Consider the following 72,089-nt stretch of genomic DNA (forward strand, 5'->3'; position numbering starts at 1 on the left):
TACATGGGATCCCCCTTTTAGTTACTATTTTACATGAAGTGAACATGCTTTACTGTCATCATCAAATCAAACTGCAACATGCTTCCTCACAATGAGCAAAACAATCTAAAGGCAGTCACAACAGAAAATCATTGAGATCCATCCAGACTTAATGCCTGCAAAACAGCACTTCAATTTTCAGTTAAATGACTCTGGTTACTCTGGTGGTCCTGTGGTTTGATTTATTGTCTCAGTTCAGTTCTTTTGGTGTCATTTTTTATTTTACTATTGTAATATTCATACAGCTGAGCTGTAGTAAGCTGTTTTGGTAGTTCCTGTACTGCTACTACAAAAGGTAAAATCTATTGGCAGTGTCCTTCGCAACTTAAGTTGATTGGAATTTCTCAAAAGGGGGTGGGGTAGAGAATTATTAAAAGTGATTAGATAGATATGCAGAATAAGAGTGTTTCCCATTGCCACAAGTATGTAAAAGTGTAAAAGGACAGTGACAGTAATAATAAATAAATAAATAAAACAAAGAAAAGGAATTACTTTAGTCTGTGAAAAATTAGTAGAGACAAGAACTTTGCTGCCAAACAGAAGTTGATATTAATCACATTCCTTGTCTGGAGCTTTTTAATTCAAAAAAGAATATCCAGGCAAGATTTCTGAAGCTTTACATAAGCAGTTACTGCCTGTAGATAAAATCTATATAACTTTGGACAGGATGTACTATAAACAAGTATAGTATACACTGTGAAGGCTCCTGGCATTGTCACTGGGCATATTTATATCACATGACAAGAAACATCGTACAGTCAAGAAAGTCAGTTTACAACACTATGATGGAGATTTACCTAGAGGGAGGTATCCACTGGTGGTCATCATTGTCATACTAGAAAGGCTTTTCCACCAAGGTCATGAAACAGTAATTATGAGTGAACCAGAGAGGCCAGTAGCAGTGATGAAAAATGCACTTGTGAGAAAGCAGCAGATGTGCCATTTCTGTATATGATGTGTCAGCATGAATGCCTTTATCAGAAGTCAGGGCAAATTGTCAAATATATGGATAAAGAAAGTGGCATCTCCCATGAAGCTGAAATCCTTGTATGTGTAGAATAGACAAGACATAAATAATTAATTGGCATAATATGTTGTACAAAAAAACAGAAGAATCTTTTTAGACTATAGGATTGTCTTCTTAGAACATATGCTCGTCATCATGGAATATAGGATCATATTATTTATTGTCAGATGAAAACATTTTATTGAACTAGTGAATGGATAATGTGATAAAGCAGTGACAGCTAAAGATGTGTTTGAAATGGCATGTGTTTTTTCATGAGGGCCAAGAAAGGAATAAAGCAAATAAAAAGACAACAGAGTCTATGAAGGAAGTTAAAGGTGTAGTACAAAAGTGTATTTCCTCATGGTAGTTATATTGTAAAAGAGAGACCTATCAGGTACTACACCCAGTTTTTGTTTAGTGGCTGGAAGTTAGCTATGAGAAGCTGGATAATTCTGACCTTCCTAAAGGTTCCCATAAATACACACATGCACGCATGCACATAAACACAGACATGCGTCTATATTATAACATCAAAGTCTTAAAACGTTGAATGTTATAATATCAACCTCTATTCAGCGAACGCTTGAAATAGCGAAGCTGCAGAACACTGAATATTTTCCTTGGGAAAAGTATTTGGTGGGCCATTTTTGCGGCTTCGCTATTTCCTCAACTGTGGTGTGAAGGTGACGGACCGGGTTAAGGTAAGTGTGCGAATGGACCGAGGTAAGGTGAGTGTGTGATAGTTAGGGACCTTAGGGTTAGGGAGCGGGTAAGGTGAGTGCGCGATAGTTAGGGACCTTAGGGTTAGGGAGCAGGTAAGGTGAGTGTGCGATAGTTAGGGACCTTAGGGTTAGGGACCGGGTAAGGTGAGTGTGCATTAGTTAGGGACCTTAGGGTTAGGGAGCGGGTAAGGTGAGTGTGCGTTAGTTAGGGACCTTAGGGTTAGGGTTGGGTTAAGGTAAGTGGATAGCTGGTAGTGTATGTATGGTTTAGTGTAGGGATCTGTGAAGTGTGTATGTGTGGATTATGTATTTTGGTGGGCTTGTGCTGTTTGTGTGTGTATTCTCTGAACAGCAAATTTTTCCCTTGGAAAATATTCGCTGTTCTGAGCATTCAAGTATATCACATTTCGCGATTCCAAGATCGAGCTTATGGTGTTCGACATTTTGGAATTTCGATAATGTGATATAGACCCCACAGACATATGCTTGCATGCATGTGTACACACACAAACTCATAGGAATCCTTAAAATGACTTAATGTGTTGTTTCTCAAAAACTGTGGCAGCTACATTCCATAGATATTAAACTGGTTTTATTATGATGATGTGATCTTTCAAGTGATATCTACATTTGTTCTCTATATACAGTAAAATATAGCTTGCAGTCAGAATATAATAGAAATGTAAATAATCTGTGTGGTCAAAGATGTCATGCTTCATATCAGTGGAAAAGTGGTTACAGCTGGATCCTGCTGTCTTAGGCTCATGTAATAATAACAGCCATGTGAGTGTACTGCTTCCCTTCCATGCTGAAAATGTTATGTTTGTGGACTCAAATGAGTTTGCAAAAACTGCAATTCCCCTATAAATATGTTTTTTTTTTGTTAAGACTGGATGCGAAGTGTGTGATACAATGTATTTAACTGGTATATAATTTAGCTCCTCTGGTAGTGACATAGGGGCGGATTCATGATGACTTGCACGGAGTGTACGAGTAGAGTAAGACTCCATGCAGCCATCATGTCCGACGAGCGATCCAGGAACAGCCTGTAGGGGCGTGTAAGAGAGCTCCTAAAACGTCTCCTACACGGACAGGGCTGGGATATGCAAATTACCTCACTTGCAGCCGAAAGGCATGCAAATGAGGTAAATTTGCGATCCAGGAAGCACAAACCTGTCCGAGTAGGAGCCGTGTTAGTTGCAGAAATGTACTCAGTTGACAACTGAGTACCGTTCTGCAAATAGCACAATGGAGCCTTGTTAGCTCCAGATAAAGGTTGCATATGGTTGAGGAAGCATGCCAATGGCCAAATATACGGCCATTGGAAATGTTCCCAGATGCAAAATTAAAATAAAAATACTTTTTTTTTTTGGTGATTTCCATTGTTTAAGCGTAGCACAGCACCATGCAAATGGGGTGCACTATAAAAATCATAAAATAAGAAAATAAAAGCCACAAATGTGGAACTTATGAAAATTGTTAAATTACAATGTAAGGGAATAGCAGGCTGAAGACAACATGGCCACCGAGTAGCGGTTGCTAAGGGGAGAAGCCCAGTCTAAGACATGTAACCAAGCATTAGTAGGCAATCCTATGTAAATGAGTGTTAGGATAGTGAATCACACTTTTACATAGCAAATGAGCACAGTCAGTGGAGTGTAGGAGTAGGATATGAGGAGTAACAGAGTAGGAGATAGGTGACATCACAAGGGGGTAGGTATGAAAGTAGTGAAGCTCATTGGAGCAGAGTGGCATGTGTTAGCTGTCAGACATCATGGAAAGAGGTGTGTCAACAGGTAGGCCAGGGAAAGCCAAGAAATGGAAGGTGTATACTGTGGATAACACCAAAGTTCCTTGCTGAGCGGGTATGCATGCGTGTGTGTGCCTGTAAACTTGAGTAAGACAGAGTGCACGCGTGGAAGCGTGAGTGTGTGTGTTTAAGCCAGAGTAAGTATGTATAAGGTTGTTTAAAGACCTGCAAGTGCATTTGCGCTGGTGTGCACGCGTTTTAACCTGAATAAGCAAGTATTAGTCCATCTAAGCATGTGTGCGTGCGTGTTAGCTGCTGTGAGCATGTTTGCGCTTGTATGCGCGTCACTCCCCCCTGAGGAAACAGAAAGTAAAAAGGAAGCACAACAAATAGTAGGAAGCTAACAGGGAATACTAGTAGAGTTAGCAGGTGCAAACAATCGGAATCAGGCAATTACACAGGCAGAACACTAGCCCAGCCCAGCACTTAAAACTCTGCAAACAACAGTGCAGTTTGTTTCTCTCAAGAGACACTGCAACACTGGAGTAAGCTACTAGAAGTGAAAACTGAAAAAGCTTCACTCAGACAAAAAATGCAAGGGGCTGCCATTGCTGTTATAAGGCGACATATGCAACATGCTGAGGATGGTGACAATGCAAATGCTGCCGGACAACCCACAGTGAGGAGACGGAGAAGAGTGTACAGGCTCAGGGTCACCTACCAGGGGTTACATGAGCTGGAGATAGTGGAGCGCTATAGAGAGGACAGAGACCTCCTGCAGCAAATTGTTGAGCTGTGCAGGCCATGCCTCACACAGAGAACCAACAGAGGGGAACCCATCCCAGTGGAAACCAAGGTATGTGTTGGCCTAAGAATACTAGCAACAGGTACCTTCCAGAGACCAACTGGTGATATGATGGGGATATCACAGGCATCAGCATCCAGTGAACTGCACCATTTCCTGGATGCCATGTCAGCACATGTCAGTGATCATGTATATTTCCCCAATTCCCATGAGGTATTGGCCAGCGATATGTATCTCTTCCAGCAAATAACAAAATACCCTGAGGTAGTGGGTGCAATAGACTGCACGCATATACGCATCAAAGCACCAGCCGGTGAGCGGGGTAGGGCCTACATTAACCGCAAGGGCTTCCCCTCCATCAACTGCCAGGTCATGTGTGATGCCCAGGGCCTAATAATGAATGTGTGTGCTGGCTGCCCTGGAAGCTACCATGATTCCCATATCTGGCATCTGACGCAGCTGTACCAGACATTTGCCAATGGGGACATCCCACATGGTCACCTAGTGGGGGATGCTGGCTATGCACTGGAGCCGTGGCTGATGACACCCATCAGAAATGCACACACACCTGAACAGGAACGCCATAATGAGGCACACGCACAAACACGAAATGTAATCGAGCGTGTGTTTAGGTTGCTCAAGTCACGGTTCTGGTGCCTGGACACATCTGGTGGAGCCTTGCAATACTCACCAACTATATGTACCCAAATTGTCATGGTATGTGCCATGCTACATAATATGATTCTGCGAAAATAGCTGCAGCAGGACCAGCATAGGCCTGGGCCAAACAGCCCCACACCATTGCCAAGGCCATCACAGGCAGAGCGTGACTCAGAGGAGGAACAACCTGAGCCTGCCCAGTAGGCAGAAGGAGGCGTGTCCAGTATTCCTTGGCCTTGGCAAAGAGGCAAAGCATAGCACATACACTGGCTCAGTAGGAACCCTGGAAATGATACCTCTCTCTGACTCCCACATATAGTGAAAGGGATGCCTAAGTTGACACAACCTGCTATCAAACATGTGCAGGGAGTGTAGTATGTGCATCCGACATAGGCAGCCCAGCAGCACCACCTGAGGCATGATTGCCATGTGTTAAGCAATGTAAGGTAGTGCTAAACAGCATTTACCACCATGTAGTATATGCAAACTTGATGACCTTGAGTATCATCCTACCCTCACCAAGCATGATGCCACAGTATGAAGACAAGATGATCAATTACAACAATTGGCTTAAGTATTGGTGTCAGTGAAAGGGGATCCAATGCCAGTCAGCCTGGGAAGACATGCTCGACAAGACATGATGCTTTGCTAGGGATGGCTTTCACCTCTCACCTGTGGCCTTTTGGATATTGCCAAAGGCTCTTGTCACCACCATAGTGCCTTTTTTAGGTAAGGCTCAAAAGACAAACCCACCTCCATAGGTATCACAAGGGATAAGAAACTAGAAGTAATGCTACTCAATGCCAGAAGTCTAAACCACAAGATGCATGCACTCCAAACTCTCCTCAGCATGGCGAATGTTGATATCTGTGCAGTAACAGAAACCTTGTTTAAGGCTCCCAAGAGCACCCTAGCACTAACAGGTTACACCTCATACCATGCTTTACAGCCACAAAACATGGAACAAACTACAAAAGCAGGGTGAGTATCAATATTTGTCAAAGATACCCACACCCCCAGGTCGGTGGCACAGCATGAAGCATCAGAGACTATCCATGTGCAACTAATAGTGGGTAAAACCACCTTCTAGTTCATAGCCTGCTACAGACCACCCTTCTAAACCCAGAAACCACACTTGGCCGACTGGAGAACACATGAAAATATGAAGGTCTCCCCAAACACCATTATATTGGGTGACTTCAACTACCCAAACATAGACTGGGAGCATTACCCTAGCTCCAACACCCTAGCCCAAAGGTTCCTAGAATTTATAAACTCAAATGCTATGGAACAACTTGCTACCACTCCCACAAGAGGGGAAAACATACTGGACCTGATCATCACCAACATGGGGACTCTATGCCCAAGACCAGAAGTGTATCCCTCACTGGTAAGATCAGACCATAGAGTAATCTCACTGGATATTCACATCCCGACCCCAGCCCATGGCCAGAAAACCACAGTGAAAAATTTTCACTAAAGCAAATTTCACACTCCTCCAAACCGAGGTGGAATCCTTCACAGCCCCTGTGCCTGTGGAAAATATGGCCCAGACCTCAGAACCCTTTATAAACGCATTCTATGAACACCTTCAGGAATGCATGGATCATGCAATCCCAAAAAAAACCAAGACCCAATCCTCCAAAAGCAGGCATCCTGTCTGGTGGACCCCAGCCATAAACAAACCATACAATACAAGGAGGAACCTACTATATGATAGAGCAAAATCCCAAAAAGGGAAGGCATCTCTGATCTGTATTACTAAAAAACTGCGGCCACACATAAAATCATCTAAGGCCATCTTTGAGATAAAAATTGTACAGGATACTAAGGATAATCACAAGGCTTTCTTTAGTTATGGTAGGAACCTGGGTGGGAATTCCCAGATATGCTCAGAATTAGTCCAAAATGACAAACAATACACCAAACCCACAGACATTGCCAACATCCGAGCTGGCAGGTTCAGTGCAAACTCCCCCCCCGCCCCAAATGGGCAAATATCAATCCCAGCAGAGTGCTGGCCCCCTGACATCTCAGATACTCGGGTAACAGCCAGCGTCTCCAAAGCAAAACACACAGCATCAATGGGACCAGATGGTGTCCTGGCCTGTGTCCAACATGGACCCCAAGAAGAATTGAACACAAACATAAAACCACTGTTCAATCTCAGCCTTACCACAGGATATGTACCCAAAGAGCAGTGTACAGCAACAGTGGTCCCTCTCAACAAAGGTGCTGCCTTAATGGATACTGCAAACTATCGCCCCAGAAGCCTGACTAGCTTGGTCTGCAAAGCTATGGAAAGGATCATCATGGACCTCAGAAATAAAGATATTGGGGACCTACAGACACTGGATCCTACCCAGTTTGGCTTTGTTAAGGGCAGATCCTGCCTCTTAAATCTGGTTGAGTCATTTGAAACAGTCACCAAGGCCATTGACGAGGGGAAGGTGGTCCACACAGCCTACCTGGACCTCGCAAAAGCCTTCCATACAGTACCCCACTTGGTCATTATAGATAAGCTCACCAGCTTCAATATAAACCCCTATGTCACTAGATGGGTTGCAAACTGGCTCAAGGACAGAACCCACATGGTCAGAAATGCTGGAGCCATGTCAGACCCCAAACCAGCTACAAGTGGCATCCCACAAGGCTCAGTCCTGGGACCTCCCTTGTTTGGTATATATTTCTCGGAGGCACAGGCCAACACAGAAGGACTGTGGCTGAACAAGTTTGCAGATGACTGCAAACTGGGCGCCATAATTGACCCTCCAGCTGACACAAGCATCCTACAAAAGGGCCTCATAGAAACAGACAGCTGGTGCCAGAGACATGTCCTCAAGCTATACGCAAAAAAGTGTATAGTCATCCCCTTTGGCAAAAACGAAGTGCCCACAAATTACCACATAGGTGGTAACCCATTAAGTATGGAAGAAGTGATAAGGGACCTGGGGACCCAAGTTGATAGCAATCTCTCATTCGACAACCACGTGGCCAAAGTGTTTAGAAAAACATTTCATATAGCCCAGCTAATTATGAAGGCATTCACATCTAGATCAGCGGAGGTCATTGTGCCTCTTTACTCATCCCTCATCAGGCCCATAATTGAATACAATGCCCCTTGTGGGATGTATCTTATCAGACACCTGCAGCAGCTGGAAAGACCACAAAAGTACCTCACCAGGAGGATCAAAGGGCTCAAACAGATGCCATTTGCTGCCCGGTTAAAGAAACTGCAGCTCCACTCAGTGGCATACTGCCTGCCCAGAGGTGATCTGTGCTTGATGTATAAAGCCATGTCCAACCTGAAATCAATGGACATGCTGCACCTTGGAAAATCCGAATCCCATCAAGCTATGCGCTCCAGTGACCTGAACCTCAGGACTGAAATAAATAGGACATGCTGGAGTGACAGATTCATAACCCAGATGCTCCCTCCACTCTTGAGTAAACTCCCACTCCAGGTTCGCCAGAGTCCCTCATTGACTCTCTTACAAAGGACTCTTGATGAGTGGATGGGAGATTGTAGGTTTACCCTGGGTATCACTTCTATGTCACTGTTAGACAGAGGCACAGTATACTAACCTTAAAAAATGTCATGGCAAACTCCACTTAAAATGTGTGTTGAAAGCCAAACACACTCTGGCTAGGATTATAAATGCCCTAGGGCAGATAGCCTAGTATGAACCGAATCACACACACCAACTTGTACAACTGTGCTCAATGTGGAGTAATGTTTGGCAATGTCCACCCAAGTTGGTGAATACACAGCAATGTTGGACAAGCCTGGTTTAAGTAGGCCATAGCTGAACAAAATGCAACATGCTCATAGTTGCCCAACTGGCCCTTAACCAGTCTGAACATTTAAAGCAGTGATGGGACTCAAACCCATGATACTGTGCACCATAGTGAAAGCACTGAACCACTACACCATGACAGCATTGCAGTATTCAGCCAGTATGAAAGAATGTTGACAAGTCTTTGCAAACTATCCCATGGAAACCCTGCAGGCACAGCATAATCCCTGTTGAGTTATGACACAAAGGAGTCTGGCAGTAAGAACACAACATGACTTCCAACACACAGTATAAATGTCAATATTGGTCATATTCACACACAACCACAAATGTAGTGAACTTCAGATCACAACATATGGAAAGGTCACACTGGGCATGTTCACACACTTGGATAAATGAGACATATGTCAGGCAACAAACCATGAAAAGCCTGAACTGGGCATGCTCACACACTTTGGCCATGTCTGAGTATAGCAGTCGGCCACACATATCTGGCAGTTGTATGTGTTAAGCCAGGAACCTCCCACGATCCAGCAATCTGCCCTGTGCACACAGTTAAATGACAACAGACACATATATTAATATACTGGAACCCTGACATGATCAAACATGTTACGCAGATGCACAAGTTGTTCATAGAAACTGGGAAAGCTACGGCAATAAAGAACTGCAAACAGTATCAGCAACAAATATTGTGCATCCTGAACATAAACATAGGTGCAGAGGTCGATACTAGGCTGTCTGCCCTAGGGAATTCATAAGCCTAGGCAGAGTTTATTTGGCATCCGCCTCCCCAGTAGAGTAGCCTACTGTGCCTCTGTAAAGTAGGTCACAGAAGGCACCCTTTAAGGCTAGTTTGCTGTGCCTCTGTCAAGCAGGGACACAGTGGAGATCCCAGGGGTGAATTTGCAAGTTCCCATCCATGCGGCTGGATTTTTCTGGAAGAGGGTTGGCGAGGAGTTATGTCTAACTCTAATTGGGATTCAATTCCAGAGTGAGGGGAGCCTCTGGGTAATGAATCTGTCCCTTCAGCATGTCCTATTTAGTTTTGTGCTGAGGTTCAAGTCCCTGGAGTGTGTAGCTCTAAGGGTCTTGGATGCTATGAGGTGGAGCATGTCCATTACTTCTGAGTTTGACATGGCTGTGTACGTCAGGCATAGATTACCTCTGAGTAGGCATTAAGCAACTGAGTAGAGCTGGAGATCCTTTAGTTGAGCTGCATAGGACATCTGTGTGTAGCCCATGATCCTCTTGGGGAGGTACTGTTGTGATCACTGTAGTTGCTGCAGGTGTTGGGTAAGGTACACCCCAAAAGGGGCATTGTAGTCAAACATGGGCCTGATGAGTGACTAGTAGAGGGCCACAATGACCTCCCATGATCTACATGCAAACCCCCATGTGATAAGAAGGGCTATATAAAGGTCTTTGCAATGACTCTGTCAATGTGATTAGCAAAGGAGAGGTTACGATCTATGTTGGTCCCCAAAACTGTAAATACATCTTCTGCACTTAATGGATTGCCACTTATGTGGTAATTTGTGTGCACCTTGTTTTCCCCAAAGGGTTTGACTATGCATGTCTTAGCAATTAGCATGAGGCCATGGCTCTGGCAACAAGCATCCATCTCTGTAAGACCCTTATGGAGGAAGCATGTGTCAGCTGCAGTATCGCTTATGGTCTCCGGTTAGCAGTCATCTGTGACGTTTGTTAGACATAATCCCCCCGTGCTAGTCTGAACATCAGAGAAGTACATACTGAACAGGACAGGTCCCACAACATAGCCCAGTGAGACACCAGTTGTAACTGGTCTGTAATTGGACATGGCACCTGCAATTCTGACCATGTGGGTTCCATCCCTGAGGCAGATAGCAACACACCTAGTGATATAGGGGTTGATATTTAAGCTGGTAAGCATATGTATGATGCCTGAGTGGGGTATTGTGTTGCAGGCTTCTGCAAGGTACAGGTAGACTGTGTGAACTACCTTGCCCTCATCCATGGCTTCAGTAACCGTTTCAGAGATATGAACTATGTGTAAGAGGCAAGATCTGCCCTTAACAAAGCCGAATTGTGTATGATCCACTGTCTGGAGGCTCACAATGTTTTTGATTATGACTTCCATGATAATACGCTCCATAGCTGTTTATACCACACTAGTCAGGCTTATGAGGTGATAGTTCCTGTGGTCCATTGTGGCACCACCTTTGTGGAGTGGGAGCACTGTATGTGTATGCCATTCTCAGGGTACATATCCTGTAGTAAGGCTAAGTTGGAACAGTGACTTAATGTGAGTGTTCAGTTCTACTCAGAGCTCGTGTAGGACACAGGCTGGGACACCGTCCAGTCCCATACATATGCTGTGTTATTTGCTGTGGAGAGGGCATCTTTCACCTATGCATCTGTGATGTCAGGGAGGTTACATTCATTTGGGATGGGCATCTGTACCCTTGGAGGGTAAGGCGGGGGACATCTGTGCAGACTCTGTCTGCCAGGGTGTAGGCTATGTCCGTAGGTTTGGCATATTTTGTGCTGTTATGCAACAATTCAGAGCATATCTGAGTGTTTCCACACATATTCCTGACATAACTAAAGAAGGCCTTGAGATTATCTGTAGTGTCTGGTCAATTTCACTGTCAAAACTTGCAAGTGATGATTATATAAGGGATTGAAGTGTCTTGCCAATACTCTTCAGAGATGTCCTCCCTCTGTGGGATATTGCTCTGTTATGTAGTAGCTTCCTCCTTCTGTTGTACAGCTTATATATGGCCGGGGTCAACCAGACAGGTCTCCTGTTTTGGAGGAGTCATGGTTTTATTTGGGATAGCATGATCAATGCATACCTGCAGGTGCTCATAGAATGCGTTTGTAAAGGATTCTGCAGATTGGGCTGTATTATCCTCCAGCACAGGGCCTTTGAAGTATTCCACCCCAGTCTTCACAAGTGCAAAGTCTGCTTTTGAGAAATTCTTTACAGTGATTTCCTTGGCTGGGGGTGGGTACAGGATATGGATGTCCAGGGAAAGTTGTTTATGGTCTGATCTTAACAATGAGGGTTCTACCTCTGGTGTGGAACATACAGTCCCCATGTTGGTGATGCTCACGTCCAATATGTATTCCCCCTTGTAGCTGTGGTGACTGGTTGTGCCATAGCACATGGATTCACAAATTGTAGTGGCTGTAGGGTGATGTTGTTGAGGCCTGAGTAGTATCCCCAGTCAATATTCGTGTACCTGAAGTCAACCACTATAATGGTGTGTGTGAAGACCTTCATATCCTACACTGTTCCCAGGAAAGCCGAGTGCAGTTCCTGGGTATGGGGGGGGGGGGTGGTCTGAACTACACACCAAACCAAAAGGCAGTTTTTCACAATGGTAGTTGTATATGTATGGCCTGTCATGCTTAGTACAGTGGTACCAACCCAGAGGTGTGTGTATCTGTGATGTATATGGATACACCCCCTAGTTGTGTTGTGTGTTACAAGTCCTGTGGTCACGAAGCATGGTATAGAACATAACCTGGCAGTGCCAGTGTGCATATGTGACCCCAAACTAGGCGTCTGTTAATGCACAGATATTGTTATCCCCCATACTGAGGGATAGTAAAAGATGTACATTCCTCTTTGGAAAGACTGATGATGTCAGCACGCTATAAATACAGCAGGAGAAGGGAAATCACCCAGTAATGCAAATAGTGCTCTGTGCTATTGCATCTCTCTCAAGTATCATAACATAGTTAGGTAGGGATTTGAATCCTGCAAACACTGTGTGTGTGTGTGTGTGTGTGTGTGTGTGTGTGTGTGTGTGTGTGTGGGAGGGGATGTATATGTATGCAATTCTCTGTGAAAGGAATGGCCTTTTTGAAGACTGGGATAACATACTAAAAGATGTACATTCCTCTTTGGAAAGACTGATGATGTCAGCACCCAATAAATACAGCAGGAGAAAGGAAATCATTCAGTAATGCGAATAGCGCGCTGTGCTAATGCATCTCTCTCAAATATCATAACATAGTTAGGTAGGGGTTAGAATCCTGCAAATGGTGTGTGCGTGTGTGCGTGTGTGCGTGTGTGCGTGTGTGTGTGTGTGTGTGTGTTTCTGGTAACATAGTTAGGTAGGGGTTTGAATCCTACAAATGACATGTGTGTGTTTATCACACAGTTTGTCAATGTGTTGTGTGTTTTGCTTTTATTATTGTATGACATATTATTATAACAGTAATTTCAATGCACACATCAGGTATGTGTGTGCCACATACTGATATGTACCTGTGACCTTTAATAGTTCCTATGTGTGAAGCCTGCCTCATATGAATACAGTTGTTACCTTTGCCATCATGTGCCGCAGCTTCCCAGACCTTAGTCCATACATGTATGTTGGTGATAATGCAGGCTACTGCAGTGATCTCTGTCCTAGGCCAACTATGTGACACAAACCCATGAAAGCTTTGATAGATTAATGTGGGTGAGGGTTCATGTCTGGAGTATATGTCAGACATGTTAAAACACAGCAAAGTCTGTGAGTGATGGACATCCAGTGTAGGTGTATGGCAACTGTTGCCGATATGCATACAGACACCTTCTTGCTTAGGTGATACACCGAGGGACTGCAGAATACCTTTGGAAATGTGAATATCACAGGATAGACAAGATAACACTTGTCCACATGTACACACCATTACCCGTACTACATGATGGGTGCTACCACCTACATGGTACTGTTGGAATACTATGTTAAGTATATGCCGATGACAATGCTACAGTTGCATTACAGCAATACAGCATGGCTTGGACAACAGGTATCTGTCTGTATGATACTCTTGTGGTGGTTACGTGTGTCATGTGTAGAATGCATTGTAGGCCACTGTATCCATTTGCAGTCGTGAATGGACATATCTGTAGTGTGTTGGCATGTACGTGAGACTGCTATATGCCAAATAGTATTGTTCCCAGGGATGTGTGGGGCTCAGTAAGAATGGCTACTGGTATACTGTAGTACTGCAGGGATATCACTGACACCGGGTTCCTACATCTGTGTATCAGTTGAGGAGACACGATGTAATGACAACTGAATGTCAGGCTATGTAGGCTGTGTATACTACCAGAATGCAGACCATTGACATTTGGAACCCGTATCACCCACAGCATACTGTCAAACCATGTCATGTTCCATGCAAACCATGTTCACAGATGTACACCTGCAACTCTGTGCTGCAAACATCACACATGTACTGTCCACATCCCAGGCACAGGTGCACACAACAGCCATGTGGCAAATGTGCAGACAGTACACTTTGGGAATTAACACTGGGGTATACAAAACTACAATGACAATCATAGTGTTAATGCATCATGCATGCTCGGATATACCCACAATGATATCATTTCACTGTACTGTTAACAACATAATATTACTACAGTGCTATGTAGTCACCCTGTGCATCAGCACCATGCTATCCTGTTCCTGCATCAATGTTACAGATGGCAGGAGGTGGCACAGTTTCATCATATGCACAGGGTGTGTACTTGGTTTGCCAGAGTTTGCCATTGACACATCCAATCAACATGTATGTGAGTGTGTGTTAGTGAGGGACAACAGTACAACATGGGGCAATGTTGATGTGATGTGTGTGTGTGTATGTGTAGGTGTTATCATTATGTGTGTATGTATGCATGCACACAGTTCCACTATGTGGCTGCCATATATGGGTGTTTGTGGACAGCCACAGACTGTACCTGCCAGGTCATACAGATCACTGTCTCTGGCCATGGACACGGTACCTGTGCCTGGCAGGGGTGCTATGGACAGTATCAGGTACTAAGCCAGACTGGGTACTGGCATCAGGGGCATTGGGTTGTTGACTGGACATATGTCCCTGCTGGGACTGTCCAGAGCCACGTGCACGTGGTCTTCTAGGATGGTCTAATGACAGCACAGACCCAGCATTGCTGCGGCTGTTACTGGCACTATGGGAGCAGCTGCAGGTTTGTTGTCGTCCGCAACGACTGCCAGCTGATGATGTTGCTAGCATACATTCACGTCGACACCTCAACCATCCTGCACTGTCCTGGCTCCTGGACATGTAGTTGTGGAAGAGATCTAATGTGTCCCCACAACGTCTATCAATGACCTCGCTGATATTATGGATGGCAACCGCAACATCACGCATAGTGTCATTCATAGCAGTGCAATCTGCTCTAAGCTCCCTCAGACCCTGTCTGGTGTACTGCTCCATACGTGCCTGTGCCTGCATTACAGCCCGGAAAATAGCTGAGGTTGAAAGACCTCTGTGGGCACGTCTGACAGGGGCAGTATGACCACGGATGCTCCCACGAGAACCCCTGGACATCTGCCTGTGTGGTATCATGTCAGGAATCTGGCCATGGCTGCTGTGAGGGGATGCATGTGCCAATGATACCACACTACCATGGTCAATGCCCACTGCATGCTGTCCCTCAGCTAAGGACATTGATGACAATGGATGTATCGGCAGGATGACTGTGTGCATTGATGGGGTTGACTGCTGTGTAGTGTCGATTGGCTGACCAACGACAGACCCTGTCACACCTCCCTGTGCCATTACACATGTATCATCATTATCACTATCCCCAGCAGTGGTTTCAGGTTCCCTGCTGCACTCCGCCAGAGTAACATCAGAACCTGTGAGAGTAAGATAGGAAACACAGTTTACAAATGTGTACATGATGTTAGCACACATGCACACAGGCACACATGCACACAGGCACACAGGCACACAATCACACAGGCACACTCCTCAGTACAGCAGATACAAACTCAGACACACCTGCAATCCAACGCATACACAATACTGTTTGAGGGTGGGTGACAGTATCAGAAGGAAAAACATCACTGCACATGTGTCAGCATGCAGATTATGTGTTGCACAGGAACATGCAGTGCAAGTGTAGACAGCCCTTGTTAGTAACAGTATACGTGTACTTAATGCTTGTGTGTAGTTGTTCAGTGATTGTCTCCGCCCTGGGACACAATGTGTACAAGGACAGAACAATGTTGTGCAAGTGTTACAAGCTGTGGGTGCATATATTTGCACACACACACACACACAACACATGATGGTGCTACGCAATAACTGCTATGTGTACTTTTGTGGTCAGTGGAACTGGATGTGGTGTAGTAACGTGAGCCATGATCAACATGCTTCTTGTGGTCAGTCAACAATAATAACGTGTGCCAGACAGGCAGCTAGCATGCTGTACCTGAAGTGCAGTAACATGACTACATCCACAATTACACAGCCACTTGTTACATGGGTGTGTAAGGTGGTCAATGGTGAGCATTGCCTAACATGAATGTATTATTTGTTCAAGACTGTTGCACAAAGACATGATAGGCCTCTACCCCTCAGGTATATTATGTGTGTTGCATAGATGATAAGTGGGATACTGAAGGGTGGTCGTACAACAGGTGTCATAATTGGACATGTGTAGCAGGCTAAGGTGTAGTGTTTATGCCAAACATGTGTGTGTTGTGTACATGTGTATCAGGCATGCCTATCCAATGTCCAGTACTGTGTTGCCACACATGTGTGTCATGCTCTGTGTATTGCATGTGAGTGAGGCAGCTACTGAGAATAATGGGATATGCATTGTCTCACAGCAAACATGCACAGCATGCATTATGCGTAGGTGTGTTACATGTGCACACACTACACCTCCATATGACATGCACATGTCATTAGCAATAGTATTGTTATTACACACTCACCAGCATGGATTGGCTGCCTTGCTGTCACTCCAGAGGGACATGTAAAAATATGAGAGTGATTGCCAGTGGCCAGAACTGTGCCATTGATACTGTGAGTATGATAAAGTACAGCAGTACAACAGTTGGCTTTCACAGGTATACAGAATATACTCAGAATATCAGTCTTGCAGAAGAATCGGCAGGTTAACAGCTACACACACAGTACACATCTCACACACGCATAAACTACCAGTACAGAGAACAGTCAACTACAGATATGGCATGTTACCTGCACACTCCATTTCAACATGCTGGGTGGCTCCGGCCTCCATGATGACACATGTTTGTGGATGTTGTTGTTGTTGGCCTGGAGCCACAACACTTAGGAGGTGCTCCTCCACACTGTTGAGGGGGGGGTGGATAGGTACCCCACCACCTGTGGCAAGCTGTTATATATGGATATCAGATGCGTGCTGCCAGACATGTCTAATTAAATCACTGCAGTGGCGTACCTGCTCATATGTCCGGTTATGCATGCCTATGTCATTTACACGACGGACAAGATCTTGCCACAGTGCAGCCCTCTCATGCTGGTTCTGACTGGTTCTGGAAAACAGCACAGAGAAATTGTGCATCAGGCTCTGGTGGATCTCCTGATCCTCTGCTGCTGTATAAGGTGGGTTACGCTGATGCACCATCACCCTGGAAGGAAAAGAAAAATATGTGAGCAAGTCACGTGGCACACTTAATATTCTAATGTATTGATATCACTTAACTGCCATATATAGCATCTGTCTGTCTATCAGGGGATACACATGTTCAATACCACATATCAGTGCTCAGCCCACAACTGTCTGACAGTGCCTGCCACACTCCATACAACAAACTAGTATACACCAGCACTTGGCACACTGTTTGGGATACAATGCACAACCTCACACTGGGGGTATGTATCAAGCTAATGGATGAAGAGTATTGTCATCCCATGCAATGAATGCAATGCACATTTACAGTTTCAATGGTAATCCACCCTAGTCTTTGATGCCATACCCCTACCTGACATGTGCACAGTTGTTAATATAGCCAGCATACTGCTGTCACAGAGTATACATGCTGCCAGGTACACACATACCCTGTAACACACATGTGATTGCGGCCATGGTACAGGCATCATTACACACACATTACACATACATACAACACACAAATGTATGACGACACAGATGAGCATTAACTGTGTACCTTATAGTACTGTGTGCCCCTACTTACAGATACCTATGCATGAGGTATGTAATCTGTGCAGACTACAGGAAACACACCAGACAGTGTTACCAGGGAATGTGAACATACACCATACTGTAGTGTTTAGGCCTACAACTTCAGGTAGTACAACAGTTCATATGTGAGCTGGATTCAACAGCAGTACCACTTACTGAGCATACATGTATTGCTTCTGCCTACAATGGGACACCGCAGTCGTACACAGGGAACTATGGCACAACATATGCCAATCTACTACGTTTGCATCCTGATAACTGACACATCTTTCTCTGGCCTCACACCTAGGACACAAACTACCATGACAGACACAAACTCACGCTAAGCTATCACACCTTTACAGACCTTGCACACAGTCAGTGTCACACTCATTCAACCTCACATAACTGGTATTGCACTGAGTACATGTGTGTGTGCATTGTGTCATAGGTAGGTACTATGCTATTAGCCCTGGGCCTAGGGCAGCCTAACCATATGCTACCCTGCCCTTTGGGACACATGCAATGTGATTTTACTTGCTCATGTGAAACGGTTACACAGAGGTGACTCACAGGGCATATTAGCTATCTCCATAACATTCATCAGGGGTATGTATGACATCTACTAATAAGGATCCTTGTTTGTTAATGCTGGGTGGTTTAGTCCAGGATCTGGCATATTTGTGTATAGGAACCTGTACCTCCAGCATGTGCTGTTTAGTGCAGTGACAAGGATTACGGCCCTAGGTCATGTAGGCTGGACGGATTGTGAGGTGTTGCCATGGTGGTTGGCCAACTGGTATGGGTGTGACATAACTCTGTATGTCCAGCAGTGGTAACCTCTGTGTAGGAAGTATGCAAGGCACTCTAGCTGTGGTTTTGTGAGTCAGTCTGCATAGGGAATGTGTTTGAGGGCATTATCAGTTTTTGTTAGGTATGTCTGTGGCCTTTCCACTTGCTGTAGTTCTCATGGGAGGTACATACTGCATAGGACATTGTGAGGTGTAGAGGGGTACACTGACTTACATTTCCCTAGCTGACACACCTTTTGTGATGACACATACCATGTACAGGGATTACAAGACTAGTGTGCCACTGTGGATATCAAAGGGGAGGCTATTGTACACCTGTGTCCCATGTTCCCTTCTGACACCTCCAGTGGTAGGCAGGCAATCACTTATGTGGTAGTTAGTAGGTAACATGTTTTGGAATGGGGTATGGTACTGCAGTATCAACACTGGTGTTCAGTCCATGCCTTGGTCACCAGGCACCTGTTGCAATGCAAAAAAAAAAAAATGAAAAGATCAATGGTTAGACCACAGCTGAAGATAAAAATGGAATAATCCACATCAGGAAATAAATCACTTGCAGCTTCATCGTAGTGCCCTTTATAAAACAAAAGTTGTAACTGAGATGTAGTAGTCAAGGTAATAATAAGAATCAATGTGAATGACTAGTTGGACTACTACATATATATTCCAACCCCTTGATGCTAAACCCTATTTTTCCAGTGAATGAAAGAGAACAAGTGGACTATGATACGCATAAGAAGTTCACTGAACTGTATAGAGATCTGGAGAATAAGTTATATAGCTTTAAAAGGCTACAGTGGCAAAGGTTTCATCTAGAAGCATCATTAAAATATAAAATAGTGCTGAGAGGTCTCAGAGTATTAAATATGCCTATTATGGTGAGACTTACCCTGAATTACTTCAAAAATGGTAGAATTTAAATTTACAGCTTAGCTATGATTACATGCATTTGCTTATAGAATTTTTTAACCACAAGAAAAGAGCTAGCCGATGAGATAAAGAGGCTACAAGAACAACTGACTAATAATTTTCCTATAGAGGTACTAGGCAGTAAATTAGATGAACTTGCTGACAGTATACAGGGCTATGATAAGAGGTTGCAGAATACTAAAACTAAAAAATTGCAAAGGGACCTCAATGACTTTCAATGTAAAGAGGTATTTTCGTGGCCAAGAAGAACAGCTGTGAGTACAGAAAATGTAGAAAAAATGACTACAGTACAGATTTCTGAAAATTCAAATATGCATAGTACTGCCCCTTTAAATCAGAATCCCTGTGAGAACAGTGATGTCAGCACAAAGAGAGTATGTATAGAACCTCCCAAATTTGAAAATGGTGGAATGGCAAAAGAAACTTTCCAAATGGCTTGCACTAACAGAAGGATGGATTCCAGTGTTAATTCTGATTCAGTAGCTTTTTTGGAGTAAAAGGAAGCTACACAAACCTCAATCCTTCCATTTGTGTTAAAGAAGGCGCTGCCAATAAGGGCAGGTCGAGCAGCAGGAATCAAAGAGGGAGAACGCGATTACAGCAGAGAGAACGAGTGACTCCTGCATTTATGAACACCAGGGGCAAGAACCAACAAAAAACTTGGTAATTAATATATCTAGCTTTTCTTTAACTGATGCACAAGCCTCGTTTTTAAATAGAGGCCTGCACTTTATTCCAGCACAGAAAACAGTATTAACTGATTTATTAAAAGAGCTGAAGTTATTTTCCTCGTAACCTAACACTTAAAACCATGTTTAAAAGAAATGTATTTGATAATATGTTTAAACAACCTAGTGCCTTTGTACCCAAGATAAAACCCATAGTTGAAACTTTCACTAATGCGTGTGAGCATGAAATTAGAGAGATGCATGCTAAAAAATCTTCCACCTAGATTTTATAACTTGAGTAAATCAGAAACTGAAGCACTGTCAGAAATAAAGGATTCTCACAGCATTGAAATTAGGCCCGCTGACAAGGGGGGCAGTGTAGTAGTAATGGATAAGGTTTTTTATTACAAGAAAATGATGGAACTTTTGAATGATACAGATACTTATGTTGAACTAAATGAGAGACAAGTACAAGGTATAATTGACAGGATATCTGTATATATTTTTGACTTATTGATTACTAATTTATGTATCAGAGGAATTGTTTGACTACTTTCAGATAGAACATCCAACTATACCCATTATTTATGGTCTACCTAAAATTCACAAAGACATCACACAGCCCCCTATGAGACCTATTGTATCCAGTAAAGGATGGGCCACAGAAGCCATCTCAATTTATATTGAACAAAATTTACAAATAGTCCTAAAATCATGTGAGACTATACTGAGGGATACAAGCGACTGTTATATAATTAGACCAGGAATATTAATAGAAATTATATGTTTGTGACAATGGATGTCACTTCACTGTTCACAGTGATACTGAATAAATGGGGTATTGAGAAAATACGTGATATTCTGACCTTGAAACAAGTTTTTCAAAGCATTAAGATTAATTTGATATGTGAGTTGCTTGATATTGTCCTAGAAAATAATGTCTTTATATTCAATGACAAGTTTTATCTACAGAAAGTTGGTGTAGCAATGGGCACGGCTTGTGCTAACAGCTACGCTAAATTAGCATTGGCTGCATGGGTAAAAGATCATGTATCAAGTGCTAGAAATAAATATGCTGGCAAAATTGTATGGTATATATGTTTTGTAGATGATGTCTTCTTGTTATGGGATGGTACTAGTGAAGAGTTGCAAGAGATGGTGAAGTACTTACATAGCACCACTGAATTTTTAAGATTCACTAGTCAACATCGAGTTCCTAGATGTTTTGGTTAAGAAGACAGCGTTAGATGAACTTACAACAGGGATGTACAGAAAATCTACATGGAGAAATAGTATCTTACATAAGACTAGTATGCATCCAACATTTGTACACAAAAATGTAGTGAAAGGACAATATATGAGAATAAGCCGCTTACATAATACAGATGAAGGCTTTGTGAAGACAATAACTATATTAGAGAAAGACTTCTTAAACAGAGGTTATAGTAAGAAAGACATAAATGAAAGCTCTAAATATAGCATTGAAAATAGGGTTGGGAGATGTAAACCGCTCTTCTCAAATACTATAGAAGATGTTAAAAGCAAGGAAGGTCATGATTTTAAAGTTAGATTCCCTATAACTTATTCAAGTGACATCAGAAGGTTCTGTAATATTTTTGAGAAGAATTGGAATGTTTTATTGTCGGATCCTGACTTAAGAGAATTTTTAGAAGATAGACCCAGCTTTTCTTTTAGAAATAAGAGGTCCTTAAAAAGGCAACTCTGTTATAAATCCAGAAACAATGAAATAATGATCCTATCTGATAGGCAGGGGACATTTCCTTGCAGAAATTGTACAGCACGTGACTATTTATATAATAAATCTACATATAAACATCCTACACTAGGATTTATAATTGATAAAGATTATTATGCTGACTGCAGAACACAAACTTTGGTTTATTTCAGCTTCTGCACTGTCTGTCATGCCTTTTATATAAACCAAAACCAATAGGTGTCTAAAGGAACGTATCCTTGAACACCTTAGAGATATAAGAAAACCTTTTTTTTTCCCTAAAAAATTAGATTGTGCATTAAAAGTCATGTTCAAGTGCTTGAAATAAAATAAATGTTTTATGTTTTTTTATGGTTTTTAGATAAAAGCTTCCCCCCCCCCCCCCCCCCCCCCCCCCCCCCCCCCCCCCCCCCCCCCCCCCCCCCCTTTTTTTTGGGGGGTTTATATAAATTTCATTATCAACCCATTTTTTTAAATAAAAGGCTTTTTTCCGTTTTTTTTTTCCACTTGTAATCAACGGGGTTTTTTTTTTTTTTTCTAAGTGTATAAAATTTTTTTTAAATTTAAAGCCTTATTTTTTAATAATAAATAATTTTAAAAATAATATATTAAAAATTTTAAAAAAAAAAAAAATATTATAATAATATAATTTTTTAATATATAAAATTTTTAAAAAAAATTTATATTAAATTTATTTATAATTATTAATAATTTTAAATTTAAATATTTTTAAAATTAATGTTGTTGTGATTGAAAAATTTTTGGGATAAATTTTTTTAGTATTGGTTGTATATAAATAATATGATTTTATAAATTTTTTGTTTTTATTTTAAAAAATTATATATATATTATTGTGTTTTTATTATAAAATTTGGTTTATTTTTATTTTTTTTATTTTAAAAATATTTTTTAAATTTTAAATTAATATAAAATAAAAAAAATTATTGGAAATATTTAATTTATTTTAAAATAATAATGTGGGATATATAATTATAAAATAATATTTATTGGGGTGTTTTTTTTTTAATTTTAAAATAACCACAAACAAACAAAACAAAAATCCTTTGCTTACAAACAAATTAGGAAATAGACTGATTTCATGGTAATATCATTTGCATTGTGGACAAAATTTTAAATACAATGTTTCGAATGATTAGCGTCCTGCCTTAGATGAGCACCAATGGCTCAGTCCCACGACTTCACCATACATGTATAAGCACTGTTTTTCTGTTTTTTTCCCCAACTACTTTGGGTTTCACTTAACCACAACGTTTTGTTTCCACCTTAAAACATTGTATGTCCCTTTCTTTCCTCTTAAAAATTTAATAAAAAAATATAAAATATGAAAGATTATTTTAAAATATTAATGAAAATAATATATTTAAAATTATTTTATTTCCACCCACAACCTTTATTTTTTTTTTTGTTTTTTGGGGATTTTAATTTTTTTTTTTTTTGGTTGGTTTTTCTTTTTTTTTTTGGTTCTTGTTTTTTAATATAGTAGTGGGGTTAAAGTTTATATTTAAATGTATAAAATGATATTATAAATTTTTTTTAAGTTTATTTGGGGTTTGTGTGGAATGTTTATAAAGGTGGTATATTTTATATTGAGGTTTTTTGGGATAAATATTTTTATAAATTTTTTTATTATTTTATTATTTAATAATTAATTAAATTTTAAATATTATTTTGGGGGATTGGGGTTTAATTATAAATATTTTAATTTTTATGGTTTTTATTTTTTTAATTATTTAATGTGTTTTGTTTAGGGAATTTTTATGGTTTCCACCTTTTAACCCCTTGAATGCTGAATATTTTTCACAGAACATAGCTGTTCCTGGGGGTCCCCTTTGCAGTTTTTGAGCCAATCGGGGTTTGACATTAAAAAGGATTATTTTGCTGCTGAGCAGTACTGGGCCTTGCATACAATGAATAAGGCACTTTTAAAATTGGCAACAAATCATGGGGACAAGCAATTGCATTTAGGGGGGTCCTAGTGAAATTTCTTTAACTGAAATACTGTACAATGTTAACATTTGGGTTTTGAAACCCTTTCCACTAGATGGGGAAACAATATATTTACAAAAATTATGATTTCACCCAACTTTGGGGATGTTCTGTAATTTTTTTGATGGCTACACCTTTTTTTCTTGTTTTCCCCTGGCTGCTTTGGGTTTCTCACTTTCGAAACAGCAGCAGGTGGTTCCCGTTTCTGAATTCAGGCCTGAGATATTTAGGTAATATTTCCAGTTCAGGGGACTTGGGGGTCCCGTGAATTTTCATTTTCGAGTTGTAACTTTATTTTGAGCTTTTTTAAAACCCACTGAATGAAAGTTTTTATAACCTTTGCAGTTCCCCCAAATGGGATTCTCCACCTTTCCCTACTGTTAGTAATTTCCGGGATGTGGGGCACAGAACTTTGTTTGCAAATCAGGGAATCCCTGAAATGTCACTTGGGGTCTGGCCCTTTCCTATTCAAATATTGGTGTTTATCCTGCTCTATACTGTGGGGGGTTTAATTTCTATGTAACTTATTACAGATTTTTCTTTTACAACTCTGTAATAAATTCCACAAGTTGTAAAACACAGAAAAGCTTTGTGTGGCCTTCCTATTTTTTTAATTCAAAATTTATTTCATGATTAATATTTCTTTCGAAAAGTTCTTGTATATCTCTGTGGTCAGTGGTAATTCATGCATCTAGTGTTTGGGAGCAGGGTATTTTTTTTGCATAGGACACCCTTTGTAAACAAGTGACTGGCCCTTTTTAAACATTTAAGGGTTTGTTGGATTTGGGGTTGTAGTTTACGACAAAACAAAAGCACCCGTCTTTTAAAAACTTACCCCCCCCCAGAATTTTTTTTAAAAAAAGAAAATGGGGAAATAAAGGGGTGAAAAGGGGGCACAAAGAAGGTGGGCAGTAAAAAAACAAGCTGGGTGTGCAGGGGATTATGGAAAGGCCCGCTGCCCAATTTTTTACCACAACAGTGTGCTTGTTGAAATTTATTATTTGAAACCCCACCCTGAAGGGTAGGACAACAAATATTTTAAGAATTTATAATTAAGAAAAAGAGACAGTAGGAAACAGCTATGTAGGGTTTTTGGAACAGTTTTTTTTTTCGGGGAAGTGGAATGTGGGGAAAAAAAGGGTTATTTGGGGGAGGTTAGGAACAACAAAAAAGTGACAGTGGAATATGACAGGGGTAGGAATTTTTGGTATCAAATGGCCCCGATGGCAAATTGGAACGAGTCCTTTTTTTTAGTAATTTTTAAAGTCAGGGGGAATTTTGTTTGAAACAGACAGAAACAGTCACAGGGGAGGTTGCCCCTTAAAAAAATTGGGGTGATCCGCCTGAACGATTTGTTGGGCCCCTGTAACATTTTCCCGAGCATGGCATTGAAATAAAAGCTCCAAATGGCACATGGCTGGTCCCCACCCTGGGGTTTTTACCGCCCCCAGGCCCCTGTGCGCTAATAGGATGGGCAGGCACATGGAACTCGCCCAAGCTGGCTGGGACAAGGAACCCATCCCTGCCACAGACACCCTAGGGAAGTGAGGGGGGCTCTGGCATGCTTGCAGAATGGCCAAGCTCCACCTGAAGGTGGCACAGGGAAAAACCCCCGGGGGGCCTGGTGCCAGGTGCCCCCCAGATGAGGTGAGGGTGGGTCCCGGGAAACCCCGCCTTCCCTGTTGTCCTATGTTTAGCAGTATTTTTGGCTTTTTGGGGTTTGTAAAAACAACCCATTAAAAATTAGTTGTAAAAATGCATCAGTATTCCCATTAACCAAACACACATGAATTCTTTGAGCAAAGCATAACACATGCATATTTAGAACAACAGTGGACATTCCAACAGCATGCAGGGTTATTGGTGCAAAAATGGTTTGGATATGTGAACAGGGCACATGCATCAAACATGCAGAAAAATAAAAACCCAAACAGGACAAATGTCCGGGAATTAATTGTAAAACACATACCCAGTTTGGTGTGGAATGGCATCTTTTGTGAGAATAGGGTATGGAGAAATATTACATTAACAAAAAAACCCCTATACAAAACTGTACATTCTAGTAGATGAATATATACCCCTACATGTATTAGTACAGTTTCCTGTATGAAACCCTTGGGAATTTTGGGTGGGGATGTTACTGCTCATTAATATACATTCCATTTTATTCATATATGTTCATATCTGGCTGTTTCAGGTAAGAAACCTGCTACATTTGATTTGTATGGGTCAAACAACTGTGGATGTTCAGCATTTCATAAACCATACTATTCCATAATGAAAGGGGCAACAACATATCCAAATTGGGAGACACAGTCCAGGTTCTGTACTATTTAAAGATGACATTTCACTTTTGGTTTGTGGCTGTCTCATTCATTTCATTATGGTAAAGCAGAAACCTTTTTTCCCAGACTTATTACAACTTTCTTGGTAGCTTCAAACTGTCTTTTCACACTTCACTTATTTTATATTTAACGGGATGGTACTTAATTCTAGGCTTTATTAACTTTTACTGTTAAAAATCCTTTCCGGGACTCACTTATTTTATATGGCAAAATTTTTGATGTATTTGACATTGTCTATCCTTTGTTGATTGATTACAACACTCATTTTCAGGCTGGGTTATTTATTCAATCATGGAAAATTTGAGACTTGTTTATTATTTATTACTGGATTGCAATACTTTTTCAGGCTGCATCACTTATCTAATTTTACAAAAAGCAGAATCTTTTTTCAGGCTTATTTGACCTTTATTACTGGGTTACAACACTGAACTTTTTACAGGCTGTCTCACTTATATTCTATAACAATACCAGCAGAATAATTACTAACCTGCCTGGTAAACCTCCCAGCCTATCAGCATAGGCTTGCCGATTCATGGACAACACCTGCAGCTGTAATATAAATGAAGGAATATTGGAACATACCTATCCATATATAGGCTGGATAGATTTCTTACTTTAATTACATGGATACACTCAGTAGTGGGGCATTGGGCTTTTGGGGCCCCTTGGATCCAGGTTCAGTTGGTCCTCCTTTGCTTCAGGTCCGCATGGTGGTGACGGACCTGTTCCCTTAATGCCTGTGGCACTGGTGAGATCATGTGAATACCCTCTCCCTTGACCCCCCATTGAACCTGGCCCTGCATGAGTTCCCCATGATGGTGGATTAGGAGCCAAACCATATTTTTGACCCTCAATCCCCCCTTTGTGCTCTAAAGCAATTTCCTTTTGTTGCCATCCTGACTGCAAATTAACAATCGTTATGGTATGTTTTCCCGCCTAGGGGGCTTATTTTCCCGGCATATCTGTGATTGGCCATTTTGGATTTTTCGGGCCCCTGCTTTGTCATGGTTATATTTTCATTCATTCCTATATATGGTAATACTGAAAGACAACTGTCATGGCTTAGTGGTTCAGTACTTTGACTATGGTGCACAGTATCCCGGGTTCATTTTTTTGTTTTTTATTTTACTACTTCAGACAGGCTAGGAGGTGTGTTTGAAAAGCGACTTTGCTCACCCCTTCCCGCTGTGCTGGTTGGCCAGCTCCATCAAACTGCTTCCCTGGGAAATTATTTAGTTTGCACTCATATTGCGGGGTGGCGCCAATATTGCCTGCTCAGGGGCCCTTTTGCTTGCAAAACTGCTCAGCTGGCACCATTTTAAGCTTTTGCTGCTCAGCTGGGACTCATTTTAAAGCTTGTTAAAGCACTGCCCCTGGGCACTTTTTAAACGCTGATCATTTAAGCTTGTTAAAGCATTGCTGTAGGGGCAATTATGACCCTTTTTTTTATATTTTAAATTTTTGTTCAAAAATACATTGTCCATTTCATTACATTTTATTAAATTATATTATATATGTCAGTTTGTTTCATAAAAAAAAATAAATGATTTGGGGTGAACGTGACACCCCCTTTTTGGGTCTCCGGCTTTGCTACTTAATTTGCATATGTAGATCTTATATCTTTTCAATGTCCTAACTGGGGGCAAAGGGCATATCAAATGAGCACAAATCCAAACATTTGGAAAATTAAAAAACTTTTAAATTTAAAAAAAAAAAAACTGCTTTTTTTACATTTTAAAATTTTCAGTAGGGTTTAGTCTGGGGGGATGTGTGGTGTTGTGTTCCTTACATTTGGGACTGGGGTGTTTATTTTAGGATTTTGACTCTTCTGGGTGTCCCTTGCTGTACTCCAGGGACCCCCCCAAAACTGTGTTAGACTTATGATTAAATGCCCTCATGAATATGCAGGGCGGGAGATATTTTTAAACTGCAGCCCGAGTAAGACATATTAAGTCTTACGGAGGTTTTTGAAATAACCTTATAGTGAATACATATATTGTGTATACATTTTTTATAAAATATATATATATATATATATATATATATATATTATATATATATATATATATATATATTTTTTATAAATATATATATATAAAAAAATATATATATATATTAATAATTCTTTTCAGAAAGTCAACATATGAGACCACCCCCATTCAGGGTATTAAAATTTTCCACACTTATGCTGCCCTATAGGTATGCAAATCAATGAAAGTTTTCCATGTAATGAAGGCAAAAATTCACAAAGTGGTGCAGGGGGCAAGCCAGGGAAAATTTAAAAAAAACCTTTACATTTTCCCAAAAAAAATCGGAGTTAGGGAAGGGAACCAGATTGTATTAAAAAACAAATGCCAATGGCTAAATACACCCAATGGCAAAAAAAAGATAAAACCCAAAAAAACAACATTTAATGTCGTCCACAGCTAAACCCCGGGGGCATGTGTGAAACGGGAAAAAAAAAATATATAAAAATTTTTAAAACCCAATGTAAAAACAAATCAGGATTTCACATAAAAATGGTGGGCATAAACAAACAAGGCGCAATTGAAAGTGACATTTTGGTGTAATTTGAATTAGTAGTCAATGCCATGCAAATAAATAATACTGAATCAAAGCCCCAGGATTAAGGATGTCCCGGGGGGGCCCATAACACCAAGGAGTGTATCAGGTGATCATAACATCAGCAGAGGGGGGCCACCGCATGTAAGAAATTGGAGCAATGCAAATCTGGCCTGGCCATTGCTAAGCAAAGCTGCAGGACGGGTAGGAAGGTATAGTTTTGAGAGCACATGGTGCCAGGAGGATGAAATCCCCAAACCCGGTAATGGATGCAGCAAACAATAGCACAAACAGGAAGGTCGGGGGAAGAAAAGAAGGAAATGTTAAGAAAAATTGGTATACAATGAGAAATTTAAAAAATCAACTACGGAATCCGGTAAAAGTATGCAGAAACCTGAAAAACAGGATAGGGGGGCAAATTGCAAAGAAAAAGGACAATGCAAAAATAGGGGCGCAAAAAACAAAGCAAACCCCCAGTAGACCGCAATACACACATTACGCAAAAAAGCCCGGTCTAGGAAAGTAAAAAGAAAGCAGGCTGCTGGATGCATGCCAGCAAATGGTATAAATTTCACAAATGTAAATGGGAAAGGGGAGGAAATTTACCATCCAAATGTAATGCAACACCAAAGGCAGCAATAGTGGTTGTTTAAAAAAAAAGTACCCAGCCACATTACATTGACATCATCAGTGTTCACAGCAAAAAAGTATAAAGTGTGAAAGCACCACCTTTTATTCCCAAACACTGCACCAAAAACAGATGGGGGAAATTTAAAAAGTACAGTTGGGAGGGCCAATGTGATTCATCAGCATGTGTTACAGACCCGGTGTTGTGGAGGATGATGCAGACACCCGGGCCCAGAGGAGGAGAAGAGTGTTCAGAAAATAACCTAGGGGCTGAAGGAGATAGTAGGCTTTTTAGGGGGACAGGGGCATCTTACAGCAAATAGTAAATGTCCCCGCCTGAGAACCAAAAAAACAGAAAATCCCCGTGGACATGAAGGTATGTGTAACTTTGAATACTGCCACAGGTACCTTTCAAAAGGCCAACTGGGGATATAATGTCCACAGGCATGGGATCCCGGGTACTACACCAGTTCCTGGATGCCCTGTTCCTGCCAAGAGCAAAACCCCCAACTCAGGGGGGTTGGCCAGCAAAATAGTCCCTTTCCCCCATGTGGCAAAATACCTGGAGGGACTGGGGGAAGACTGCACCAAAAAATCAAGTCACCACCCCGTGAGTATGGTAGGTGCTACATAAACCACAAGGGATTCCACCATCACTGCCAGGTCATTTCAATGCCAGGGGATTATCATGGATGTGTGCTGGCAGCCGGGGTACCACCCCCTATCTATGCCTCACAGCTGTATCAGGTATTTGTAAAATACAACCCCCGGGGGTGCTGGTATGACTAGCCGTGGATGATGACCCCCTCAAAAAAAACACACCAATGCAAGAAGGAAAAAGGTGCAAAACCAGAAAAAAGACATGTGTTATGAAATCAATTCTGGTGCACACATCTGGTGGAGCCCTTTCAAATCTTCAGGCCCTGTGCCCATTTTGTATGCCATGCAAATGATCCCCGAAAAAGCTGCAGCAGGGTCAAAAAGGGGGGGGCCTCACAGAAAAGCCCAAAGGGCCCACAGGCACAGAGGATCCCGGGACACCTGTGCCCGCAAGGCAGATGGAGGAGCCCAAAAGTACCTTGGCAAAGAGGGAAATAACCTACCTTGACAGTGTAGGCCCGGACTGACATCCCCCACACACAGTAAAATGGATGGCACAAACCGACCACCGTAAAGGATGTATAGGTGGCCCCCGGAATCCACATGGGAGCCCTCAAACATTGTACACAACAGCCATTGGAACAAAAACTCAACACCTGAACAGTAGATGCCTATCACTGTCAGTGCTGTGTTGGTTTGGTACATGGTAGGTACCCGATTGTCAGAAAAACCCCAAAAGGGGGAAACAGTGACTCCCTCCCCCCAACATTGGGAAGCAACCAACTGGAGCATAGGCAATCACAATGTGTGCACTGTCCTACACACCAAAAGGATTCCCCCCTCCTTTGGGGGTCACAAAAAGTAAACATGGATGTTGTGTCAAGGCAGGGGCCCCAGGCATTTCCCCCGCATGCCATCCCTGGGAAGGTGTAGCAAAGGTGAGCTTTTTTCCCCAAACAAAAAACAAAACCCAAAGGGGATACCATTTAATGGACTCATCAAAAACAAATTTTTTCCCTTGGGGTGTGTGTGGAGTAACGCTGAGGCCCACTGCTTTAAAAAACCCCCGATGTCCAAGTGGTACATGCAGTGACTTCGTGCATGTTCGGTCCCATTCCCCGGGATGTAAAATCCCAGGTGCATTTATGCAGGTCACAGAATATTAGCACATGTTGGGAATAAGTCCCCCCTGGTAAAAGGGTGGACTTCAAAAGCCCAAAAAAGGGCTAAGCCCACACCAGATCAGGCAATGATGTACAGAACAGGTGCCAGCATTAGCACCCCCGAACAAATAGCACCTGCTCTGAAGGGAAAAACCACTGCCAGGAGTGGCAGGCAATCATGCAATCACCTCACAGTAAAGATACAAACATTTCAAATGACCAATGTGGGGCATAGATGTCTGCAGGATACACCCCAGCAAAAAACCCAAACGGTTTTTTAGATAAAAGCATTTTAGTAATGGCAATGTTTATTTCCAACATGTAGGTTTATCAGTGTAAGGTTTTTCAAAACATAAACATGGAATAGGTCCCCGTAGAACACATGCAAAAATTTTTGGACACAACTGCACAAAGAACTGTCCTGTGGGGTGGGGGGAAAACAACCCATGGCATGTGTAATGTGACCAACACAAACGTGAGTCCAGGAAAACAGTTAATGAAAACACCAAAAAGGGGGGTGTGGTTTTTTTTGTTGGGTTTTGTGTGTGGTTTATATATATATATATATATATATATATATATATATATATATATATATATATATATATATATATATATATATATATATATATATAATAATAGTGATATATATATATGTGATATAAATATTTTAATATATATATAATATGTGTATATATAATATAATATATAAAAAATTTTTAAAAATATATATTGGTTTTTGAAATAATATATTGTTTATTTTATATGTTTGGAATACATTTTTTTTAAAATTTTTTTTTTGTTTTTTTTTTTTGGGGGTTTTTTTTTTTGTGTTTTTTTTTTTTATTTTAAAAAATTTTTTTTTATTTTTTTTTTTTTTTTTACTATTTTATTATTTTTGTTTTTTGTTTTTAATTGTGTATTTTTAAAAATTTTTTGGATTAAAAATTTGTATTTTTTTATGTTTTTTTGTATTATAAAAAAAATAAAAAAAAAAAATAAATTTTAAAAAATTTTATATATAATTATAATATAATATAAATTAAAAATATAAAATAAATAATATATATTAAAAAATATAAAATTAAAAAAAAAAAATTATAAAAAATAAAAGAATGTATATATGGATATTATATTTAAAATTTTAAAATTAAAAATAAAAAAAATTTTTAAAAATTTAAAAATTTTAAAAAATTTTTTTTTTTTTGGGATTTTAAAAAAAAGAACAAGGTTTTTTGGAAATAAACCCAAAAGAACAATAAAACATTTCAAAAATGTTAACAAGGGCCCTTTCAATTTGGGGTTATTGCCTTTTTTGTTTTAAACCCCCCTGTTGGTTAAAATGTGGTTTGGGTGGGGTTTTGGGATCCTGTGTGTAGGGAAATGGGGGGTGTTTTGGTTCGGTCATGCCTAAAATGGGAATTGAGACGCCCCTGCAAAGGGTTGGACAGAAAAATTTCGGGAATTCCCAAAATTTAAAATCCCAAAAATTTTCAAAAGGGAAAAACAGGAGTAAAAAAAAATTTCATCAAACCATTAAAGGCCAAAAAGGGAAATAAAAAAAGGGCTATTTTAAAGTGGATACACCCGTAAAAATTGGGAAGGGCCAACCATAAAAAGGAACCCTGTACAAGGGGGACAAAACCTGAATGATCAAATACTGGGGAAAAACAATAGCAAGAAATACCCAAAAATTGCTACATTTGGGTGGGAAATTAACCTATGTTAAAGAAACCAAATTAAAAGGCCCAAAGTAAAATTATAACGGCAAATGTACAGTTTGGGGAATAACCCTTATAGGATTTTAAAAGCAAGACAAAAAAGTTAAAATCATACACAAACAATACAAAGATAATAAAAATATTGTCTTACATCGTGAATTAACCAAAAAACATTTAAAGGGCCCCTGAAATTTTTTGGAAAAAACCCGTTTACATGTTTTCTGTTTTAAATTGGGTGGGGAATGGAAAATGTACAACCTGGGGGCCCCAAAAAAATTGTTAAAAACATTGCTTTAAACCAAAAAAAATCAGGTAAAAATGGGAAGGAGAAATTTTATACCCACTGTTGCTTTGGTAAGGGGTACGACAGGAATAAAAAAAAGGGAGCCACATGTTAGGAACTAAAGGTTTGGTATGGTTTTTCCTGTTTAAAGTTGTCAGGGAAAAACAAAAGGGCTTGGTTGAGAAAAAATTAAAGTTGCTGATTTTAAAATGGAAATGGTTTAGTAATTAAAAGTCGCCTGATGTAATAGAAGTTGTCGTCCAGCAGTGGGCCACAAGGTAAACAGCACAGACACCACAAGGGATGCAACATGACGGCTTTAAACAGAACAATGTCATACGATCCACCGTCATTGGCAAGGTATGTCCAATAAGTACTTGCCATAGCAGGGGATAGTATATGTGGATATACTGCAACAGTACACATGTGTATGGGCATATAACGTCAATGACATGTCTAAGGTGGTCCCTCTGTGCAAGTATGCTTTGAATTATGGGATACCATGTAAAACATGTAATGTATAGTACAGTAGATTGATATGTCAGATATGCTACACAGGAGAACAGGCATATGATGCATACCAAAGGTATCGTATAGTGATGTGAGTAGTATGTAATTAATTTATGTATAAACAGTTATGATGAAATAAATAATATAATACACTCTGTGCATTTGCAAAGGACGCAAACATTACTCCCATACTAGAATAGCAGAAGAGATGTGACAGAAAAACAAGAACATGATTGGCGTGTACAATAACAGGATACATATGGCCTGTAGTCATGGGACATTGTAATAGCATGACAGCTAATCTAAATGGAAGGGCTATTCCAGTAACCATGCACAAAGGACATGTAATATCTCCACAGGTTCATAGCAGGGTACCATGCAGTCTGGCAAGTCTATGTGTAAAAACAACTACAGTGTGCACACCAGTGGCACCTCTCTAGGGTAGTGTCCAGTGAAGAGCCATGTGTAACCTGCATCTCTGCACAGTACAGCCACTGCAGTGATCCCTGGCGTACATGTGTCCACCATCCACCAAGTGAGGTATCACAAGAACACTGCTACTGACTGTCCATGCGTGATGTACATAGGAATCTTGTCCCAAAGCATGGTGAGTGTCCAGTCTGGGAATGCAACCCCCAAGCACATGCCACACACTGTCATGTGTGTGCATATATCCATGAGCATCATGCTCATAGTGGCTATTGTTTATGTCGTGTATGCGGAGTATATCCATTAACATATTTGCAGACATGGACCCTGTCTTTGCAGCAGAGGTCACCCCTGAGTATGTAGTCCGCAAATGTGTACAGATGTGGTGTCTGTACATCAGCCGCAAACTTTAACTGTCGTAGCTCAATAAACGTCATGGCATTTTAATGTTGAGTTATGTAAAGCTGTTGTGTAAGGTACACCCTAAGTGGGGTGTTGTACCCATGGATGTGTGTATAAGTCCGGTGTTCAGAGGTACAATGGGTGCCTATGTACCAGCTACACACCCAGTACAGAAAAGTGTGGACACGTAGAAGGATATCCATGCCACAGTGGCAATGTGGTAATCGCAGGAGTGTGTGCGACATACATGTGTTTTACAAACACGTACAATGCGACATATATGTAGGGGACTAACACCTATGTGATAACCAGTGGGTGGATGGTGTACTGCAAAGGTGATGTTCATACCAAGTGTCATGCAGGTTGAGGCCATGATGTTCATATCAGGTATCCGTCAGTGACACCCATATGGATGGGGGTCTGTATCAGCTGGTGGATCAATAACGGTGCTTGGTATGCAGTGGTCTGTAAAGCTAGGCAGGGAAGTCCCCTCAGTGGTAGCCTGTACCTCATGGAAGCATATACCGAACATGAGGGGCCCCATGACTGAGGACTGTGGTATGCCAAGTGTAACTGGAATGCAGTATGTGATATGGTATGCCACCCTCAGTGTGTGTGTCCCGTCCATTAGCCACTTTGCATAACATCCTGAGACATATGTTGTGATGTGCAGGTGGATGTGTATGTTGTCAATACCAGAATGGAGAATGGTGCTGAAAGGCAGCGAGAGGACAATGTAAGCTGTGTGGACCCCCGTGTCATTATCAACTACTCTGGCGACTGTATGAAAGGTGTTCAACAGGTGTAGGAGGCATGCTCTGGCCCCAACAAGACCAACTCAGCTGGCATCAAAGGACCGGAGCACAACAAAGACTCAGCGAATGATGTCCATGATGATGTGCCCTATAGCTGTGCAGAACAGTCCAGTGAGGTGTGTAGGGCGATAGTCCCAGTCGTGCATTGTGGCACCACCTGTGTGGAGTATAACTGTCGCTGTGTGCCAGTCAGGGGCCACAATGTCTGGTACAAGGCTTTACTGAATATGGTGTCCCAGTGGGGAGACATGTCATTCAGAGGTCTGTGGACAGCACAGCCTGGGATTTTGTAGGGTGACAAGGGGCCAGTGTCCTAGGACATAAAGAGTGCAGGTCAATACTGTGTAGGTGTGACCGCAGGTACACCACAATGTTCCTACAAGGAATGTGGCCCCGTAGTGAGTGAGAGGGTGTAATGTTAGCATTGAAGACATCAGACAGCATGTTGCCAACATCACCTGTTACTGTCATGTTCCAGAGTGACAGTTGTATGTGTAAGCAGATGTGGGTATTGCATACGACTACTAACATACCACCATAATGCCTTGTGGTACATCTCGGAATGTGCCGCAGTAATGTGTACGTAGCTAGTTATGGAGTATGTGATGAGGGATCCCGTGGCCCTACCGAGGCTGACCAGTGAGTTACCCCACCCTTGGGAATGTACACCACTGTGCAACAGCCCTCACCTGTTGTAAAGTATGTCCATGGAACCGCACCCCCAGAGTGTCGTCTGTTATCTGGTGTGTACCATCATGGCTCTGTGTGGAATAGCATGATCCATATTGTCATGTACATGCTAATGAAGTGCACTGGGCTATGTCTCAGACTTTGTATGTGCATTGAACACCTGCACGTGTGTCATGACGTCAACTACCACTGTCATACAACATCTGTAGTAGGTGTTGTAGTACTCTACTGTGTATGCCGTTAAGTGTGTGGTGCCGGTATGTGGCTAACAAGGGTGAGTAGCATATGTTCGGATTCCACCAATGAGAGGATAACCCCAGGTGTTGAACAGCAGTCACATGTTGGTAGTGTCCATGTCAAGGATACTGTTGGTCTTGGAGGTGGTGTGTATGGGTCGAACCAGCCGAGCGGAGGTTATGACTCACGGACAGCGTACGCCTAATTTGTCGGTACATGTGCGGCTATCACAGTTAAGTGTGGGTTACTGTCAGTCTTACATTAGTATCAGCAGTATGAGCCCAACTGTCCAGTACACCATGAAATGAGGTCTGGTAACCGTGGGGTATGTTGAATCCACAGCTGGTAATACTGTGCATAGCAGTTCCGGACACAGTTGTTTGCACGTGGAGCACCTGTGATGCATTGTGCTAAATAACCAGCCGGGATGTGTGTACAACATAGTGGAATATGGGGACACCTCAGCTATGGGTGTGCCAGTCCAGGTACCTGCCTGAGAGGTACGGACTGTCTATAACCAGTCATTGCAGGTGTGCTCTGCAGAGTCAAGAGGCAGGTCCCAGTCACTGCAGAGATATTGAAGTGGTGCAGTATCAGGTGTGAGCCAAGAGGCAGGTCCCAGTCACTGCAGAGATATTGAAGTGGTGCAGTATCAGGTGTGAGCCAAGAGGCAGGTCCCAGTCACTGCAGAGATATTGAAGTGGTGCAGTGTCAGGTGTGCCTTGCCTGCATGCGTCACAGAGGATGATGTCAAGTATTGTGTGACATGACCACATGTTTCGCTAGCCAGTTCCCATTCTGATGGTGACTGTTATTGGACACTGTGCAAGACAGGCAGTATAAAAGCAGCAAGAGTCCAACATGTGATCCGTACTCCCAGGGCTGACAGGTGCAGGTCAATTGTGCCACAGCATCATGTTTGACCAGGTCTGTCAAAGTGGACATATACCAGACACCTGTGGAATGACAGAAGCATGGACGACTTTTGGGAGTGACACAGTCACTCGTACAGTGGCAACAGGTCCAGATGACCGCAAAATGCTCCCCAGGGCTCGGACCACACCATCAGGGCTACAACACTGGTGGGCTATTGCATGTCCCTGCACACGTAGTCTGTGCCCTGAGATACAACTTCAGTCACACAAACATGGGAAATGACAGTCACATCACACCTGCTGAGTTGTGGCATGTGTGCATAGATTATGTTGCAGAACCAGTTACTTGACAGCAGGATGTAAGTGACTATCGCCTTGTGTAGCCTGCTGAGTGGAACAGCAGTGTGACCACCGACAGTCACCTATGACAGGTGTGTTGTGTATGTTATGACACCCTATTGGCTGTATGTGATGGGCACACGTGTCTGTGGGCTATAGGTTGGTGTGGTTGTGTTTGGCGATGTGGGCTGCCATTGATGCCCACACAGAGTATGGAAGGGTACTGTACAAGGTGTCTCCGTATGTGTGGCCTGTGGTGGGGATCATGTGGGACTATGTGATGAGTGGGGTGTGTTGCCAGTGTTGCACATCCCCACATGACTGTCAGGTGCAGTCAGGGTTGGTGACAGTATAACCCCCATCAGGGCTGCATATGTGCATCCCCCACAGGCTGTACTGTTGTATGTTGGGAGGTGTACATTGACTGTGTACATGAGAATAGCTCTATTGCCACATGTACAACATAGTCATCATAGTGACAGGCAATAGCACTGTTACGTGCCAGTTGGACATGCCTGTATATAAGTGGTATGTGCCAGGTGGACATGCTGTATAAACCATCATGTCTCACAAGATATGTGAATGATGTGTGTACGACAGCCATTGTACTGTAAGCAAGCTGGAAATGTATGGGCAGACAGTGTACCTATGAGGACTGGTGTGAAATGGGTGCTAAACTAAGTAGTAGCTCATAACATGCCAAGAAGCTCTGAACAAGTGCCGAGCATGCCCATACATTACAGATAGGGTGTTGGATAATATCAACCCACAAGTTTTGACGACAGTCATGGTTGGTGGCACCACATCAGAAGACTGCCGGGTATGGCCTGCAAGTCCATGAATCATTATCAATGTAGATGTTAGCAGTACAGATATAAAAGACAGTACGGCTGTTTGACTACAAATGCCTTTGTATGTCACAGGAGTGTTCTACTGGTGGCCTGTTGACAGACTCACAACTACTAAAGGTGCTACAGTGACATGTGCATATCACACGGTGTCAGCTATAGTAAACCAGGGTTAATGTGTTGTACCCCACCCGCATTGCAGCCCATACCACACAGACAAATGTCAGCCATCTGTGTATGTGAGGATGTGAATGGCCATGACCTATGGGCAATAGTTGTCACAGTGTTGTGAACAACATACAGAATGGGCTGTGTGTGTGAGGTGTGTGACGTATGTGCACATTCTGGTGGATGATATCAGCAATGACACCACTAGGGAAATATCCCTGTGCCCATTAAGTAACACCTTGGCTGTGGTCAACATTATGGACTCTGTGTTAGGGATGGTGTTGTGCAGTACACCTCCCTGAGCTGGAGACATCTCCCTGGCCCTTTAGGTAGTCATCCGAGGTACCCATGACATGACAGGGTGGTATCCATGAGCATGGAGATCATTGGACAGGATACACAGCACCCGTTTGACACATGTCACCCTCCAGGGGTAGAGCCCATGCGTGGATGGCCGATACCAGCCTCCACAATACTCACCTCCAGTATGCAGCATGCTATCCACCTTGCATACAGACATATGCCACACTATCCTGTTACACATGCCACATGTCCATAGCCTGATCTGAAAGACATACATCATGAGCAACCACCGTCCTATGACTAGGATGGCCACATGCTGGACAGATCCCTGTGCCATACTTGTGATATACTCCCACCATACCATGCAGCCCTGTCCACATAGCTGCACATATCATCCCTGTCATACATGGTGTGATGGCCGTATGGTAGATGTAGTACCAACTGTCTGGATCAGTAATGTGTCACTGATGCCCCTCGCGGTGGCATAATGGGTGTTGGATACAGCTAGGAATCCCAGCCCGTACATGCTATAGTCGATAACCTTACCTGCGAATGACGTCCGACTTGCCATTGTCCCATGTGTATCACATGTGCAACACAGGCGATCCATGGCAGGTTGTTGAACAGCTGTACAGTACAGTGCAGTGTAGATGTCTATGGCAAAACAGATGCATGTACAGGTTTCCAAGCGTACTTGGTACATTGTCACTGCCCAAGTCCAGTAAGGCTGTGCCTGTGGTGATATGTGACATATACACAGCATCAAGGTCAACAGCATTACCGTGGATGCATCAGGCATGTGCAGATAGGTAAGAACACCAGTGCAGGCAAACAGACATGCCCACATGAAGACAGACATCACATGCAGCAGGAACACTAATGAGGTGACACACATATATGGGGATGATATCCAATGCATAATGGGTGTTACATGTGTGTGACACATACATGCCAGTCATGATAGTGTCATGCTGATTTGCAAAGATAACTGTGCAGCTGTACTAGAAATGTATGTGCAACAGTATCACTGTACATGTCTGTAAATGTGACCTGTCACCTTCATCATGTCTTACAGATAGTGCCTCGTACACACCTACCAGCATACAACCGACAGGAGGATGATGTCATAATCCCGTACCTCCATGAGAACTATGAGGTGTTATTTAGCCATGTGCCACAGCATGCACAGCAGCGGGACAACCTGTGGCAGGATCTTCACAGGAGGGTCAACGAAGTGGGTGGCCATAACCGCACCTACCAGCAGGTGCATAGACACTGCATGGACTTGATACATCATGCAAAACAGTGTGCCACTGCAATCGCCAGGGAAAAAGGTGGAATAGGTGGTGGGCCACCAAAACAGCCTCCACTCACACATACAGAGGAGCTACTGGCCAGTCTGGGGACACCCTCAGAACAGCTCCCACAAACACTAGCTGCCATCGTGGAGGTGGGTGTCTCCCAACCAATGAGCCTGGAGTTGCCTGGTAAGTCAGTACTGAAAATATGGCCAGTATATCCCACATATGTGCATGTGTCAGTGTACATCATGTAATGTAACAACATATGCAAGGTATGTGGACACACATTCTTCATGCTATGTTATGCTACCCTGTGTATGCACCATACCTCTGAACTGTACAGGTATTTGCAGGATATCCAGATGTCTGCCTCATATTGTCGGTGTGTTCCCCTTAATATCTGTCCCTTTCTGGCAAATAGCTGTGGAATGGAGCCATTAAATGATGACATACATTTGTGTTTATGACTGCACATTCCGTGTAAAAACCATGTGCATGCAAACCTATTAGTCTAGCAAAGTTCTAAGTTTGTAAGAGCAATGTCACAGTTGTCCCTATTTGTCCCCCATCATAGTAGGCTTTGTCCACATTTATTGTTCTAAGAGGTTGAGAGGTATGGTATGCACACATGTGCTTACTATATGCTATTGTACAGGCGAATGTGTTAAATTCCACTGTGCACCCTGTGGCTGTCATACAGTTGTGGATAATGTTCATACTGCTATGTCACCCTATACAGGCACCTCTGGCATGCTGCACAGACAAGAGTCCGTTGCAGGTGAGACTGTCATCGGTATCAGGCATGTCAAAGCATAGATCTATTCACCATGTGGCCAGTTAATACATGGATATACAGGTCGCATCACCCATCATCCACACAGGCCACCCATGTGCAATATATACAAATGAAATGACACACAGACATGAAACTACAGTATTTGTCATTGCAACATGTGTGTCCAGCTGTGCATACAATGGTGGAGGTGTTGTACAATGGAGGCATATGTACTATACAGTGGAACAAAACGTGTGGTACACAAACCAGTACCGCACAGTGAGCAGTGATATGGGCAGACCACAGGCATCACCATTGTGTTATATGCCCCTGCAATGGGTTCACACATTGTGATGTTCCATCCAACATGTCTCAGACACGTAGCGTTTTGGTTGCAATATTGTCACAATTTCCCATAACCCATACCCCACATACCACACATACACCTGTTGTCTGCATAGCTCTGTGGATGGTGACATATCTAACATCTATGGGTGTATGTCATATGGGACAACAGAGACATGTGTGATAGATGGCCATACCATACATGACCAACACATGTGCACACATGGCCATGGGGGTTGGCCGGAGACACGTAGCCACACAGTAGATGGGATGTGGATACACACTCTTCCACTTTGTCCACACATGGTCCAATTACAGCCATACTAGACCGATTGTACAGGTGATGTGGTACCCTGCACATCTTAAATGCCTGTGCACAGCTGGTGGAGGTGTCAGTGACATCTACCTCATAAGATGTGTTGAACATGATGTCTGTGTCATAGCATAATGGTAGTCACCTTTACAGATTCCACTGACAGTGACACCAGGCCACAGATACTGTACTTTTCCCTTGCTGCCGTAGGACATCACTGTTAGCTGTGCACCTTGTGTGCGTGGTACATCAATGTCATGTGTGAAATGGTGATGTGACAGGTCCGCTATGTGTAGACATGGTTGCCAGGCAGCTAACACTCTGTAGTCATCATGTAGGGGTGTCATCTGTATGTCCTCCAGTGATCTGTCACATGACACAGCATGGTTTGGTGTGTATACACCTCAGCATCGTAGGTCACAATCCACAGGTATGTCATGGGTATGCATGCAGTTCTGGATATGCAATGCGTACATATCATGCACTGTTTAGCAATATAGATGCCTCATGATGCCATGCAATGGCACAGTGTCTGTACTTTCCACTGTACAGCAATGTAGACGGCTCACAGTCCCCTACCATGCCCATGCACATTTGCTCAACGTGCATTCTATCTGTAGGGCATATGGACAACACCGCAATGTGATACCTGCCTGCTGTAGCGTGCATTCCAGGGGGTATGCTTACAAATACTATTGATGTCTGAGCTGCATGCTGTCAGCTGTATCACAAGCATGCTGCATGCCATCTGCCATATCACATGCATGGTGTGTCAGTGTGTGTGTGTGTGTGTGTCAGTGTGTGTGTGTGTCAGTGTGTGTGTGTGTCAGTGTGTCAGTGTGTGTGTCAGTGTGTGTGTGTGTGTGTCAGTGTGTGTGTGTGTGTGTCAGTGTGTGTGTGTGTGTGTGTGTCAGTGTGTGTGTGTGTGTGTGTGTGTGTGTGTGTGTGTGTGTGTGTGTGTGTGTGTGTGTGTGCCAGTGTGTGTGTGTGTGTGTGTGTGTGTGTCTGTGTGTGTGTGTGTGTGTCAGTGTGTGTGTGTGTGTGTGTGTGTGTGTGTGTGTGTGTGTGTGTCTATTGTAATTTAGAGTCTTTCTTTGTATTCACAGGTGATGTAGGTGCGTTACCCTCCTGCGGTCCATCTGATAGTGTCCCCACAGATGCTAGCAGTGATGAACATATGCATGAGGTACAGGCAGGGATGTTGGGCTGAATTTGTGCCAATGGTCGCCATCCCAGCTATGTCCCCCTCTTCCCCGCACACAGTTAAGCTGCCAACACATACCGCATCAACAGTGGCCATAGAGGAAGGACAGTCAGAGTCTGTTAGCGTTGAACAGAAAGGTGTGGCTGTCACAGAAGGTGTGTCTCCACACCATGGTGGCAGTGTACTGACTACAGATGTGCCACACAGGCATGTGGCTGGTGCTGCTCGTAGGAGGACCTCTGGCAGACATGCACCTGTAGGACATAGCGCAGCAGCTGGAATCACCAGACGCATGTTCCAGACTGTAATGGCAACACAGGCCCGTGCTGAATGGCAGAACAGAGAAGGGCAGAGGCTGCAGAGGGCTGCTATCAGTACCCTAAACAACAACATCCAGGCATTGGCAGGTGCTCAACAGCAGATTGCTGATATTCTGGACAGGCAATTGGGTGACATGGTCAGAATCCTTGACTGTGGCATGGCAATCTACGAGCGTGAGCTGTCTGTGCTGGAACATCTGGTAGGGGTGAGGCGTAGGCCACGTGGACGTAGGCCAGCTACACCACCTAGTGCAGGTCAACATGAGCATGCCACCTCACATGGCTGCAACCATAGTGCCGGTAGCAGTAGCAGTGCAGCTGGTGCTGCGCTGTCCACACCAGGACACAGCAGGCCAGGTGGACATGGCCCTGGATGTTCCCAGTGGGGATACGGTTCCAGTGGCCATGTGTCGTCGGACAGTAGCCATTCTGTACCTCCACCTGGTAGTGCCCGTGCAACCCCTGGCAGGCACAGGACATGTGGCCATGGCTGGTCGCAGTGAGCTGTACAACCTGGTCTGTACAATCTGGAGCTGTTGATAATACCAATGTGTAGGCCTCACAAATGACAGAACTGTGTGCACACATACACGCACACAGAAAACACAACTGTAGGGCTCCACAACACCCACATGCATACAGAACAGACATGTCTAATCAAATCACCGGCCCTTACCCACACACATGATGTCATCCATTGGTGCAGCCTATGCCCCTGGCAAACAGTATCATCCTGTGCATATGATGAAGCCTGTGCCGCATCCCTGTCATCCACACCATTGGTGCAGGGATATGCTCAAATGGTCTGATGCACAGGGTGAACAGAATAGTGAGAGGTGTATCTAACATTACTTGTGTATGCATATTGAGGGATGTGTATGTTGCATTGGTTGTGTGTGAATACTGAGAGATGTATATGTGACATTGGTGGTGTACTGTCGACATGCACCAGTCATACCATGTAGTCAAGGTGCAGCATGCATTGTGATATGTTCACAGTATGTGTCTCTGTTACAACAGTAACAGCATGTTGGTAATGATGCCCAGGTTCCCTCCTATGGTGTACTGGCATGTGCCTACAGGTAGCAGTGTTTGCAGTCCCCCATGTGTAACTGTGTAGTACTCACAGGCACGTATGGCAATATCAGCATGCTAAACGTACCCTCAACCTGACTGTTGGAAAGTCGAACATGACACAGATGTCCGCACATATACTGCACTTGAAGCATGTGGTCAGTTGAACAGGCTACAGCGGACAGATGTGACATACATACCAGGAAACATTACAGGTATGTTGACATGGTGCAGGGGTTGTACACAGCAGTCTGGCCAATGATGACGTTAGAGGCCACTTGATAGCATGAGGCCACACTGTGTAGCAGTAATAGCCTGTCACATTACAGGAACATGGCCACATTCATGGGGTCTACAGCACTATAATGCACACCCCATAGTGTTGAGGTGAGGACCCTTGCCTATGTGGTCATCACCCTCGCAGTACTTTGCACCCACACGACTTGGCACAGAGAAGGAACATGCACAAGTAGCCAGTACGGCTGGGACCGATGGCATCAACAGGGTAGTAGACTGCATCATCATGAGGGGTTAGTCACCATGAGGGGTTAGTGATCCTGTTTTCACTGTATGGTAGCATACACCCTCACACCAAGCACCAGACAGCCATACATACATACATACATACACACACACACACACACACACACACACACACACACACACACACACACACACACACTCTGTAGTGACCAGAAATGTGTATACGGATAGCCGATGTGTGTGATGCACCACACCTGCTGACGTCATGCTTTCCACACTGCAGTATGTACCGATCTCTACAATGGTGTACAGGGATGTGTAACAACTGGGACGTAATCCCCACCATATGTGGCATATGTGGTCACACAAGAGGACACACATGGCAGTCCTGGGAATGATACACCTGCCATATGATGAGATGTTTGATAGACATGCAGCAGTATTGTCTGCATTATGTGTACCAACGCTATGTCTGGCAATTGTGTTGCTGTATGCACACGGGAGGATGTAAGTGTTACAGGTGTCATGTGACATACAGTTGGTAACACCTGGCTGCTGTTTATGTGTTATGTCATCACCGTCAAGTAACAGTGACATAGAATACTATTTGCACATGGCATGGCAGGATTGCGTGTGACACACCTGTGAGCCATCCCCTGCACACATACATCTACACAGGTGGATCACCACTTTATGTACACACATCCCTCCATACGTGATGTACAACCAACCATACTGTCTGTATGTCACCATATACAGGTGTCAATGATGGGGATGCATTGCGACTGCATGTTGTAGTTAGGCGCAGCTGTGTTACGGACATCGGTCACTGCACATGCATGGTTGCTGCATGCACAGTACAGATTGTACATGTGTGTTGGTCCTACATGTGTCTCCTGTAGCCATGTTTGTATGCATTGCTATTGGTGGACATGTGTGTTGACATACATAACACATGGACTGTGGTATGATATCACGGGTGTCATGGGCGACTACTACAGGGGAATGTGTCCTCGGTCAACATTGCTACCTCCTGTACTGTGAGCATTCAACAGACATGGACCCACCTTCCATTTGCATGCGTATGATTGCTTAGGCCACTGTTCTGCACGGGGGACAGCAAAGGCTAAGCTATGTACATATGTGTTGTGTGTGTGGTCCATTCACACATCCACTACAATCACATGTATGACATATCCAAACATGTGTGTTCGTTGGTGTACAGCAACACTCATCTATCACAGCTGTGTAAGACCTGGGACTCACAGCTGTGTAAGACCTGGGGCCCCTGGTATGTCTTGAGCTGACCTGGTCATGTATAGTGGTATCACTGCAATGCATAACACCTGTTGGAACCCTGTCGGTACATGTGTACTCTGCACAGTTGCTGTAGACCTCTGTACAGTCCACTGGTCATGCTTCACATGGTGTTGTGGTAATGTATGGCTCTATGGTGATGTCTTGAGGGCTACAGTGTAGACTGCGGTGTGTACGTCTGTGATCTGCACCAATGACAGCTGTGATGGCAGCTGAGTGTGTACTGGTCACTGCATGTGTGTGACCACCCTGTGTGTGGGGACAGTTATACCTTACTGTGCCCTTCTGTGTTTAGACACCATCTGCATGCAAGATGGCCCTTTGCAACTGCTAAGTGTGTGAGCATGCCCAGTTCGCTGTTGTGTAGATGGACACACAGGGCAGTCCAAACTGAGCCCTTGCGTGTTGAGACTCCGTCTGCATGCAAGATGGCCCTTTGCAACTGCTAAGTATGTGAGCATGCCCAGTACACCGTTGTGTAGATTGACACACAGTACAGTCTGAAAGGACGTGTATTACTAAGTGTGTGGCCATGGCCAGTGACACCTTGTGTCGGTGATGTCCCTCTGTGCATGGGCATGGCCATTGACATCCTGTATAGCCATGGTGGTCATCCAGGCAACAGATGTCCATTTTCAACGTCACGATGGATGCCTACCGAGTACACACTGGTCGACTATCTTGAAGGGTGTACTGTCTGTGGTGCATCCCGTGTCTATGTATTGTTGATGTAGTGCTCCATAAATCTTAAGTTGCCCCAATCACACCACTGCCATGTGTTTGTCTACGTCTACTGTGGGACAGTAATATGTCTATATGCTTTCAGACTGATCACTCTCTATACAATCCCTGTCAGCATCCTTGTCTTTGTGGATGATGACACGTGCCTAGAAATACACCTCTGGGACAGCTGTGTTTAGTAATCTCGGTAGCGCATTCTGTAAATGCGTCATGCTGTAGTGTGATAGGGTAGTTAGGTGTGTTCGACTCCCAGCCCTGCCGTGTGTGTGTGTGTGTGTGTGTGTGTGTGTGTGTGTGTGTGTGTGTGTGTGTGCGCGCATGCTCCCGTCTGCCTGGGGACTCAGTAATGCTTTTAGACACCTCACACCACAGATATTTCCTACCAACATCTTTGCCTTTGCGGATGATGACACGCGCCTAGAAGTATGTCTCTGGGACTGCTGTGCTTAGTAATCTCGGTAGCGCATTCTGTAAATGCGTCATGCTGTGGTGTGACAGGGTAGTTAGGTGTATATGCGACTCCCAGCCCTGCCAAGTGTGTGTGTGTGTGTGTGGGTGTGTGTGTGTGTGTGTGTGTGTGTGTGTGTGTGTGTGTGTGTGTGCGCACACATGCTCCTGTCCGCCAGGGGACTCAGTCATGCTTTAGACGCCTCATACAACAGATATTTCCTACGGACGTCTTTGCCTTTGCAGATGATGACACACACCTAGAAGTATGCCTCTGGGACTGCTGTGTTTAGTAATCTCGGTAGCACATTCTGTAAATGTGTCATGCTGTAGTGTGATAGGGTAGTTAGGTGTATGTTCGACTCTCAGCCCTGCCAAGTGTGTGTTGGTGTTTCCAACTGCATGACAACAGTACATTGCTTTTACACTATTCACTCTCCATAACATCCGTCCGGCATCTTTGCCTTTGATGCTGCTGTCTGCAGGCTAGACGTATGCCTATGTGAATGCTGTGATCTACTAATTATGGTAGCGCGTTCTGTAACTGCGTAATGCTGTTGTGTGGTACAGTGGTTACGTTTGTGTTCTGCTCCCAACCCTGCCACGTGTGTGTGTGTGTGTGTGTGTGTGTGTGTGTGTGTGTGTGTGTGTGTGTGTGTATGTATCTATCTACATATATATATATATATATATATATATATATATATATATATATATATATGTATGTTGGGATTATCACTCTTGAATGTGCTGCATTATCTGTACATGATCACCTTAGATGTATGCACATCTGCTATGGCTCTGTGATAGTGCACATACTGTGTGCTGTAGTGATCGTGGGTTATACTTGTGTAGTGACCAGTTATTGTGTTGCTGGGTATTACACGGGCATTGGAAACAATGTTAGTACAGCACCTTTGAATGGTCGTATGCACATCTTGGCAATAGTCAGCAGTGGTTATTACTTTGGAGGGTGAGTATGGCTCATATCTGTATGTAGTAACTGACAATTTTATGCAACTCAGGTTAACATTACAAACTCACGTTTATCCACAGGTTGTGGTACAGATCCCAGGACTGTATGTGTATACATTGACAGGTGCAGGACTGGATTAGTGTTGGAAGCATGGAGGGGTGTCCATGGCCAGTAATGGCAATCTCTACAGCCTGGCAGGTATGGTCTGTGACTGTCCCACAACCTCCTGTATATGGCTGACACATGCTGTACCTGTGTATATGCAGACACACACACTTACCACAAACAGCTAGGACTATCACATACACAAACCCATTGCATCACCATTGGGCCATGCAATAACCGTTGTCCCTCACACACACACACCTATGTGTAAATTTGATGGCTCAATGGCAGCTCTGGAAATGTAACACCACACCCTGTGCATATGATGTTACCTGTGCCACCACCTGTGATGTGTAACATTGATGCAGGATCAGACTAACCTGGTGCTGATGCACACAGTGACTTTATTCCACTGTATTGATGTTAGAATGCTGTTAACACAGTGTGTTACTTTCAGGTGTATATCAGCAGGCATGATGCATTGCAGCTATGACCATCAATGTAGCATAGTTTACAGCACTGCTAATTCTGATGATGTATTCCCCATCCATGTGCCATTTCACTGATGTGTGTAGTATTGGCAGCATGTGTGTCTGAGTGTGCAGTACGTGTGTGATGTGTGTAGTACACATGTATACATGCTTACAAACGCGAACACTGGCATACACGACATTACACGGGCTTCACCATTCGTACACTAGCTTACTTGTTCTTCAACACGCGCACACGGGCTAACATGCATGCACACATGCTTACTCGGGCTTACTGGTGCGCACGGGCGCAGACACACTATGGGCAGGTTTGCAGGTCACATCAGTGGTATCCATGGCGTACACCATCAGTCTCCTGACTTTCCCCTAGGATAGCTCATAACATGCCTCTTCTACTGAGTACTGACAGCAAACATGTGACACTGCTCCGGTGAGATTACAGTGTTTTATACATACACACTCACGTTGTCACCTATCTTCTACTCTAATAGTCCCCTTATCCTACACTACACTGTAGAGGCTTGGCCCATATGGCATGACATGTTGTGATTCACTATCCTCAGCCTCACTTGCATCAGATTGCCTACAAATGCTTTGTTACATCTCTGACAGAGTGCTTCCATACATAACAACCAGTACGCAGTAGCCATGTTGTCTCCAGCTTGCCATTCATATGCATGGCGTACTAACATCTAACTAAACCTACATTTTGTATGTATATTATACATATTTGACTTGTTTTGAAGTGCAGCACATTCTCGTGGCGCTGCGCTACGCTTCCACACCAGAGATCGGGGGAGGACAACTACAGCTTTATAGATATCCAATGGACAATAATGCCACTGGCCTTAGATTTGGACATTGGCATGCTTCGTCGACTGTATTCATACTGTATTTGCAGCTGTCATTGCTCTGTTTAGCAATGTGCAGAACGTTAGTCACCTAACATCCAGGTACATTTCTGCACATAACTCTGCTCTTGCACGGACAGCTTACTGTTTCATGTATCGCATATTTACATCATTTGCATAGCTTTCACATACAAATGGGGTATGTTGCAAATCCCAACATTGTCCGTGCAATGTTCGTGTTACGGGCGGTCTTGCACGCCCCTACAGGAGTTTGCTGAATATCTTGGCAGACATCTTTCCTTGCTGTACTCTCACTCTACTCATACACGCTGGAGGCTTCATGTATCATGGCCTAGGCTTTGCTGTGTGCTATGTCTATTTGTGGTGTATGCATGGCTGTGGGTATGTCCCACTGTCATCATTTGTAAAGGTGACAGCCCTATAGGTACTTCATGTATGACTGCTGTGTCATTTGACATGTCAGCACATACCTATGGCCAATACTGAACTTCCTACTGCAGCGCTTTTCATACCTTCTGAATTATCTTGCAGTCGATAATGCTGTTTCCTCAGACATCTGTTTCTGATCATACCTCTACTCCTAGAGCAAAAAATCTGGACAAAGCCTAACATGATGGGGGGACAAATAGGGGCAGATTTTAAATATTGCTCTTACAAACGTAGATAGTTGACAGAATAATAGGTTTTGCATTAGTATGACTTTTCTAAAGGATTTGGGGTCTTAAACTCAAATGTTTGTCATTATTTAATGACTACAGTTCTCAGGTATTTGCCAGAAAGGTACAGATTTTAAGAGGAACACACCAAACATATGAGGCAAAGATCTGCACATTCTGTGAAATCTGTACAGTTGCGAGGTGTGTTTCTGATACAGGATATCAATTTTCTTACACCAATACACACAATACATGGCAGCATTACAGATGCCATTACATTCCTATTGCAGGACACACCGTCCCAGAGGGTTGTATTCCTCACAAAGGCCAACAGGTGCTTATCCACACTAATTATTCTATCATGTACCTTATGTGTACGCCAGTATTTGCGCTTTCCGTCAGTGGCAGAGCTCACGTACGCATATGGGGGACTGGACACTGTATCGGTGACACTGCATGACACCCTGAGGGACACATGTCTTTTGAGTCTATTAACCTTCCACATTGACTTTCACAGGGCATATGTTGTCATTCACATTTGTCGAAGTACATGCTTTTCACTTGTACATGTTTTGTCATTTGTCCTGATGTCTTTCTTCTCACCTGTCCACCTAGTATCACTAGTTCTGTACAGTTATTTAGGACGGGTTACCTTCATGCCTCTCACCTGTACACATTATGGGTAAAAGTCCCGAGGTTTGACCTATGATTTTGGTACATTTGTCATAATAATGTGCCTTTCTGGTAAATTACTGGCAAGGCATTATGGACTGTGAGGTTAGATAATAATGACTGACATTTCTATTTCATGATTACTAACTCTCATAACATTCGTATTCCTGACTACGCCATTATTCTATCAATGTTCTGACTTTGTCTGGGGTATATTTAATATAGTCCCTATTTGTATTTCATGTACTATGCCTTAGTCCAGCTGTCTTATTCTGAAAGTTTGGCAGGTATGGTTACCATCTTGGTCGTACGCATGTCCATCCATGATAATCACCTACATGACACTGATATAGGTCCCTACGTCTTCCCCCAATGGTTTACACAATATCCAGTAGATGGGTTGAACCTTTTTGGAGAATATAGGCGTGTGCTATACCCACATAGGTATATTGATCACTCCCATGGGGCGGACCTAATAAATCTGTGCCAACCAACACCTATGCCCATTTCTGCATACCCATGATTCCTATACCTGACACCCCTCCACAGTACCCATTAAACATGTTTAATGTGAGCGATAATAAAGTGTGAAGACACTTCTAAGCACTCCCCACTCTCCGGATATCAGGTCGTACGCTATACATTCTATCGACCCATATGTTATTACCCTTGCACCTGCTACTGTTGCATGTACAGCTATATTGTAGTTGCAGCTGTGACTTCTTTTGTGTCAATGATGGTTCGCACTTCGTACGGGATCAATTTTTGGAGTCCTGCAAAGGACACCTATATTCATGTTTAAAGTGTAGAACTTGCAGGCCTGTCACACTTGTACTTTCCGGGCAATGGTTTGGAAAGCAGCAGTGTATTCACCTTTCATGCATGTCTGTCTGTCTATCCATAATAGCTATACCGTGACCTGTTTATGTACATGTGTTATATCTACAGGGACATATGTTTGTTGTGTATATATCTATTCATGTATCGTGTGTGTATAGATTTTATATATATATATATATATATATATATATATATATATATATATATATATATATATATGTATGTACATATATACATATGTCTGTACATTCCTCATTTCATAATTTGCTTTGGTTTAAGTCTGTGGATATATGTGTATATATATCCAAATCATACCTTTCAACTGTACAGATTTTCGCTGAATGTACAGCTGTTTGCCTCTTATCTTTGGTCCGTTTTTCATAAAATTGTGTCTATCTGGCAATTTAGTGGCATATCATTAAAGACTGACTTTGGTAAATAATGACAAGCATTTCAGGTTACGACTTCATACCCATCAGAGAATCCATGCTAGTGACACACCTGTTATTCTATCCACTTTCTATGTTTGTTAGGGCAATATCTGGGGATTGTCCCTATTTGTACCAGTTGTTTTCATGGCTTTGTCCAGTTTCGTACTTTACGGGGTTAACAGGTATGAGCCATGTATATATGACGTGGAGAAAACAGCATTCATTTGCTATGCTGTGAGCAGATTACACACACACAGGCGCAGTTGCATATCCTTATTGTGGGTTACATATGTTTAATAGATATTTGTGCTTAAGTGGCCTTTCATAATTCTGACCGTAACAGTTACATATCTGTATTCCGGTTTATGGACTGATGTGAAACACACATTCACCTTTACATATTTAAATGTGTGTACAGCACGAACGCATTCATTACACTTTAAAGTTATATGTGCAGTGGTCGTAGGTCAGCCGGGACTGCATTCACGTTGGCCGGATGCCGGAACCACTATTCTATTGGTGTTCTGCCTCATTGATATGCATACCCATAGTACTTAGCTACATCAACATCCGCCTCACCGCTTCACTTACAACGCAGGCATCCATTCTCCTGCTGGGAAAAATGCGGTACTACATATTACACATTCCCTATTGCCTACTGCTGTGGACCGCAGCTGCATTGTTAATCACTCCAAGGATATGCAGAACACCAAGGCATATAGTCCTGGCACATACAGGTCTTTGATTGTTAGGGTGTTCATGTAGTGATCTGGATTTAGGCTTGTCCGCCTGGTGAACGGAACTTCCCTGGCCGAGTTCAAATGTCAGACGAAGCATATGGACAGGGAGTTTCTTCCTATTATGAATTTTTACCTGTGTTTATAGACACAGGTGTTTGGGCACCTGTCAGCAACTTATTCTGTTGGCAGTACATATTATGGGTGGGGTTGTTACAGTCCATACTCCACGGTGAGGGGTGTTCCCATTCACATTTGACTATTACCTGTATTCAGTCATACAGGGATTATTATTTTGGACATGAAGTGACTACAGGTATGCAGTTGTACATTACACAAATGTGAAGGGTTGTTACTGTAAATATGTACGGACCATACCTCTCAACCTCTTAGAGCACCAAATCTGTGCAAAGCCTATATGATGGGGGGACAAATAGGGACACATTTTAACTATTGCTCTTACAAGCTTAGAACGTTGATAGAATACTAGATTTTGCATTAGCATGACTTTTCTGAAGGATGTGGAGTCTTAAACTCAAAATATTTCTCATTATTTGGTGATGTCAATCCTCAGCTATTTACCAGACAGGTGCAGATTGTCGGAGGCACACAACAACAATATGAGGCAAAACTCTGGTCATTCTGCGAATATCTGGACAGTTGGTACGGACCTCTGTAATACACTGTTGTGTTCTGGCACAGCAGTAGCTCATCATTAAAGACTAAAGACTGAAGTCGGAACGTGCTGACAGACAGTTGGGTTTCAGACTTCATACTTCGGACATTAATACCAATGTGCAAACTGTTATTCTATCATATTTCTGTTTCTAAGAGCTATCTTTACAAATTGTCCCTGCTTTTGGACCTTTGTCTCACTTGTATTCATGGCTCTGTCCAGATATCTTGCTCACACAGGTTGACAGGTATGGTCGGTCACGCCTGTACACAGTAAGTGTCCCTCACACTTGATCAGGGTTATACTGTTTATGTCAGTGTCTTCCTCACCCTCATGCCATTTGCCACTATGCGAATGTGTGCAATATATTCTCCCTCCTATTCATGTCGGGAAATGTGCGTCACAGGAAGGTGTTTTATCCTGGGTAGTAGGTTATGCATGACCACTTAGGGCTGGACAGTGTCATGGACCTCTACTGCATGTTCTGACATGTGTCCAGATATCTACAGGATTGGACATCATGTCATCATACCCATTCTACTATTTACACAGGTTAGTTATCCCATGAGGGATATTCCAAAAATTGGACAAGACCAAAACAAGTCAGATACCGAAGATTTTTATGGCTTTACAAAAATGTGCAGGGGGTTTTACATGCAGGGGATACATGGTTTGCAATCCTGACACTGCCTAGGGTGACAATGCCTACTACATATGCATAGGGGTCACTGTGTGTAGCTGTGTCTGCAACGGACCAGTAGGCCAAGTACGGCTGGATTTGGTGGACGTTCTGGTACGGAGGTGGGTTGTGTGATGTGGAGGGTATGCTGGGTAGGCCATTATGCATCCAGGTATGTTGCATTTGTTATGGCCAGTTCCATCAGGACCAATCTGTGGGTATGTGACGGTGACATATCTATACATTTGTATTGCACATTTCCATATTCATATGTTTGTGGAATTGTGTTCTACGCTATGGCCTGTCTGCTTGTCTTGCAGCTGTTTCTACATGTGTTTGTGTTTCTTTCCACTTCACCCGCTGCTCCCTCGTACATCTCCGGTTCACCTTTTCTGCTTACGACACAGTATCGCCTTTGAGGATTTTACCATTACCCACCCACCCCTCACACGCAAATTCCACACACCCCATAGATCAGTACTTTGGTTGTTGGCCCATGACATGGCCAGAGTAACACACTGACTACCCTACATGTGTCAGGTACCTTTCTGGTTCTGTGGACTACCCTGCCATGTTTGCTTTCCACATGCTATACCTCACGCACATGGGTACACGCCCATACTTCACTTTCATTACTTGGTTGGTATACCCGGGTACTACCCGTTCGACTGTGTCACATACAAGTTCGGATTATACTGCTGACTTCTGGATTTTGCCAGCCTGTTGTACTCATTGGTAGGATGGCACCTTTTCCTATGTCCAAGCTATTCCTTACACATATCTGACTGTTGTGGACAATGCCTCCCCACAGTCGACGGTTGTGTTTGCATCTTTTCAATTGGCCACAGTGTGACATTTGCAGTGAACACAGCACATTTTACAGGCCGACTCAGTTTGGCAGATAGAACTTACAATTCTTGCCAATATCTAAGCTTATTCTTGTAGCATTTCTGTGTCTTATTCTGTTTCTTATGACATTTATGTAATATACGTACAGAGAAAAACTGTTTAATGCAACTATTACTTGATGTCTAAGGAATAATTATGTCCTATAATCTCTGGACATTTACCATTTTTACAAGTTTGTGTCACTCAGGACACATCTGCCCACAGAGATACTGTCGCTCGCAAAGTGGGACAGGTGGTAATCTTAGTCGACGGTACGGATCATACTGTTCCTTTCGGCCTACATGTGTCCTTATTGTTGTAGCTGTTTATATGCTCCTTCTGTTTCGTTTACATGCGTATTCTATTTCCTATCACATTTGGTATGTGAAATACGGACATACCTTTTGTATGTGACTGTTACATGCCTTATGGGATATGATTCGGACATACGGTCACTACATATATCTACATTTCTCCTCGTGTATTTTGTTATGGACACATCTGCACAGCTATGTACCCTCCCTCATATTATGGGTCACCTGGTGACCCTCTCCATTGGGCTGGACGTACCTACTGGCAGCGCGCTAACATATTATATGTTTCACTTCCACATGGTATAGCTATCAACACTACGTTGGACTACGGGAACACGGTTTTTATGTCATTTGTTCAAGGGTAGGGACCCGTTATTCCCTAACATGCATTTGCATTTGCTTCTTCATTTTCTGTTCGCAGGGACTATCTTGCATGATTTGCATACGTTTCAGTATCCACTGACACTGACAGGTGCGATTACTATTGCAAGCAGAATATAATATTCAGCAGTTTAGGTTGCTCATCGACAGCTGACATTGACACGCCTCCATGCGCAACTTCGATACGCCACATGCACTCATGCACGTTTCCTATGCACGTGGCTGTGGCGGCTGCATGCCTTCATTAATATGCATATGGCACGACTACTCCATATATACACCGCACGGCCGGCGCAAGCCTTATGCCGGCCTTGCGCCGAGCTTCATGAATACCGGGGCATATGATTAACTTTCGGAAAGCCGACCATGTAAAATAAACACAACAAACACTCACTTTAAAACTGTTAGCACCCCACACCCCCCCATAACTAAAATATACCAACTCCGAGATCGCACTACAGTGTAGAAGAGGGAAATTTTCCCATTCTGCACTGTACGGAGATAGCAGTTCCCCATGGTTGGCTTTCTGAAAGTCGATCATATGGTCTCGGCCATATGAAAGTCGACTTTCTCAAAAGTCCCGGGCTAGTCCAGCTGGATATATGTCCATTTTCAGTAGAGGCCTGGGGAGAAAAGTTCCAAGGGTAAATTACAGATATAAAAAACATATAGGAAACAGAACATAGACATTGGTAAATACAATTTTTACAAAAAAGCAGTAATAGGGAACATTAATTTAAAAATTGCAAACAAAATATCATGTATGAAATGTTTTTTTTTTTTTTGTCAGAAAGCATACATATAAAGTTAATGTAAGGATAGAGAGGATAGAACAGAGTATACTACAAGTCTATGTCAAAACATTTATCTTGACCTATATTTTTCATAAGGGTCATCCATAATGACAGCCCTATTACAGACTAAGAGGTTGATCAGCCGAAGCAAAAAAAACAAAAAACAGGTGACATTATTCATGTTATCTGATGCAAAGATGGCCTTAACAATTTTGGGACCTAACTTGGACTGTTTTGGTGGGGTCCTTCATCTGACTCCACCACCATCAGCCCACCACTCCCTCCCTCCACTTATTGGCTTTGTGGATGTGAGTTTTTTAGATTATGTATCAGAAATATATGTTATTTTTGCATTTTAAAAAATAAAACAATATGTTTACTAATTGCATTTTATCATGACATGTTAAAAGAGAAGAAATTAATTGGATTCTTGGGTTACCCACAGATTCAATATCTGCAGGTCTGTTTAACTCACTAGGCATACTGTAAGGGATCTGTGCGCTGGAGACTGAGGTTGTGGGTTTATATGGTGCTTCATCAGGTGGGTACACGGGAATTAGATAAAAAAATAAATGCAGATCTTTTCTAGCCATATCACAGGTCACAAAGGCAAAAGTTAGGTTATATGAAGGATTAATTTAGAGTAGTCACTAAGCATCTTGCTTTGCCAGGAGGAAGGGAATCAGAATGCCTTAAGGAAACCTACATGGATTTAAGGAGAACATGCAAAACTTATACAGTCTGTTCAGGTTTCTACACCTATCCTGAAATCTCCTCTCCAGTCCAGTCCAGTCATATTCTAGATTATGGTTCTGCTTTCCTTCCCCTAGTTTTATCTGACTATGGAATGTTTATACCCCTGCAGGACATTTATGAATTTGTCCATTACTGGTCTCTCCATTTTCAGCCAAGTGAATTATTTTTCTATTCAGTTCTGCCTCCAGCCACTCAGTGCGCACACACACACACACACACACACACACACACACACACACACACACACACACACACACACACACGCGTGAGTATACACAGACACACACACACACACACACACACACACACACACACACACACACACACACACACACACACACATTCATGTACACACACATGCGTGAGTACACGGACACACACATACAGACACACGGACACACAGGCAGATACACCCAATCCACGTGGGTACACTCTAGCTTACAGCAAAAATGCTCTCAAACTACTGTAGTACTTACTGCATGGATCTCCTTAACCTGAGATGCTCACTTCTCCCCTCTCTCTTCCAAACCACATACCCACATATCTTTTTTAATTTTTATCGATTTTTTTATCTCCTTCTTTTTCCCCACCTTCCCCTTATTTAGATGACGCCTTATTCTCCTTCACTTCCTATGACCCACAATTGCACATATTGTATATATTTCATATTTTGTATATTATTTTCTCCAAAGAAACATTGTATTATATTATGTTATGACAGTGTACAGATACTCTGGTTACTGATTTTACTGGCTGAATTCTTGAATCATATCTATGTATGATTGTGTTTATTCATGCTACATAGTATCCTGACTTATACCTTTCTGCATGCTTGATTACCATTGTACTGTTGTTGTACTGTGTCTCATCACAGTCCCAACCTCTCACATTCCATTACACAGTATCCTCTGATCCAAGGAAGTATTTAACAAATGAGTCAGTGGAGAAGTATTTGATGGCTGTGGGGAAGGCTTGGATCTTTGCATCTTATACATTTCTTCCATCATGGGCTTTCAATCACCTCATGCATTTGCAGTGAATGATTTGAATTCCTTATCCAGTTAATTCCCATCCCTTATTACAGTCAGTGTTCCCACAACACCACATAAAACTGTTGAACTTCCTCAGAAAGTTCAACAATAAGAATAGCAATAATCTCAGATCTCTCCTTAGAAAAGGCATTACGTATACATTATCCCACTTAAAAATATTGCTGAAAGTTTTTTATTCCATTTATTTAATTGTTTGTTAAACACGGAAATTAGATAAAAAAATAAACGCAGATCTTTTCTAGCCATATCACAGGTCACAAAGGCAAAAGTTAGGTTATATGAAGGATTAATTTAGAGTAGTCACTAAGCATCTTGCTTTGCCAGGAGGAAGGGAATCAGAATGCCTTAAGGAAACCTACATGGATTTAAGGAGAACATGCAAAACTTATACAGTCTGTTCAGGTTTCTACACCTATCCTGAAATCTCCTCTCCAGTCCAGTCCAGTCATATTCTAGATTATGGTTCTGCTTTCCTTCCCCTAGTTGTATCTGACTATGGAATGTTTATACCCCTGCAGGACATTTATGAATTTGTCCATTACTGGTCTTTCCATTTTCAGCCAAGGGAATTATTTTTCTATTCAGTTCTGCCTCCAGCCACTCAGTGCGCACACACACACACACACATACACACACACACACACACACACACACACACACACACACACACACACACACATTCATGTACACACATGCGTGAGTATACACAGACACACACACACACACACACACACACATTCATGTACACACATGCGTGAGTATACACAGACACACACACACACACACACACACACATTCATGTACACACACATGCGTGAGTATACACACACACACACACACACACACACACACACACACACACACACACACACACACACACACACACACGCAGGCAGATACAATTATTTTGCTCCTGTCTATGACTGCAATTTTCTGTTGAATTGGTAACATTCTGTTGCAAGTCTTAATGACCTTATGTTACCTCACACTACAGTGTCTTTATTTATTTTTTTATCCTTATTAGTGTTTCAAACTGTCTGAGATTAACAACTCTACATTTATTCTTGTTATTATATTCATTAGCAGCAAATCACATGCCTCTCGATCTCTAAGTGCAAGAAATTTGTATAAAGCCAAAAATAATGGAGGGAGGGCAAAGGCCAAAAATTAGGGACAGATTTTAAAGATCTCTCATAAACTTAGGAAGTTGTTAGAATAACAAATTTCATGTTATAATACATTTTCTGAAGGAGATGAACCATGAAACTGAAATGTACTTCATTTTAGTGGCTTCTCTCCTTAATTTGCCAAAAAGGCCCACTTTTTATGAGGTACAGGCCAAAATATGAGGAAAAATCTGAACATTCTTTGAAAATCTGAACAAATGAGAAGTATGAAACCCCATGTCAGCAAAAGAAAAAAAGGAAGACGCAATAACTATCATTCTTCAGAATAAGTGGTCTTATATACTGAGACAGTAAACGGAAGATACACAAACTTAGCTGGTTCCTACAACCGTCTTTATGTTGGAACTTTGTGGAACACTCAACAACAGCAGTTGATTATTGTAGGAGAGAACAGCTAATACTCTTGAGTCATACAAACAAGCAAAGCTACTTTGTCTAATAATACTACACTAGGCACTTGTCCAATGCATAACGGAAAGTTTTATATGTTCCACTAATGAGACTTGTAACAACTAGAGAGCAAGCTTGCCAGAAGGAAAATACCTTACACTTTCCTGCAGTGTCTCACAAGCTTAGTTGTGAGCCACATGGCATAACAGCCCTGTCATAGACTAGTAGAGGGCCATTTCAGAGAACAGGACTATTTGGGCCAAATAAGTCCAAATTGTCTAAGATCATCCCTGGCTTGGTGTAATATTTGATGCTTGCAGTTTGGCACCTTATGTAAATCATGTCACTATACAGAATAACTGGGAACTAAACAAATGCATGCAGTGAAAACCAAATCAGATGACAAACCATGTTACTCTCAAGGGCATTATACCACCATAAAACTGATTGTGTTTAGTGAAACGTCAACTGAAAATCTGCCTAATGAGAACAGAAGAAGAAACCTGTTGGCATATTAAAAGTCAGCAGAATGTTGTGTTTCTTAGCATTAGCATGAGACACTTTCCTTAGCAACCTTGATTTCAGAGTTTTGTTTAGATAATTAATGTTAATAAATTCTTCTCATCACATTTCAGTATCATTGCTCACTGACAGATGTTATTCAATCCAGTAAAGTTCTTTTACAGAAAAGAATGTGTTTAAGAAAGGATATCATTATAAACTAACTAATCCTGAAATCCTTAAAGTTGGGAACAGTGGACAAAAGTTACAGTGCTATAACTCTGGTTTGAAACAGTTGTCTGGCAGAGCACTCTTTGTTTTAATTTGAATTTCTCTCTTGCAGCTTTCCTTATGGAAACTGATGACAAAATATATTTGACTATGTAACAAGTGAGGTACTATACGATAAGTGTAGGCAACTCTTGTCAAGGAAGGATATCAAAATTATTATAGCTTTCTTCTTAAGCACTTGTATAGTTCCCTACATTCTGCTTTGGTATACTTTCTGGAGCCTGGAAAGGGAAGACACACATGAGGGCTGAAGGAAGAGGAGAGGAGAAGTCTTCTACAGAGAATATGAGTGCATTGTATCATTTTGAATTCTGAACTAGAGCATTTATTGAATATAGCAGTATGCAGTCTTTTTTTTTTTTTTGGTATGTCTAAAGTTCCATTTCTTAGCCCAGGTAGAAGGATCTAGCAGTAAACTTCAAGTCTTACAACATTTAACATGGCTTCATGTCTAAACAGAAGTTTCAAAGAAAGCTTCATTTAGGTTAGTGAAAGAAGCTAGCCATCAATGAATCATCAGTGGAACACCACTGCAGCAAGTGCAAAATGTCTGTCAGTAATCAGCAGTGCACTGGAGCAAAAATGTACAAACTCAAATACCTCCTTAGTCTCAGGGACAATGCCTGGCATACATAGATACAAAGCCCATCCTTGATCTCCAGGCAACACTATACTAAGGTAAGAAATCTAGCTAAACAGGCAATTGGGCAACATAAAAGTCACTTTATGAAAAAGCATCAGTCTTCCATTCTCATCTCACCTAAAAATTCTGGGCAGAAGTCAACTACCTTACAGGCCAGACTAATCCAGCTTACTCCTCCTTATCTCAACTCACAGCCATTGATTTCAGCCTCCACTAAAGTACACTTCCTATTCTAGAGTATATTAACAACACACCCCTGCCTCTACCCCCCACCCCATATTCCTGATTTCAAAGTAATCAAAGTTAAACACATAACACCACTACTGGAAGAAATAAAAACTGACTCACCTCCTGGTCCTGACAGTTTTCTCCCATGGCTCTTATTCCTGTGTAAGGACTTCATAGCTACCCCTTCTTCACATTTATAATCTCCATCTAACTCAAAACATCATGCCTGATACTTGTAAAACAGTCATTGCTAAACCCTTCCAAAAGAACTAAAACATCGCCATGCTGCTGCCTTTTGTCCCATCTCAATTTTTCCTATACTTGGTAAAATCCTTGAAAAATTAGTTTACAATGAACGTACCCTTTACAGCTCCCAATATAATCTACTATACTCAAACTAGTATGGCTTGTGGGCTGATAAGAGCATTTCTACTGCACTCTGGACACTTACTGATATCTTCCTGGCTATGGACAAAGCCCTCCTCACTGGGGCCATTTTTATTGACCTCACCATATCTTTTGATATTGTTGATCATAACATTCATTTACATCACCTAAATGAAATTGGAATTAGCCCAGATAAAGATCCCTGATTTAAAAAAATATTTTTAAAATCTGTACTTCTCTGTGCAGTTTCAAACACTCTTTCTACTTCCTCTTCTTTTTCTATTTACATTAATAAGCTACCACTTGACATGCCTCACCTCTCTCTCTTACTTTATGCTGATGACACAGTCTTATTTCTTTCAAACCTAACCACGTCTACTATACAGCAACAAATGTAAGCTGACTTCCTTTCTTTTGACAAATGGTTCAGTAAAAAAAAGCTAATTTTGAACACTCGCAAAACTAAAACAATGCTGTTTGGCACCTCCCCTAAATGGCAGAATAATTCCCATCATTTTTATCCATGTGCATCTTGTCAACTCCATTGATCAAGTCGTCTCCTTCAAATGCTGCTATACAGTTTGATCCTACACTGAAATGTTACCCTCCCCTAGAACAAATAAAGAAGAAAATAAATCTCTCTCCTCTCCTATTTTGGTCTTATAAAAAAAATCATTCAAATTGAGAACTGAAAGAGAGAAAGCAGAGGAAGAAAAATGAGGAAGAAGTAAGAGAGAAAGCAATTAAGAACAGAGATAAGAAAAAATGTAATATTACTTTAGTAGACATGAAGGGCTAAGAAAGTATATTGAGAAGGGAAAGAGAAGAAAATTCAAACTGAGAAAGAAAGAAAGAAAACAAGACAAAATAGAGTGAATGTTGAACAAATAAATCTGACAAGAGAAGAAATTTACTGGCTGGTATAAGTTGGGTAGCTTAAGGATATAATAGCAAAAGTCACTGGAAAACACATCTTAAAGACTATGGTCTAGATCAACATCAAAGAAAAAGAAAGAAAAGACAAATTAAAAAATGGAAATGTGCTAGTAATTGTGATGGTTAGCGTTTATTAAGCTGAGAAAGGATTGTGGTGGAACTGTAATGAAAAGGAACAAAATTTCCATTTTTGTGAACTTGGTAAACCTAACCATAGAGGACATAATAGGTAGGGTAGTTATTTCTGAGGTACAAAGAAGAGAAAGTATGTTCTTATAATGGTAAGTATGTTTTTAAGAAGAAAGGGGTGTCAAATATTTGAGTAGGTATATAGAGTTTTTAGGCTTTATGGGTAGAGTGTCTGGAAAAGGGAATGTGGATAGTTAGCAATCAGAGAACTGAAACAGGTATGAGTGTAAAAGGATAATCTCAAGGAAAAACAAAGTGTCAATTCATTTTAATATCCATCTAATGCTACATGAGACATCTTAATTCCTTAATAACACTTGGGACATTACAAGATAAGGAAATAAAAAATCACAGATTTAAATTGCATAGAGAAGTACTGACAACATTCATAAGTTGACATATGATATTCCACAGTCCTACACAAATGTTCAATGATAATTTTTAGTGGCTGGGAAACATTAGAAGTGTATTGGTTTCAATGGAAGGAGATAAAGCTGGAAATGGGAGGGAAGAATGACATTATAATGGTATAAGAAATAATGGAAAGTAATGAAATTGGAATACTTTCAGGATGTATTATGGGATTAGAGAAAAGATTATAGGATGAAGGCTTGCATAAATGTATCAGATGTTTTGATATACTAAACTTACCAGAGATATGGACAGAGCAGGCAAAGATTTAATACTGCGTGGTATAAAACCTTTGGCTAGAAAAGAGCAAAAGCATGACAGACCCATTGCCTCTCAGAGAGAAAATATTATATTTCTTTGTACCGTACTTAAAACTATTGTCCTGAAACCAGAAGTTTCTCTGGATTAAGTTCTTTTGGAGGATATAAATGTCATCTGATGAATTAATGAGAGCTCAGAGTTTGCACTCATCAGTAAATACAGTCAACAAGAGACTCCAGATATCAGCTTGGAATTCTTCAGTGTATATGCTAAAGAGCAGTGGCCTCTAATCAGAACCCTATGAGAATTAGAGGAGTGGCTTCTAATCAGAACCCTATAAGAATTAGAGGAGTGGCCTCTAATCAGAACCCTATGAGAATTAGAGGAGTGGCCTCTAATCATTACCCTGTAAGAACTCACTGGTGGCCTGTCTTTTCAAGAAGAGTCTGTCTCCATCTCTGACTATGTTGGTCCTATCTGATATTCAGTATGATATTTTATGAGTCACAGATGACTCACAGAAGGGTTAATATTTAATTGTGCTTTGTTCTCAGCAGAGTTGGAGGATAGGAAGCATTAACGACTTTGAACAAGTGAAGGCAGGCAGTGAACATTGATTTACTGTCACCTATTGCTTTAGTAACTTTCTTGAATAAATTCACTAGCTTTATTAAGCAGTATCTGTTTTCACAAGGCCAAAGTTGTTAGAAATTAAGCCTTGTAAACTACTAATATTATCATTTCTGAGAACTGGAAGCATTCAATAAAATGCTGTCATTAAGGCTAACTGGTCCATTGTTCTCCCAGCCAGTGTTCACACTAACTTGTAAATAGGTACCACAACAGCTATCTTCCAGACCACAGGCACATACTTGCTTCAAGATAGAAGACAATGGTGACTCCTTGAAGTGAGAAAATACACACAGATACAGCTTTGATATATTGCTTTTGTGGTGGGTTTTTATTAATAAAAAAGAGTATACATGTCTAAGAATCTATTTAAATTCTTGAAGCAGTGCTGTTTATGCAGTAATGTCTAATTTTCTTTAATAAATCAATGTATTGCTAAAATGCAAATTGTGACATTTGTCTCTACTTCAGCCAACAACTTCAATCAAACTAAATTGCAATGGTAAATAACTGAAATCAGTTTAAAATTCTTGTGTTTTTCTCCCATGCCTGTGTAAGTGCTATTCTTTATATACTGGGTTGCTCATGAAATGAAAAAAAGTCAGTAGTTTATATAGAAAAGAAAGAAGAAGAAAAGAAGAAACTCAATTGCTGCATAGAAAAGAAGAAACATTTTTTTTTCTTTATTAACTGGCTGTTATCCATTCATAAATAATATAATGGTGAGCACCACATCCCTAAGCAAGTAAAAAGAAAATACTGGATAAAAAAATGTATCCTTTTTGTAAGTATAAAAATATTGGTCACATTGTTGAAACTCTGACAGCGGCTTTCTTTTTTTCACAACTTTATTGTATCCTTATGAAACACATCAGACATAATAGTCTTTGGACTGTTATGGCTGAAGCAATTGTACGAAAATAAAAACAATACAGGCTGCTGTTAAATGAGAATATTATAAACAATGACACACAACAATCCTATTATAAGTGAGCACAAGAGCAAAGGGTAAGAAGAGAGTAACTCAGAAACATAAAAGCTATGTACAGGTCAGGTTGCAGTTCCTAATCAACCATTGTTCACGGAACAATCTACATGAGTCCTGATTACACCCCATTCCTAGGAAATGGTGCTTCTGTTTATATGGTTATTTTAGCAATACGACTTAGGGAAAACCTGCTCCTAGGGAGTCTGACAGGTACTGCCTTGTCTGCAAATGAGAATATGGAATTATGATAGAAGGAACAACTGAATGATCAAAGGATAACAAAGTGACACGGCAGAAGTTATTAGCAAAGCTATTAAGGAAACAAACACAAATGGGAAATGTAAAGAATCAGATATGTTTAAGTACTTGAACCATTTCACAAAGTGCCATTCATGATCTGAACAAATATAAAGTAGAAGGGAATATTATTTGGATTTTTGGAACTCTAACTTGCAGAGAAAGCTACAGCAAAATGACTGGATTATAGACTCACTGGATTTTGATTATACCAGGGGCTTCGGTGATCATCAATAAGTAAACTGAAATAACATCTACAGATGCAGCTAGAATTTTTCTGACAGCAGAATGTTTGTATAAAACTTTTTTATTTCCTTTTCTTGGGACAGGACTAGCCACTTAGTCATCTGAAAATTGGCCCAAGCTGATGATCACTGTTAATTTGACATCCTGAACATAGTACAAAATAAAAAAGAAAGGGGTTGATGCCCATGGTGTTGCCTTGTGCAGCTACAATACTGTTCTATGTATGAAATCTAAACTTTTAAAATTAAAGAATTTTCATTTGACAAAGACTGTAGCTGACATCTTATTTTTTAGTGGAGAACATCCTCACCATACTGGCATGACTATTGACACTCAGTCTTTCAAAAGAGTAAGAGAGAGACAGAAAGAGAAAACTTGGACATCAGTTACCACAGTGTAATTATATCTGGCACATTTAAATAGTGTTCAGTAACTGAGGACTTGATATCAGATTGACAGTGTGATTGGTGTCAGCTTATCATCAATGCAGGTAAGGACTACTAAGTCTGAATAAAATTACCAGTGTGTATGTATGTGCACAAGACAGTTGGGTTTTATAAGCAGATTTACACTGGTGGGCACTAGGCTCAGACTGTCATGAGTGAAATCCTGGGAGAAAAGGATTATAACCCTTCTCTAGAGCTGACAATATACAGCTTATTTGGGTGTGATAGGTGGTGCCTATAACCCAAGGCAGTAGTTTGCATTTGTTTTAATCTCTTAAGGCCAATCACTTCCTTGTATACATAACTGGGTGGTGGATTTAGATTCTACAACCCCTGTCCCCTCATTACATTGATTGGCAGTAATGTGTATGTATTATAAATTTGACGTTTTCCCTGAAAAACAATCATGCCACCTAAAAGCGTATGTACTTTGAAGCCTCAAGGTAAAATGTGCGGTAGTGTAGACCGCATAGCACTTACTTTACTTTTTATTCATAGAAATTAGTATACTGATAAGATGATCTACAAGAAATATTCTGAAATTTCCAGCTACTTAAGAAGTGCATATCAAAATGGATTCCACATATGTGTTTCATTAAGGAGGGCTTAATACTTGCTTTGTGTCCATTTGAATTATAGTCCATTGTATGTAGAGACACCTTGAAATTGGTTATTATACTAATAAGATGGGCTAAGAGGAAATATTCCAAAATGTCCATCTAGTTAAAAGTATAAATCAAAATAGCTTCCATATACTAGTTTTAATAAAGAGGTTGAGCTGCTTTGTGTGCATTTGAAGTTCAGTCCATTGTACTTGGAGACATTTGGATGGTGCAGTGGTGCAGCGGTAGTGTTGTTGCCTTGCAGCAAGAGGTTCTCTGGTTCAATTCTCAGCTGGAGTGCCTTCTGTGGGGAGTCTGCATGTCCTCCCTGTGTTTATGTGGATTTTCTCTGGGCACTCCAGTTTCCTCCTACATTACAAAGACGTATCTGGAGCATTTCTCCCCAGGCCTCTGCAAAAATTGGCTTTGTTCCAGGTCTTAATCTCCCAGTAAACAAATGTTAAATAAATACAATCTTGACAGGGACTGTAGGTATGCAGATTGCAGCTAAAGGATCACCCGCTGTGTCTTCAGATGTTCATAAAATTCAGCTTGAATTAAACAGACTAGAATAAGAGTCAGAAATGAGATGTCTGGAAACAGGTAAGAGAATGACACAGCTTGATATACACAAACAGGAGAAAGCACAACAGCATGAAAGGTACTTGTCGCTCGTTTGTCTCTTAATACAAATAATAAGAAGGCTTGGGGTTTGGTTTAGATGCTTTAATATATAGAAACACATCAGGATGGATAGCAGCATTTCTAAATATGAATGAACTAGTTAAGAAACAGAGCTTACATACATGCATATTCATATCTCAACAGCCAAGTACAAAATGGTAGTCTGGCTCACACGTGCTCAGTATTTATACTCTAGTGAAAGCCCTTGGATAGTTTCTTAAAGGTATGTACACACTCATTGATCTACATCCTCCCCTCTTAAAAAGACTGCCCTTTATGCAAAATAATATTAGAGCTAGGCATGCATTACTAAGTACATTAGAAACAAAACACAATATTCATGTCCAGGTTGCTTGGCATCTGCTACAGGGTTTACAGATTCAACCATATCTTGTAACATACCAGTTAGGGTTAGATTTAGCAAAAGGGACAGTCTGAGGTGTACAACTCACATCAGGAACTTCTGGATTCGTCATAGGAACAGGAATGTCCTCTGGAACTTCCTTTGGAATTGGAACGCCGGATAACTCACTCTGAGGTAAAGAGTCTCTCTCACAGGCTATTTGTTGTGGTAGACACCAGTCTGAAATGTTTCCAGTTCAGCCTAAAAGTTGCTACTTCTGATCCCACAATGTACAATCTTGGCTCTGGATAAATATTTTTCACGACACCAAACCGATCATAACCTTTGGACATTTGCATCCTTACCACTTCTCCCTCTCGTAATGGATTGAGCGGTCTACTGGTCTTATCGTAGTAGGACTTCTGGGATAGGTATTTCCTCAACAAATTGACTTTCACTGATTTGTTGTTCTTGACACATGGAACCAACAATTGACTACTGATTGGTAATGTTGTTCTGATTTGTCTTGACAGAAATCTCTGAGGCAGGTGAACCAAGATGTTCATCACGAGGAATATTTCTGAGATTCAAGAGATTCAAGAAAACATCACTATTGCCTTGTTTTGAATTCTCAAGTAACTGTTTTGCACTTTGCACTGTGCGTTCTGCCAAACCATTTGACTGGGGGTAGTCTGGACTACTTGTGACATGAATAAAGTCCCATTTTTTCAGCAAATCTTTTGAGCTGTTGGCTTGTAAACTGCGTTCCATTGTCAGAAACAACTGTGGAGATCATGTACAGCAAAATGATGTTTCATTTTAGTAATGACAGTACTAATGCTAGTTTAGGAAGTAAGTCAATCTTGAACCAATTGGAGTAAGAGTCTACTAACACCAAATAATGTTGACCATTCCACTCAAAGATATCAGTGGCTACTGTGGCCCAAGGAAGTTCTGGAATCTGGTTAAGCTGAAGTGGTTCTTTCTATTGATAAGGCTTTGTACTATTACATACTGAACAAGAAGAAAGTGCTCTTAAATATCTTGTGACATAGAAGGCCAAAATACTATCTCTCTCACCCTTCTTTTGGTAGATTCAGTTCCTGGGTGACCAAGATGCAGAATAGTAATGTACTCTGGTTGCAAGGACTTTGGAACAATTACTTTCAGACCTTTCATTATGATACCTTTGTCAGATAAAATTTCATCTCTGTATGGAAAATAAGGTTGCAGTTCTTGAGGTAAACTAGATTGCTTTGACGGCCTTACTTGATTGATAAAGTGGTTGAGCCCTTGTAAAACTGGATCTGTGGTTGTGTTCTCTCAGCTCATCAAGATGTGTGGAAGAAAAATTTCATGTCCATTACTTCAAAATCATCAAGCATTTGAGAACATTGATTGTCATTAAGTTAAGTGGTATTTCTGTGTGATCTGGATAATGTATCAGCAAGATAAAGAAGTTTGCCTTTCTTGTAGACAAGATTGAAATTGTACTTTTGCAAACCTCAGCATCATACATTGCAGTCTGGCTAGAGCTGAATGCATTGGCTTTCTCAGAATTGTGACTAATGGTTGGTGGTCTGTTTCGATCTGAATAGGTCTACCATAAACATAATCATGGAACTTTGAACATGCAAACACAATTGCCAGAAGCTCTTTCTCAATGTGGGAGTAGTATAGTTCAGTTTGGGTAAGAGTTCTTGATACAATGGCAACAGGTTGATCTTCTTGTAGAATGACTGCATTAAGTCCAAATGTTGAAGCATCACAGGAAAGTGTAACAGGTTTATGAACATCATAGTATCTGAGCATTGGTGGACTAGCAATTTTCTGTTTCAGGACATCAAATGCTGTTTAACCAAGACCAGAATACATCTTTATGTGTTAGCTCTCGGAGAGCTGCTGAAAATTGGCTCAAGTCTGGAATGAAGAAGTCCCTTCAGTAGGGAAGAAAGCATTAAACCAGTGTGTGTTTATGTGAATAAAGCTGCTATTGGTTCCGACCAGCTGGTGTGAAGAGTTTCTTTTGGACTTAGTGCCTGGAATGAACTTGCCTAGGTAGTTGGCCATGCCAAGAAATGTTGCAGGGCTTGAACATTGTCTGGAGCTGGCATCTGGTGAATGTCTGATTGTTTTGAAGAGTCTGGTTGTATACCTGTTCTTGTAAATAAGTGACCAGCATGAGAAACTTCTTGTAGCCTGAATCTGCATTTATGTGGGTTGAGCTTAAGATTCACTTGATGTGCCCTTTCTATAACTTTTCTGAGGTGTCAAGTCATGCTTTGCTTCATCACAACCTCTACCAGTATGTTGTCTACTATAATAGCTCAAGGATACCCAGAAAAAAATTGCTCCATTGCTCATTGAAAGACTTCACTTGCAGAATTTATTCCAAATGGCATTCTCAAAAATCTGTACCTGCCAATTGGAGTACTGAATGTCGTGAGCAGTGAGGATTTTTTGTCAAGCTGAATTTGCCAAAATGAACTCTTTGCATCTAAGACAGAAAAAATAGTGGCATTTGGCATCAAGGCTGTGATTTCTTCAACTGCGCACATTAGATGTTGAGGTGTTTTTAGCGCTTTGTTCAAATCTCATGGGTCAATACATATTCTGATATCACCTGAGCTTTTCTTATGAGCTACCACCATGGAAGATACCTATTCAGTTGGAGTTTTCACTGGACAAATTACTCCTTGTCGCACCATTTTATCTAATTCAGCTTTTGACTCTGTCCTACATGGCTATTGGAACTTTACGTGCTGGCCTGATAACTGGACTAACCTCTGGGTTTAACTTCATGGAGTACACAACTGGAAGTTTGCCTAGTTTTTCTTGGAAAAAGATTAGCATAGGTAGAAAAAATGGTTGGGCAAAATAGTAGTGGTCTTTAAAGCTAACATGATGGACTTCCTTGTTAAATGAAAGCAGTTCCATTTTCAAAGCGTTTCTGAGCACTAATAATGACTAGGTGTGCCTCTTGACCACATAAAATAATAAGTTGCAGCGTCTTCCTGCAGAGTAACATGAAAGCACTATTGAGCTTTCAGTTTGAATTTCTTCACCTCCATAACCAGGAAGTTTCACATACCTTGCCACAACAAGCCTTACACATTTACTCTCTCTAGTAAATGTTTTTGCAGACGTAACATTACACTTAGAACCTGTGTCACCCTTGAGTAATGTGGGTTTGCCATTTATCCAAACAGTACAAAATACTTCATTCTCTGCCCTTAAATCAACTGCATTAGCCATTTCATGAAGCACTGACATACTATCAACATAAAGAGTAGTGTTGCCACTGTCTAACCAATCAACTCATTTCTTAAAATGTTCCCTTTTAATGAAAGAGTGCCCACATTCTTTGGATTTACAAAATCTTTTGAAGCAGTTCCATTTATTACATTTGTGGCATTGTTGACCAAATACTAAACACTTTTTCTCTTTTAGCTTCATGATTACCACCACACTTAAGAAAGTTGACAATGAAACCTGGGTGAGGCCCATGCTTTGAGTTTGCTGACTCACTCTTGTGCTTCACTGAAACTGTGCGAAGTCTGGAATGTGCTAGAAAGTGTTTTACCAGTAGGTCCAGCAGGGTTTACAACTGCCATGTGCTTGGGCCTGCTTCTTTTAGACACGTACTGCATACTATCAACATGAGCTTTATCTCTGTGCCTTCTAGAGCTGCTTTCATTTGTAAGCATATTTGTGTGCTTTTCTGTGAGCACTTATATTTGACAAATCTCAATGGCCCTATTCAAATTTAAATCACTGTCACGAAGCAAAATCTTTTTCACAGCATCATCTTTTATACCACACACAAGTCTGTCCTTTATCAACTCATCCCTGTCACCAAATCTGCATGTTTTAGCTTTATTTCTCAGGTCAGTTATATATGCTGCAAAAGTTTCACCAGGGTCTTTTTCAAAGTCTGAGGGGTGGTGACATGGATAATAAA

This window comes from Protopterus annectens, chromosome 2.part0 (genome assembly GCF_019279795.1).
Source record: "Protopterus annectens isolate FY-2018-M chromosome 2.part0, PAN1.0, whole genome shotgun sequence".
Classification (NCBI taxonomy): Eukaryota; Metazoa; Chordata; order Ceratodontiformes; family Protopteridae; genus Protopterus; species Protopterus annectens.